Genomic DNA, 72,089 nt, shown 5'->3' with positions numbered 1-72,089 from the left:
ACCAAACTCTTCCGTTGTCAAAGACGCTGAAGTGTCTTTGCTAATGTATCACCTTTTGATTTTGAAGTTACATCTCCACATTCACCCCATCGTCATATTCCTTTTTCTTCTTCCTCCTCAACCTCTCTTTAATTTGTTTTGTCGCTTTCTAGATTTTTTTTTAAAATAAAGTTCTATTTTTTTCGTTTTTTATTATCAATCTATGCTTTTTTTTAAAATTATAGTTTAAATCTATGCTTTAAAATATCTCATCCTCCAAATAATTTTTTAATTTTTCAATTATAAAATTGCTATATTTCAGTTCGTTCATCGTAATTTCAAAAACTTAAAATTAACACAAGAGATTTAGAATGTGAAGCATATCAATTAATTAGTTGCTGTTTAGTTAGAAAAATATGTATTAAATTTGTTGAAATTATTAAAAATTTTGTTATCTAGATAATTTTTTTTATTATGAATGGAGATGGAAGAAAAAAATTACTATAATGGTTAATGAAAAAATATGAATAATAGTAATAGTGGTGAAAGTAGATGATGAAAGTATTATTGACTTTTTAAAGTTTTATGTGTTTTATGCATATTTTTTGCCAAACATATATATATTGGAGCAAAACTTCATCTATTTTAGGAGGATTCATTATAAATAGAGAGAAATTGATAAAGATTATATGGAAACTTAAAGTATAATGAATGTTTCATTATTTAAAACTACATTGTTTCTATACTTATGTGACAGCAATGAGACACGCACTATTATAGATAACTAGTTATATTAGTAACTCTATTTTATTTCGTACAATCTATTAAAAGATACATTTTTACTGTTTATTATTACAAAAGATCTAATTGATACTTTTTTTTTCTTTTAAGAACTAATTAATTTTAGGTCAAAATCTTCAAGAATTTAATAGTCATTTTACTCTTTTAAAATTTTTGACAAACTATACAAATTTTGACAAACTATAAAAACAAAATTTTTTTATAATATTATAATAAATATTTTATAAGAAAAACCCACAAGCACATATTATATATATATATATATATATAATATATATATATATATATATATATATATATATATATATATATATATAATAGTTGACTTTAATCGTGTATATAACATGAGTTGCATATTAATAGCACCTGAAATATTTAAAAGAATTTAACTAAAAGTACTTTTAAGATTTAGTTGAAAAAATTATTTAAGACTAAATAAAATCCAAAATTTTAATATATTTATTAGAATAAAAATTTAAATATTTTTATTCATAATAATTCTGAGATTTTTTTAACGCATAATTACCTCAATCCTATTTTAAATAGTAGAAATTTACACCAGTGGACTTTGGGATTGGAGAGGGTTTGGACTTTGAGCTGTGTGGTTTTTGCCCCATTGAACACATAACACATAACAGCTTTTACAAGGTAGCTGATTGTTTGACTTTTGCCATGACTTCAGCCCGTGAGCCCCACCACCCAACATAGATAAAGAGAACCTCAATTATTATTATTATTATTATTATTATTATTATTATTATTATTATTATTATTGTTAATTAATCATTAATAACGGAGGCAAAATCAGAAATTGATTTTAATATCACTGAGACCATTTGGCGTTTGCGAGAGTCAATGTCCCCTTCTCCCTTGTTGTTAAGCAACGGTTGAAACATAGTGGAGGCAGTGTTTTCGATCAAAGGGAGAGAGAGAGAGAGAGCACAGAACGGGGGTTATGCTTTAATTGAAATTTCTATTCTTTTTTTTTTCCTTCTTACTTTTGTCATCTTTTTTCTTTTTTATTTATTTTCTTTGCTGTTTCCTTCGCCTTTTGGATTTCAATTTCAATTTAGAGAAGAAAATCCTACTGTGGAAGATACGAACCTACTTATCAATTATCATACCGGTATGTTTTGTATTTACTTCTCTTTAGTGAAAGAGCATTTCATGTTTTGAGGCGCTTTGCTTTAATTATGCTGCTCTGAAATTACAGAGAGAGAGAGAGAGAGAGAGAGAGTTCCTTGTGGAGTGCCTCTCCCTCCTAATTGAAGCTCTATAGTTACTGTTACTTGTCCTAGGATTCTTCTCCAAACCCATTTCTCATTATTTTTTGGTTGGGGAGAGTTTCTTCTCTTGTATATGTGAGAGTTGCTCTGCAAAGGTTTGGGATCTGGATTTCTAGGGTTTGAGGGTTATGAGCTTTTGACTTTTTCTCTCTCCATCTTCGGCATCATACTTTCCTTTTGTAAGAAGTTGGGTATTGAAACCTATTCCAGGTAAAATGAACTGTTTTTTCTTTATTACTTTCCTTTTTCCCCCTTTTTTTCCCCTTTTTTTTTCATTTTTCTTCTTCTTGGTGATTGGTGTTTTTTCACCGGAAATGGTGAGCTGAGTTGTTTGTTCATTCTCTCAAAAATCACATCTTTCAGGATTTCGATCGTTGGGGAAATGCAGGGTTGTGGTCTTCGTGGAATTAGGGAGTTTTAGCTCAATTTGTTACAGGTTGATGGGCTGAAACTTTACTTCTTGTCTGTGTTGTGTTCGTTCAAGTGACTCAATTCAAGCTTCCTGGTTCTCTCATCTGAAATTGATTTTTGAGAGCAGTGGAAGGTATCATGCATCTCTCACTATGGAAGCCCATTTCCCACTGTGCTTCTCTGCTCTTGGACAAGAAGGGCAGGAGGAAAGATGACGATTCCGTGGTCGAGATAAGGAGGAACCCATCAATGCTTCGGAAGCTGCAAGAGAACAAGCTTAGGGAAGCTCTTGAAGAAGCTTCTGAAGATGGTTCACTCTTCAAATCTCAAGACATAGAGCCAGAGACTGTTGCTAACCAGGATGAAAGCTTTGGGAGATCCCGATCCCTCGCCAGGCTGCACGCCCAGCGGGAGTTCCTTCGTGCCACTGCCCTTGCCACTGATCGCACTTATGAGTCCGAGGAGGAAATTCCCACCTTACAAGAAGCATTTTCGAAGTTCCTCACTATGTACCCCAAGTACTCGTCGTCAGAGAAAGTTGATCAGTTGAGGTCTGATGAGTATTCACATTTGGCACCTAAGGTGTGCCTTGATTACTGTGGCTTTGGTCTGTTCTCTTTTGTTCAGACTATTCACTACTGGGACTCTTCTACATTTAGCCTGTCTGAGATAACTGCAAATTTGAGTAACCATGCACTTTATGGTGGTGCTGACAAAGGAACAGTTGAACATGATATAAAGGTTAGAATCATGGATTATCTGAATATTCCTGAGAATGAATATGGCCTCGTTTTTACTGTTAGTAGAGGGTCAGCTTTTAAATTGCTGGCTGAATCATACCCTTTCCATACAAACAAGAAATTGTTGACCATGTTCGACCATGAGAGCCAGTCGGTTGCTTGGATGGCTCAGTGTGCCAGGGAGAAAGGTGCCAAAGTATGTAGTGCATGGTTTAAATGGCCAACCCTCAAACTCTGCTCCACCGATTTGAGAAAACAGATTTCCAGCAAAAAGAAGAGGAAGAAGGATTCAGCTACCGGTCTGTTTGTGTTCCCCGTTCAGTCCAGAGTAACTGGTGCTAAGTATTCGTACCAGTGGATGGCCTTGGCACAGCAGAACAACTGGCATGTCTTGCTTGATGCTGGATCATTGGGGCCTAAGGACATGGATTCACTTGGGTTGTCCCTATTCCGGCCAGATTTTATAGTTACATCTTTTTACAGGGTGTTTGGGTATGATCCAACAGGCTTTGGATGTCTTCTGATCAAGAAATCAGTTATGGCAAGCCTCCAGAATCAGTCTGGGAGTACTGGCTCTGGAATGGTTAAGATTACTCCTGAATTTCCAATATATTTGGGTGATTCAGTTGATGGATTGGATGGATTGGCTGGTATTGAGGATGAGGAAGTCATTGCTGCTGGTGATAAGACTTCTGAAACTCGTCAGGGCTCTCAGTTACCTGCCTTTTCTGGTGCGTTTACGTCTGCTCAGGTCAGAGATGTATTTGAGAATGAAATGGATCAAGACAGCTCAGAAAGAGATGGAACTAGCACTATATTTGAAGAGACTGAAAGCATATCTGTTGGGGAGGTGATGAAGAGTCCTGTCTTCAGTGAGGATGAGTCATCGGAAAATTCATTTTGGATTGATTTGGGTCAGAGTCCAGTCGGGTCTGATGGTGTTGGTCATTTAAATAAACCGAGGATGTCTTCTCCCTTACCATCCATGTGGTTTAATGGGAGGAAGGCCCAGAAGCAACATTCTCCAAAACCAACATCCAAGAAATATGGAAGTCCTATGTATGATGACAGAGAGGTAAATCTAGGTCTTCATGATGATCGCCATGTATTGTCATTTGATGCTGCTGTCCTAATGTCACAAGAGCTAGACCGGGTCAAAGAAGTTCCGGAAGAAGAGCAGGATGAGTCTAATCACTATTCTAGAAATGGTAATTCATCAGATCATTTAGAAGCCAATGGAATATTGGAAGAACCTGGAACCAGTGAAGCAGCTCAAAATGGATCTGTTGCTTTGAAAGGATCCTGGCTCAATCAGCATCAAAGCTTAGAGAACAGCTCTACCTCTGAAATATGTTGTGATGTTAAAGAAAGTGCCATAAGAAGGGAAACTGAAGGTGAATTCAGGTTATTGGGTAGGAGAGAAGGGAATCGATATGGTGGTGGCAGGTTTTTTGGTTTGGAAGAGAATGAACATACCAGCAGGGGAAGAAGAGTGTCATTTAGCATGGAGGATAATCGTAAAGAGTACCTAAGCCAGACCATAGAGCCAGGGGACATATCTGCAGCTAGCATAGATGATGAAGAGGCCGTCACAAGTGATGGAGAATATGGTGATGAGGAGGGTTGGGGCAGGAGGGAACCAGAGATAGTATGCCGGCATATAGATCATGTTAATATGCTTGGTCTCAACAAAACTACATCCAGGCTTAGGTTTTTGATAAATTGGCTTGTGACCTCCTTATTGCAGCTGAAGTTACCTGTTTCTGATGGGGATGAAAAAGTGAATCTTGTCCACATCTATGGCCCTAAAATAAAATATGAGAGGGGCGCAGCTGTGGCTTTCAATGTCAGAGACAGAAGCAAGGGGCTGATCAATCCAGAGATTGTCCAAAAGCTTGCTGAGAATGAAGGGATCTCTCTTGGTATTGGTTTTCTCAGTCATATAAGGATCCTTGATGGCTCAAGACAGCAGCGGGTATCCCTGAATCTTGAAGATACAACTCTTTGCAGGCCGATGGAGAATGGTCGGCGTGATGGAAAAGGCAGCTTTGTAAGGCTTGAAGTTGTGACAGCTTCACTGGGCTTTTTAACCAACTTTGAAGATGTGTATAAATTGTGGGCTTTTGTGGCTAAGTTTCTTAACCCGGCATTTATCAGGGAAGATGGTCTTCCAACTGTTGAAGAAGGGTATGAGACATAAGTTGGCAGTGACTTTATCAGATTCTGGAAACTGAAACTGGACCTGAAACATCATTTATTTGAAGATCCCAACCGGGAGCGGCAGCTGGAAGAATGAATGTGATCATTTGTATGATCTGTCAAAATGGACAGTTATTCATCTCTGCGTCAAAGTCAGATGAGGCAAGCAGGTGGATTTCTTGATTTATGTTTCTTGTTGCTTAGATTTTTCATTTTTCTGTCCCCGTTTTTTTATCATCTTGTAGAGTTGGCCTTATCAGATTTGTTACATATTGGGGGAGCCATGGTGTTGTTTGAAGCAATATTTTATGGGTAGAATCTCTATTGTTTAAAAACTTTTCTTCTGTTGCATACTCAACTTTTGTAAAAAGGGTAGTGTTAATTTTATGCTATAGTTACAGATCATCAATTTTGGTGCTTTCTTTGTTGGTCGTATATTTCATTATTTGTGCTAATCTATTGCATACTCAACTTTTGTAAAAAGGGTAGTGTACATTTTATGCTATTGTTACGGATCATCCATTTTGGTGCTTTCTTTGTTGGGCTTATATTTGTGCTAAGTATAAGAATTGAAACATTGAATTTGACTGATAGGTTATACTTGAAATAAACGAATGGAGTGAGACAAGGATTGTGTTTTGGATGAATTCACTTGAGAGAATCATCTCTCAGTGTCAATATATATATACATAGGTACAGAAATAAAATCCCTTAATACTAGGAGATATGATAGAATCAGATCCCTTAATACTAGGAGATAGAATCAGATCCCTTAATACTAGGAGATCCAATCAGAATCAGATATCTAAAGATGGAAACTATATCAAAACAGATCTAATCTAATATTCAACACTCCCCCTCAAGCTGGAGCATATAAATCATATGCTCCAAGCTTGTTACATATGTATTGTATCCGAGGACCCCGGAGAGCTTTGGTGAAAATATCTGCAAGTTGATCGTTGGAGTTGACAAAGGCTGTTACTATTTCCCCACTTTGCAACTTCTCCCTTATGAAATGGCAATCAATCTCTATGTGCTTGGTCCGTTCATGAAACACAGGGTTGGAAGCAATATGTAAGGCAGCTTGATTATCGCACACCAGTTCCATCTTACTCGGCTCACAAAACTTAAGTTCCTTAACTAATTGCTTCAACCATATAAGTTCACATGTGGCAAGTGCCATAGCTCTATATTCAGCTTCCGCACTAGATCTTGCTACAACATTTTGCTTCTTACTCTTCCAAGATATCAAGTTTCCACCAATAAAAACACAATAACCAGATGTAGAACGTCTATCAGATGGAGATCCTGCCCAATCTGCATCAGTATACCCAACAATCTGGTTATGTCCTTTATCTTCATACAACAAACCTTTTCCTGGAGCACCTTTGATATATCTAAGGACTCTAACAGCGGCGTCCCAATGACTATCGCATGGGGAGTCAAGAAACTGACTTAGGATACTTGTGGCAAATGAAATATCTGGCCGAGTGACTGTCAGATAATTCAATCGGCCAATTAATCTGCGATATCTACCAGGATCTGCAAGAGGTTCTCCTTGATTTGGACTAAGTTTTGTGTTGGGATCCATTGGTGTATCTACAGGTCTAGAATCCAACATTCCAGTTTCTTCAAGAATATCCAGAGCATATTTTCTTTGTGAGATACAGATCCCAGCATTAGATTGTGCCACTTCAATTCCTAGGAAATATTTTAACTTCCCCATATCCTTAGTCTGAAAGTGATCAAACAAGTGCTGTTTTAACTGAGTGATTCCCTCATGATCATCTCCAGTAATGACAATATCATCCACATAAACAACCAGATATATGGAGGTCATGGAGGAAGAATGACGGAAGAAAACTGAATGATCTGCTTCACTCTGAATCATGCCAAATTTAGAAATAACAGCACTAAAGCGACCAAACCAAGCTCGAGGGGATTGTTTCAAGCCATATAAAGATCGGCGTAAATGACATACTAAGCCGGAAGACTCCCCCTGAGCAACAAACCCGGGAGGTTGCTCCATGTATACTTCCTCCTCGAGATCACCATGTAAGAAAGCATTTTTAATATCAAGTTGATGAAGAGGCCAATGGCGAATGGCAGCCATAGAAAGAAAAAGACGAACAGAGGCCATCTTCGCAACAGGAGAGAAGGTATCACCATAGTCCAAACCAAAGATTTGAGTGTAGCCCTTAGCCACAAGGCGGGCCTTTAATCGATCAATGGTTCCATCTGAGCCGACCTTAATAGTATAGATCCAACGACAACCCACAGTAGATTTGCCCGGTGGCAATGGAACAAGATCCCAAGTACCAGTAGAATGTAAGGCAGACATCTCCTCAATCATAGCCTGGCGCCACCCTGGATGTGAAAGAGCTTCTGCTGTTGTTTTGGGTACAGAAACAGAAGACAAGGAGGAGGTAAAAGCATAGTGCGAAGATGATAAACGATGGTAACTAAGAAAATTATAAATAGGATTAGGATTACGGGTGGAACGAGTACCTTGTCTGAGAGCAATAGGAGGACTACTGCTAACTCCGGAAGAAGGATCCAAGGACGGTTCAACCACGGGTTCAGGAGATGAGTTATCTTGGACTGCAGGCCGTGGGCGGCGATGATAAACTTGGAGAGGCTTTGTGGGAATAGGAGGCCCATCTAAGTAAGGAACAGGAAGCACCTCCGTAATGGAAGGTGAAGTGATGTCGGGTGCAGAGAAAAACGGGGTATTCTCAAGAAAAGTGACATCGGCAGACACGAAGAAACGATTAAGAGCTGGAGAATAGCAACGATAACCCTTTTGAAATCGAGTGTACCCTAAGAAAACACATTTGATAGAGCGAGCAGTTAACTTGTCTTTGCCTGGGGTAAGATCATGGATGAAACAAGTACAACCAAAGACTCGTAGTGGAAGAGAAAAAATGTGCTCATGAGGAAATAAAATGGAATGAGGAACTTGATTTTGCAAAACAGAAGAAGGCATACGATTAATTAAATAACATGCAGTCAGAACAGCCTCACCCCAAAATTTAAGGGGAACATGAGTATGGAGAAGAAGAGTGCGAGCAGTTTCAATCAAGTGACGATGTTTACGCTCAGCCACACCATTCTGTTGAGGGGTATGAGGACAAGATGACTGATGTAGAATGCCTTGGGAGGACAAGTAAGACGAAAAGGGTGCTGAAAAATACTCACGAGCATTATCACTTCGTAAAATTTTAATTGAAGTTTTGAATTGGTTTTGAATTTCAGAACAGAAAGACTTGAAATGTACAAATAATTCAGATCTGTCCTTCATTAAATATAGCCAAGTGCAACGAGAAAAGTCATCAATGAAGGTGACAAAATAACGAAAACCAGAATGAGAAGTAACCCGACTAGGTCCCCATACATCAGAATGAATAATAGAAAAAGGAGATGCAGCCCGTGTATTGACACGACTTGAAAAAGAACTACGAACATGTTTACCTAAATGACAAGTTTGACACTCTAAGGTAGTAAGACGAGATAAACTCGGGACCATAGCTTGTAACTTTGAGAGGCTGGGATGTCCCAGGCGACAATGGACCACGTCCGGAGACTCAACAGTAGCAACAGAAGACACACTAGTAGTGGGTAAGGCAAGCCGATACAGTCCTTGAGACTCACATCCTGTACCAATCGTCTGTCCCGTCCCTCGATCCTGCACAATGACGGAGTCAGCAAAAAAGGTAACAGAACAATTGAGAGAACGAGTAAGTTGGCTAATAGAAATCAAATTGAAAGGACAATTGGGCATGTAAAGAACAGATTTCAAAGGTAATGTAGGAAGAGGAGTTGCTTGACCTATTCCCTTAGCACCAATTTTAGAACCATCAGCCAAAGTGATAGAAGGAAGAAATGCAGGGTGTTCAAGTTTAGAGAGGACAGAAGAAGTACCAGAAATGTGATCAGAAGCACCTGAGTCAAGGACCCATGGTCCAAGAGAAGAGGAATGAGAGATACAAGCAACAGAATTACCAGAGTGGGCCACCGAAGCAATGGGAGTAGATGCCTGCTTTGAAGCTTGGTACTTGAGAAACTCATCATAATCATTGCCAGAGACAAATATCCCTTGTGGTTGTGCGGCGGAAGACATGATGCAGACACTCAGAAACGGCCGGAAAACACCTGCAGAAGGGAAACGAGGGCCGGAAAAAGCCTGGGCAGCGGAGAAATTTTGGAGACAGGCCGAACTTGGCTTTCCGGTTCTGATTCTGGGGTTGCTTCGGAGTGGGTCTGATGTTTGACAAGGTTTTGGCCGAAAAAACAGTTTCTGACGAAGAGACACAGCTGATAGTGTCAGCTGGTGGGAAAAGGGAACACGGCTGAGAGATTGCAGCCGGAAAAGAAGAAAAACAAATAGAAACCAGAGCCAGGTCGGAACCTGCTCTGATACCAACTTGAAATAAACGAATGGAGTGAGACAAGGATTGTGTTTTGGATGAATTCACTTGAGAGAATCATCTCTCAGTGTCAATATATATATACATAGGTACAGAAATAAAATCCCTTAATACTAGGAGATATGATAGAATCAGATCCCTTAATACTAGGAGATAGAATCAGATCCCTTAATACTAGGAGATCCAATCAGAATCAGATATCTAAAGATGGAAACTATATCAAAACAGATCTAATCTAATATTCAACAGTTATATTATAGAATTAGATCCAGCATGAGCTTATTGTGGCTGCTGATTGTTGGTTGACATTGTCTAACTGTTTGGTATTATTGGAAATCAATTCTTTAATCCATCAGTGTAATGGTGGAAAATGCTAGTTTGTTGCGGGTAGGAAATGCTAGTGTAATGGTAGGAAATTAAGTCTAGTCTCATTTTGGATCCTTCAAATATTCTAATATAAGGCATAGCTTTTTATGGAATAATAAAAAGTCAATAGTTAAGTCATCTATAATGCCTAATTGCATGTCTCTCTTGTCTTTCTCAATCAGATAATTAATTAATATATTATTGGATTTATAACTGTTGGATAATTGGTTCAAATGATTGGGATTATTTAGTATTATTGGCGATGTATAACACTTATGGATAATTGGTTCAAATGATTTCTTTTCTGAGTAACAGTTAGTTTATTTATTTTATTGTTTTCTTAAAATTATTGGCACTATGTAAGTTTGTAATTAATTTAATTGGGCACCTCAGCGCTCAACCAACGCGAGTAGCCGAAGCTTCAAGATCTTTTGGCGTTTTCTGTAATTGATGTACTTTTTAATCTTTTGCTTTTGGTCATAGTAAATGCATTTTTTTCAAGGAAAAAAAAATACTATATAACTATACGTTTCTACGTAACAATTATAACGAAAACAATATATATACATGGTTCCCTGATAATGTGTGTTCTTTTCTGCTTTTTGTGTAGTTTATGTATCATTGCCAAAATAGTATATATATTTTGTTGAACATTTTTTATTTCTTATGAGTGAATGTTATCATCATGGTTGGGCCTCACCTACTAAGTATTGTTTCATAAAGGCCAATTGTCAACACCAAAAACGATAAATAACAAACAGATAAAGGACTATTGTCAAAGATTACATTATGCATTTATGCTGTTTTTCCAACCAGCAATTGACAAATCATTGAGCCTACTCTTCAATTGGAATGAACAAATTGTTGGGTTTGGCATGAATTGCATTGGACATCGAAGCCAACTCATGAGACGTGACGTGACATGTCTGAAAAAAAATAAAAGGAAGGAACGTGGGGAAAAAGAAAGGCCTTTGGCATCATCACTCGAGTGTTCCACTCTCCAACAATGGTCGTGTTATCAAAATTTCCACTTTTGTCGTTACAGTAAAATTCAATTTTCACTCATTGGATGATAGTTGCGGGACATTAGAATTTCGAAGGTTTTGATTATTTGAAAATAATTCGTATTTAACTATAGTTTCCGCTCTATGATTATGATGATATTGTGCATGGTGATGTGTGTTTAGTTAGAAAAAAAAATTATTATTTATTGTGATGCACATATATTTGGTTGGGTTATTTAAAGTTGACTCCAATTTGTGTTATGATTCATTGTACAATTAAAAGTTTTAGGATTAGTAATTGGTTTGAATGTTTATTCGGTTATAATTAAAAAAAATCAATTATCAAGAACATAATATGAAAAGAATTTGAAAAAGATTGTTCATGTTAATAAAAAAGAAAATTATCATGATAATAATGAAGAGTGATTGACAACAATGGCTAGTAAGAATGACAAATTACAGTTTTATTATAAGAAGATCAATTATCAAAAAGAGATAAGGAGAAAATTCAGAATATATAGTCTGCACCTTTGAGTGTTATTATTCTTTTTCGTTGGATCTCAATTTGACATATTCAATTTTGTTTTTAGAAGTTTTATAGTTAAAAGAAAAATAAATATATTTCTACGAGAGATTATTTTAAAAAACCTATAAGAGAAAAGCATGAGCTACAAAAAAAAAAAAGCTAAAATAGTTTTAGCTTAAGTTTGAGTCTTTGTTATTGATTTTGTTTGGTCTTAGCGTTTTGGTTTGTCTTGGTTTGTAAAACTCGGAATCGTAGCTTCATTGGTCTTGGGGTAGAATCTGTTTGGTTCATTTGTTCTTAGTCTTGATCTTTGAGTTGGTACTTGTAATATTGGTGATTTGATATAGTAAAATTCTGTCATTATTGTGGTGGAGACTAGACATAGACCTTATTACATTTCAAGGTTGAATCAGGATACATGCTAGTGTCACTTCCTCTACTCTTTCATCTTTAATCTCTTGCTATTGTAAGAGACTAAACAAAATACTCCTACTAGTTCAGTAACACATTTAAAATTTGAAAAGAGTGTCTTGATTTAAATCCTTTTTTCAAGGCCTATAAAACCTATAATTAGTATCAGAGCTTAGGCTTTAGGAGTCAAGTTTAACAGCTTAGAGAAAAGATCTATGGCGATCAATCCAGTCTCTTTCAACCTAACTGAAGGACAATTCTACCATCATATGTCTTATTTTAATGGAACCAACTATTTTTCCTGGAACGAGAGAATGAGGATCTTCATTCAAGAAACATATTATAATCTCTAGAAGATTATCATGAATGGACCTGATATTTTAACAAAATTACCACCCGAAGGACAAGTAGTTTTCAAGGAAGACGGAGAATGGACAAAAGATGAGAAGAAAAAATCGAAGTCAAATGCTAAGGCAGGAAACATAATGCGTTGCGCCACAAGTTTCGAAGAATATAGAAAGATGTAAAACTGCAAAGGAAATATGAGAGAAACTTCAAGTAACTCATGAAAGAACAAACCAAATGAGAGAAGCTAGAACCAACATGCTAATGAAAGAAAATAAACTAGAATGAGACCTGCGCGATGCGTGGAGCGATAAATTAATGATAATATAATAAATATTAAAAATTGCTATGTTTTGTAGAATTAAATTAAATATGTGTAAAATAAAGCTAAATTTAAAAGGTGTTTTATTTAAAATAATTTGTAGTACAAAAGATTTGGATGTTGGAGTTATACAAAATGACATTTTTATTTGGTAGTTTGATTTTTGTATTTATTTTAGTTGATGGACTTAGTCTTCTTATGTGGTGCTCATCCTCTTTTTTTTTTATTGGTTGTTGTTAGAGTTGTTGCTTTCTTCTTTCTGTCGTAGGTTCTTGTAAAGGCATGTTCTTTATGAATTGTTGAGTTGTATGCACTTTTTATTGTGTTGTTTATTCCATCTTTGCATGTATATTCTTCTTTCGAATATGTGTCTTGAATTTGCATTGTATGATTTTCTTTCTCCTTAATCTCTTGATGGGTATGTGATCTTCGTTTGATGATATTAGTGTTGGCAAAGTTGGCTCCTATAATCAATGAATAATTTAAATTAGAAATAAAAATGATGTCTTAAATAAGTAATTTTTTGGAGTATTACCTGTTTTATTTGTTATAATGGGTGTTGAGGTTCAGTGTTTTTGGTTGGAACAAATGTCTTGGTAACAGTGTATTGTTGAGAACCTTCTTTGAGATTAAAATAATTTACTTTGACTTCAAATGTAAGTGTAAGGTTGCACAAATTTTTTAATTGGGGACTTATTGGGGTGGTGCTTCAATGTCATTACTTTTCTGGAGTGTCATTAGATTTAAAGCAGTTGTGCCTAACAGTTTTTTTTCTTTGCCATCAAATAGTACAAAAGTTGTTGTAGCACTTTGATCTGAAACCTTTAATTAATTTTTGAACCTAAAATAAGTATTGGATTAGTAACTAATAATTTGATAGATGTGATTATAAAAAGTATACAGAGTTACCTTATTGTTGGATATTGTGGTATTTGATTACATGTGCTACAAATATAGTTGTCTTCTTTTTTATATGTTTTCTTCTGACACTTTTCACATCAACATATAGTTCCATCCAAATTTGTCATCAATTTCGTTTATAGTTACTAAAATTGTGAAGATCTTTTCCTATTCTAATATTCAACTTATGTTATCATTAGGTATATGATATTTTAGTAAGTATGAATGTATGATGCATGTTGTGAGTTTTTTTGTCATACCTGATCATTAGATTCTCATTGTATGGCCATTAGATCTTGGATAGTTATTTGATTTCTAATCATTCTGCTCTGAAGATTTGTCTTGGCATTGTCTTGGCTTGGTATCTCCGTTATTGTCTTCAATTTTTTTATGACTTTTTCTTCTTGTAATAAATGTTTGAATTTGTTCATCATATTTTTCTTTACAATTACATGAAGAGGTGTTCCCTGTAATATTAGTAAATTATAGTTAATAATTAATTAAAAAATTGATTACATTTATACTTCTTTCAATGAATAGCATATTGAAAGAAGTATAAGTTTAACGATATTAAAATACAATTATATATAAAGTATTATAAAATAATATAAAAAGTATAAAAAGCAAAATTAATTAAAGTATTTTTTGTAAATCAGTTTAAAAATACAATAAATATGTTTATTTTGTATCTTTTCATCTAATATAATCATTTTTAAGCAAAGAGGCTCCTCCTCTTCATTTGTGGGTGTTAATATTTCTCATAGACGAACGACGCGAACTTTGATAAACTAATTGTCTGTTTGTTTGGTGATATTGTCCAAAGAATGATATTCCATTGAGTAAGTTTGAGATATTGTGTAGTTCGAAAATAAATTTTTTATGCTAAATTTGATGTTATTTGAAGGAATAGTGATAAGAGGCTTATATAAGTAGTTCAAATAGTATGAAATTTGAATATTTGTAACATAAAATTAATTATGATTAATAATATTATTATGACATTTGTAATATAGATGTTTATTACATTTAATGAGTTATTTATAGAAATTAATAAATTAATTATTGGGGTTATAAATTTATTGTATTATTTATAACGGTAAAATATAATAAATATAGGAATATGAATTCAATATCTATGTAGGTTACAAATTTAGTTACAAATTTTTATATATTTTATTCTTTTTTGTTGATTTGGAAATAATAGATGATTTGGCAAAAATTGAGTAGTTAATTCTAAAATTTTGCCAAATAAGTAATGTTGCTGACATGTCATTAGTAGAAAGAGAAAGATGTCTTAAAAGTAATGTGGGTAAACTCATGCATCTACTTTTATATATTAAGAATAGATTATTCTTCATGAAAGAGAAAAAGTCCATAGACGAGATGTTTAAGAGATTCTCAATCATAATCAATAGTCTCGATGCAATAGAAAAATAATTCACTGAAAAAGAGCTGGTAAAAAAATCCTAAAAAGTCTCACCAAGCAATGGGAGACAAAAGCTACTACTGTACAGAAAGAAAATGATCTTAACAAAATCTTTTATGATGAGTTAAGAGGGAAATTACTAGAATATGAGACTACTCATTTGAAGACAGAAAAAAAGGTGTTACTCTAAAGTCAAAGATTAAAGCCAAATCTAATGATGATCTACCCAGTGACGATGAGATTGTATTCTTTGCAAAGAAGTTGAAAAGGATCTTAAGACACAAAGACAGAAAAATTGATTTTGTATCATCCAAAGAGGATAAGAAAGAAACAACAAATTCAATTGTCATCATTGCAAACAACCAGAATACTTCAAATTCAAATGCCCTTTGCTAAAAGAAAAGAAGAAACCAAAAGGAAAAAGAAGACAGTTCTGATGGCCTCTTGGAAAGACTTAGAAAATGACTCATCCGAAGATGATGAGGAAGAACAAAGAGCACATATTTGTCTCATGGATAAGGACAAAGAACCCATTGAAGAGGTTTTCCTAGCATCAAAAATAAAAAAAGACATGTGGTACATGAACAACGACTGCTCACGGCACATGACAAAGAACTCTACATTCTTCATCAAGTTTAATGAATATGATGGTTGCTTCGTTACTTTTGGTGATGATGGCAAGGGTAACATAATTACTATCAAAAAAGTTGGTAAAGATTTTTCAACCTTTATAGACAATGTTCTTTTAGTTGACGATCTAAAGCACAATTTAATCAGTATTAGTCAATTATGTGATCTTGGCTATATTTAGTTTCTTTCAATTGTTTTGAATGCAATGTTGTAAATGAAAAAACTAAATCTATTTTATTTATAGCTAAGAAGTATGATAATGTGTATGGTTCCAGTCTAGATGATTTAAAAAAACAAAATGTAAAATATTTGTCTTCTTTTTATTCTGAAAAATAGATTTGGTATAAAATATTGGGATATTCTAGCGTGTTTCAAATTTAGAAATTGATAAAAAGAAATTTAGTTAGAGCTCTTCCTAACATCAAGTATGATGAAGACATTATCTGTGATGCTTGTCAAATGGGTAAATACACAAAAATCTCTTTAAAACTAAGGAAAATGTCTCAACTAAAAGAGTTTTGGATAGAGACAATTATATCCTTAGATTATTCTCTCATTTATTCTTTCTTATAAACATATTTTATCTTTAATTATCTTTCATATTCAAATCCTTATTAATAATATACCTTCATCTATACTTAAAAAAATGTTGCTGGAGATCTCTAATATTAGTGTGATGGATGCCGTTATTGATTATCATCTCCTATTTTCTTCTAGTAACACCAAACTATTTGTAAATGATATATACCATATGAAAGATTCAGCAAGAGAAGGTGGGCTTCCATTCTACAATGCTTACGGAAAGATTTTCTTTGAATTTCACAGCGTAAATCCAAGGTTTAATGACACTCCACCATCATAATGCACAAGATTCTTAACAATTACATTGACTTTAAGGGTCTCTAATCTTTGGTTGATGGTGGTGGTGACACCGATGTTATTGTTAACATGATTCACTCCAAATCTATTTAATATATAATAGTTATGCAGTTCAGTCCACGAAGCAGAAGAATAATGTTCCCTCAAAAACCAAGCATTTTACATAATGAAACATCTTCAGAAAATTATAGTGTTTCCTCCAACAATAGCTAATAACTAAATCCTCAAATTGACAACATTTGGGCAGGCTTAGGAGAGAAATCAACTGATGAGCAATCCCAAAATTCACACAAATAGTGTTCCCTCCGAAAACAGCTCAGTACCCATCATCATTGGTGACGACACGTCGCAATTAAACAACAAGTTCCCTCCATGGACATGAAGATGCGTGGCAACCACATAGTCGACACCTGCCCAATATGTTATTAAAACTAATCTCACCAACCCACATAAGCAGCCTCGTGCAATGCTCTAAGGAAAGTGTTCCCATCGAAACAGAAATTGACATAGGTGAGGAGGGCTTTTGGCGATATAGCATCCCAGTGAACGGAGTTGCTACAGTCTTCCCTCCTAAAAAAGTTCGACCCTGATGGCTCCCTAGTGAGTGAGGTTGCTATAGTGTCTCCTGCAAAAAAATTGCTACCTGCACAGCTTCCTTGGGTTGAGGTCCTTTCAAATTTGAAATGTATATGCAAGCAGAATATGTTCCCACGCATGTTGAAGGACATGTGGTTAATATAGCAGATTTTCCCGCTCATCGTTGTGACAGAGAGAGGAAGAAATGTGTATAAATATTAGGACGGTACATCGTATATAAATAATATAGAAACACATTGTTATTTTTCCCAGATAAAGCTTGTGCTTGCAATGTAACTGTATTGTGTTTCAAAAAATGGCTGGAAAGAAAGTTTCGTTAGAGATATTAATCCTACCAAGCTTTGTTGGTCTTTGGTTGTGGGGGTTGCCCGATTGTATGAGTTTTCGAGCCAGTGGAATGAGAATGAGGTCTTTATCTTGGAGTTGGTTCTGCAAAATGAGAAGGTATTGGATAAGTAATTCTTTGTGTTTTATTATCTTAAAATGTAAATAACTTATGTTCATTGTGTTTGAAAATGTCTGGTTGGGTGATAGAATTTATGCAATCATTTGCAAGCCTGGCTTGGAATTGTTTAAGAACAGGATAAAAGAGAATGTTGTTTATAGTATGCAGAATTTTATTGTTAAAATTAATAATGGCAAGGTTAGGACAACTCCACATAAGTACAGGATTAGCTTTTATACAAAGACTGAAGTGGTAGTCTTACCCATTGAGACTTTCCCTTTTAACCCATTCAACTTTCGTCTATTTGCTGAACTTGAGGCAAATGGTCCAAGTGATGGAAATCTATTATTTGGTAAGTGAAATCTTATAGTGGAGATTAATCAGGAACTTTCATACAACTTTATATTGTAACATATCTATTTTGAAATGTAGATTACATCGGAGAGGTTGTTGGAAAGGAGGAGGCCAGGGACATGATTACCTAAATGGGTCATGAAAACAAGCGTATTGCGCTACAGTTGGAAGACCTAGAGTAATGTTTAATATTTGTACTTTATAGTTTCTAATAATTTAGATCACACTTATCATGGGTATGAATTGTGGAAATTGTCTGAAGGTCAAAAGTATGTATTTCTTTCTCTGTGTTTCTTTTCAGAAAACAAAAATTAAATGTATATTGTTTGGGAAATTGGTTGACCAAGTTCTTCCAGACCTCCAACGAGATGATGAGGAGCCTTTCATAATCGTGGTTCAACTCTTTATGTCCAATGTATACTTAAGTTCTATGAATATTCAAAGTACTTACTATGTCTCCAAGTGCTACTTCAATCCAAACTTTCCTAAGGTTATTGACTTCAAGAAAAGGTGTGTCTCATGAGTGCTGAAATTGCTGCTTTATTATGCATTTAGTAATCACAAATTCAAAAGAATTTTGACTTGCATAAACTGTTTTGTAATGTCCACAAATAATGTTATAAATATACTATATATGTATATTAGTAAGATTTAAACATGGAAATAAAATCCATTATGTTTGACATGCATTAGTGGTTTCTCATATGGTCCTTAGCCTCATAGTTTGAAATTATTGGTCTATCAGTACAGATTAGATGATTGAGAGGACTAGGGGTAGGATAAGGATCACTTTCAATCTAGAGGAACTTGATTGTGCAATTTTCTTGTATATGTATGTAGACTCTATCTAACTGGTAGGGCATTGTATACTTATATTTATATATTTTTATCCTTGAGTTTTCAAATATTTTCACCTTATTGAATTATCATTGGAAATAGGTCTTTCTTATCAAATATTTCATTAAAGAATAATAAGAGTATATAGGAACTAATTTTTAATAATTAGTTGATATTAGTAAATTTTTTTATTGTAAGCTTTTTTAACTCTCATTTTTTAAAAATCTAGGGATTAGGATTAAGATTGAAGATTTAAAATTTAATATTAGAAAATATTGACCTACATAAACTGTTTTGTGATGTCCACAGATTAGTAATAGATGTTGTTTCTTATTCACAATGAATAACTCAACTTAAGGCACAACCTTAATACTCTGTGGCAGATGAGATCAGCGCAGGCATTGTCCCAATGCGAACTATAGAGGAGGTCCTAAATATGACTCAGGTGAGGATGCTTCGTGATTACTTAAGCCATAACCATGTTCTTACTAATCTCGTGGCAACACTGTGTCCATAGAGGTTGGTAAAGATGATTGGCCCTATACGTCGTGCAAGACATGTCCGAAAAAGGTTGTAGAGAACAAAGATAGGTATTGGTGTGATTATTGTAGGCGTGTAGGTTTCAAGGCTATGCTAAGGCTAGTTGTTATTAATTAAGCTCTCTTGAACAACTTCTCTTAGCAAGTTATTTGCATCATGAACTAGAAAATTCTCTATAGCTGCATGTGGTGATATGTTCTTTTTAGGGGTAATGTGCTGCTTAGATGTTTGTGCAGGTATCGGCTACAAATTATTGTGACCGATGGAGGTGGCTGTATGAAGATCCTCTTTGGAACAAAAAAGCAGAGCAAATGGTGAGAAAGGCTGCTGTGAAAGTTAAGGAGTTATGTGTAAGTCTTCAACATTCGACTTACAAAAAATTTGTCATGTCAAATAAGGTTCTGCAACTTACAAAGAAATGCTAATGTGCGTGTAAAGAAGTGGGAAAAAAAACTGAATCATACCCTAAATACTTGGAGAATATCATTGACAAAAGGTTCTTATTCAAGCTTAACATCACCTACAAGAATATAAATGCCATGGAGGGGGTGTACAACGTCACCAAACTTTCAGATGATGAGTGCCTCATGTCCAGTTTTGGTTGTGGTAACTCCTATGATACTTCTGTAAGTATAGTATATATTGTCACAGCAACTAAAACATACTTGTGTTGAAGACTTTAATATTGAAACTAATTTGATCCCTTAAATTCATCTTGCATCCTGCAGTTTAATGAAATGCTATCAAATACCCCTATAACTGAGGCGGATGATGAAACCAATGGACATGTTGCAGTTTATCTCTCCAAGGTAACTAGTTTCTCTTTGTTTGTTTTTATCATTAGATTTAATGTAGAGTTAAAGGATTTGAATGAATAGGTGGTTCATGTGAGGATTGACTAATTGTTGAGTTTCTGTGAACCATAGGATTTTGCTATTGAGAGCAATGGCGATAGCTTCTACAGACTCCAGCCAATAGATCTTGCGCTGCTGTATGTGATGGCTCCACGACAGAAGCATCTGTGTCTGCTGATGTTCAAGCATTGGCGAACAAAACATTTAAGAGGAACTACAGAAAGAAAAAGATGGATTGATCAGTTAGTATCTTAGTTATATTGTTGGTTTCTTTAAGAAGTTGTGATGAGACAAATCTTTTGTCATCATTCTAGCTTAGTAGTTATTAGCAGTGTTTTCATCATGGTTTATGTTTTCACTATCCTTGCAAAGGTCCTCCGTGTTAAGCATAATGTCTCCTTCAAATTGACTTGCTTTGTTTATTAGCTTGCTTTGTTTTAAACCTCTCTGTTTTACCATTCTCCCCAAAAATGTTTCTACTTATTCCACACTCACACAATTCAGCAGAAATGGGTTAGCAATATGGTATGTATCATCATTGGCTCATGGGTAATTTTAATCCACAGAATATACTTGGTAATTTGTCTTGAATTTTCATTTTATGTTTTGATTGATTCTGAGTTATAATTTTCTTTGATGCATTTAGATCACAGCAGAACATACTATGCATGTTGAATAATGTTGTTTGCTTAAATACGCTTGAAACCTTAAATTGAGTATAGTGCTATATTGCTAATAGTTCTTAGGAAAGATATATGATAAATTGGAAGGATTAGATTTATTATAATTTATAAGGACTCAAGAATAGTTGCAAGCCCTTGACATGGTGCATAATCATATTTTTGTCATACTATAGTATAGCTGATTCATTATTGGTTCCAGCAAATAGAAATTTGAGGTGTTTACCATCATTTCTAGATATGATTTTCAAATAGCAGAACCTTAATTTCCTTTTTACATACAATATCACTTTTACTGCTACATGGATTCTGCTATCAAACAAAATTAAATCATTCTTAGTGCTAGTTTGGATTGACTTTTTTAGTGAAAAAAGTACTTATATTTAAAAAAAGTAAATTATTTATTTTTTCTAAAAGCTAGCAATACCTTTAAAAAAAAAGCAAAAGACGTTTTCAATACTTAAAAACTCTTTTTGAAAAGCCTATCTAAATGTGAAATAATTTTTGTTTGTTAAAAAAAGATGAAAAAATAAGTACTTTTTTCAAAAGCCAATCCAAACTGACTCTTATTATGATACAGCAAAACAGAAATTGAAAGCATAAGAAGAAAGATAATGGAAGAGTACTCCACAATACGAGGACTAGGCCTACTTGCCATGGTTTGCAGCAAACTGAAATTTAAGCCATACCAATATGATAAAGCATTCGCTGCTTAATTTTCCAACTTATGATTTGCCACATGTTACCAATACAAATATAAATATATTCATGTTTGTCCTTAATCTTTCCAATAATATATCTTACCTCACTTACAGATCTCATTGCTAATCATCTCGTGTTACTTAACACCTTACATTGTCGACGCACTATTGGCATAAGATTAAATGACCTACTACATATATGAGTCATAGAATAAATGCTAATTTAAAAAAAAAAATGGGTCAATAATTAAAATAAATCATGGTAACAAAATGGATGAGTAAAGCAACTATAATATGGATTTGGGCTACATCAAATAAGTAATATGTACCTCTACAAGTTAAACTTTTTTCGAGAAGAAAAAAGGTAAAGAATAAAGTAACAAGAACGAAAAGGCCTTAGGATCTTATATAAGTACATCAAGGTAAAATCTGATCAATATATATTATTTCAATGTTCAGTTTAAAAACTAAGTTTGGTTTGTCTGAGTTATAATAAATGAAAATGAAACTATCCAGACCCTAAATCCTCCTAAACTTTATCCTGTTATTTTCGCTACAAGGGGGGAGGGGTGGGGGGGGGGAAAAATACAACAGCATAAATCTATAGGCCGGACAAGACATGAAAATTAACATTTGAGTATGATGTCATATACAAGAAGCTACTGAAAAGCTTCGTAAGTTCAACAGCCACACACATAATAGATACATGCTTTATAAAAGGATTTTTATAATATTACAACCATTATTGTATTTCACACTATTTGCAATTAAGTATTTATCTAATTCTTCATTTGATACTCATAGTGACACTAGGGCCCGACAATGATGGTTATACTATGGTAACACGTCTCACAACTGAGAATGCTTCGTTAAGACATGCAACACGGCCCATTAGCTGAGAAGCCTTCTGCAAATGTTGTCAACATTGCCAGTGTCACCATATTTGCCAAACAAATACAACAGATAAGCAATTAACAAAACAAAACCACATTGATATGCTCCTTATCATAATTGCTCAACCAGTTCCAGTCCTCAATAACAGAAGAAATCCCAAAAAGATGCTCAAAACATGATAGTAGTGGTTTAGAATCACTAGACAGGCAGATAATGGCGTTTTTCATGAAATTACAGTAGCGTTTCTTCCTCATTATTCAAGATGAATTCCAAACAAATTAGTCTGGTAGACTAGAGGAAAATGCACATAAGTTTTTGAACGTATTTTCTCAAGTGCAACAACTGATTTTATAATGCTTGAAATCAAAACCACAGTAAATGCACATGTTAGATTTCACAATAATGACAAAACCGCCCATTAGGAATATTGGATAGAACATTATAAACACAAATATCAATTTAAATTGCCAACACACTTAGCTAAATCTGATTTACCAGTCATGTCAGCATTAATGGTCAATCTTTAGTAAGATTATGTTTTACCTGATTTGTAGCTCCCTTTGACAGTTGCCTTTATTGTATCATAAAAAGGCTTTGAAAATGTTTCATATAATCTTCTTACCATTCCACACAGTTCACCTTTGCTAACTCTCCATGTGTTTTGCCATTTCTCTGAATTCCTGACAATAGCAGAACTTAAAGGTAGTCTCACTTTCAGTTGTATCAAAGGGTTCATTTGTGAAATTTGAATATTACCTAAAAAAGAATAAGCCATATACATTTAGTTCAGTTTACATTTACTTCAATTGGATAAATACACATGAGAAATAGTTGTTGTGTCATTAATGCTATACTCCTCTATACTCCCATATAAATGAAGAGAAGTCCTCAGAACATATGAACACACCTCATATGCAACTAAAATTTCTTTCCAGTTTGAGAAATAAAATTTCTACAATCCTTACATTTCAAACGGAATGAGTGATATTCCTCCTCTTTCTATTCCCTGCCAGATCTCCCTAACAAGGTTCTGCTAGATATATTCCACCTTGCTGATGCTTCAATGATTTTGAATGGCCGGATCACTTCTCGCTACTGGAGAGCAAAACTTAGCAGCTATGAATTTATCACAGGCATTGCTAAAAGGTGAAAACATCATGGCTGATCACTGATGTTGTAGTTTTGTTATCCATCCTCTCTGATAAACTCACTTGATTGGGTCATGAGGACGGATGCTTTGAGTGATTATACTATTCTATTTCACTTGCCTTTTTTTGCTGACATATGAAGGTTAGTTCCAAATTATAGGCATTGAAAATGGGATCTTCTATATAAGATACTCTTTCATGGGAAGGAAGTCTTACTTGATAGCTTGGAACCCTATTGCCAGAAGGTCCAAAATTATTCAGGACCCTGTTTGTGTTTTTAAACCCATATATTGTATGCTTCTCGATATTATCTAACAATTGTCAACAGGTTTTCATTCCTAAAGAAGATTTGGGCCATTGCTACATGCTCATGATTCTCAACGAAAAGCTTTGCCTTGCTTCATCTGATCATGACGAAGAAGTTTCCACACTTCTATTTGGCATGTTCATCTGACTGAGGAAGACCCAACATAGACTAGGTTGTTTGTGTATAATGGCATTGGATCTCTCTATACTCCTACTATCTTCGTTGATGAAGATATAATACAAATAAAAGAAAGGCATTTTGAAAACAATGGTGTAGTTGATTCACATTTTACACACTTTCATATCTACCGTTACAGTCCCATTAGTGACATAAGGAGAACTCTTCTCTAGGTAGAATATGAAGATCGAGTAAGGATTAGGCCATTGCATCAGTGCTATGAGACATTGTACCCAGTGTGAAGTTGAAACCGCAGAGTAAAATTGCTACTTAGCAAGGTTATAAGGAGCCACATGTTATAGTTTCTCTGTTACTTCTGTTGTTTGTAATGAACTTAGTTTTGGGCCTAAGCATGGTGCATCTTTGCACTACAAGAAATAGGTAATTATTGACGCCAAAAATAGAAGGCCAAATTTTTCGTGGATATTTTTCGACAGCTTGTCGTCGATAAAATGAAAAAGAAACTATTAATAATAAAATATTAAAATCGAGACAATGTCATCTATTATTTTAGTAACCTTCGAACATTTTAACATTACCATCATATTGCCGACGAGATAGTGAGTGATAATTCTTTTTTTTTTAAATCGACGGATTGGTTGTCTATTTTAATAATTATAATATCGACAGTTTTCATCGTCAATATATTTAAACGATGGAGATATTCTTTAAAAATTAAATAGATGGTGGAGATTTATTATACAAAATAGACGGCTAAAATGTTGACTTTTATTTTAACTAAATTGACGAAATTATTGTCGATTTTTATCAACAAAAAATTATACCCACGTTTACTACCCCCCTCCCTCGTTTTAGTCAATTCCCCAAACATTAACTCAATAACCCCAAACTTTTAGAGAATGAGAGTTTATAGCGAGGCTGCTTCTTCTTCTCCAATGCCTGAGAGTAGAGACCAAAGACGAAGTCACCGTCACGGAGAGAGGCAGAGAGCATATCAGCAGAGTTTCTTCTGAGAAAAGCCGCCGTCCTCCACCGGAGAGCGGAGCTTCTTCTTCTTTTTCGCTTCCACTGTCAAGCCCGCTGTCACGCCATCCTCTTCATGTAAGTTCCTCTCTCTCTCTCTCTCTCTCTCTCTCTCTCTATCACATTGTGATTTGTGAATCTGCATGTAAGTTCTTCTTCTTCCACAGACTCGTCATTGCAACGTCTTTGTCGGTCCCCGTCGCTGTGAGCCCGTGGCCAGAGCCCGTCGCCGTCGCAACTTCTTGTAAGTTCCTTTCTGTCTCTCTGATTATTATATTTATTTTTGCAATTTTTGTATCTACTATTTTCATAATAAAATTCTGAATTTTTGTTTGTTAATAACAATCTCATCAATATTATTGAAACCTAGTTAGCATAATCAATTCATCACATTAGTTCAGCTCGACTAGTTTGACACATTAGTTTTACAATGTGATTACACTAGTTTGTGGTTTAGTGTTTCGTTGTAGGAGATTTCTAGATATGCTCTTCTTACTCTAAAATGGTGTTTTGATCATAGATCTTTGTGCCAAGCTTTTGATTTGGGGTTGTGGATTGATCTCTCTCTTTCTCTGCTTAAGTCAGGTCCATTCTCTCTTTCCCTCTCTCTTTTTCTCTTCCAATGATTGTTACTTAAGTGTCTGTCTCTATCTCCTAGTCCATTTGCTTGGTTTCAACTTGATTTGGTTCATGAAGTTTTGATGTTTTCAACTAATTAATGTGTGCAAAGGCTCATAATAAGTGTTGATCGTTTGGAAATTGGTTCAGGGTTTGAACTTGAGAGATTGTCACAATGGCAGCCAATGGTTCTAATGGAGCAGCAAAGCAACCTTCTCAGCCATCTCCCTTGCGCTTCTCCAAGTTCTTTCAGGTCATCCCTCACATGGCATTCTGTTATTCTGATTATTTTCTACTGTTTTTTTTTTGGATCCAGTTATGTCAATGAATTGGTCATCTACTATTGATGATCTCTCATAGAGTTCTGTATTTGCTTATACTCCCCTTCTCTTATAAATGAATCTTTAACGTTGGATCTGGTAAATGTTACTCTTTTGGTTTCAAAATAACTGTGAATTTGGATAATGCAACAAAGTATAATCTGTTTTGTAATCTAAGTTGGTCAATGGACTTTATAGTTTGAAATCAGCACAACATGCTATCCTATCAAATCCTGCAAAGAAAAAAAAATAGCATATCATACAATCTTATCCAAACCTGACCCTTCCCCTTAAGACTAATTATTTAAGCAAAATCGGACTAAAACTATCAAGTGATATTGTTAAAATTTTAAGGATGGTAAAATATGAAACTATTAAAGAAGATTTTAGTTACCACATTAGTAATAATGACCAGAGTGTAATATTTACTAACCTTCAATTGCAAAGGCTGATCTGATAAATATGCACAAACATGTATAGGACATTATACATGTATGATAAATATAACCAGAGTGTAATATCATAGGCTGTTGACTAATAGTTCTAATGTTTCCTTTGTCTTTACAGACTTCCACCTATATGTTTGATTACTGACTTCTGTGCTGGAGGAGAGTTGTTTGCATTACTTGACAAGCAACCTATGCAGATTTTCAAAGAGGATTCAACAAGGTACTTTTTGTATACTAATGACGTTCGTTCCATTCTTGATGACGTCCTTTCACTTTTTTCTGAGAAGTCTAGGCATAAAATAAAGACTAAAATATTTTTTTATGATTGATTTGAAAAAAGATTAAAATACTTTTATAAGAATCCAAACATTTGAATTTAATATTAAAAATACTAAAATTTTCTTTTATTTTGTTAATTTAAAAAAACTAAAATATTTTGTTAGAATCTATTTTAAAAAGACTAAAATATCCTAATAAGATTAATTAAGATCGTTTGATTGTATCGGGTTAAGGTCGTTTAATTATATTAAAATCTTGAATTGATCTAATTTGGTATGCTATGTTTTGTGTCTGTCTTTAGTCAGTAATCCTCTAGTCCATTGATAAACTACTATTCCATGGTTTATCTTGTGCTTAATTGAGTGGATTTTATCAACTCTTTACCCACTTATTCATACTATTTGCATGGTTTTACATTTGCCTTCCTAATTATGTGCTTTGATTGAAAACATGCTTCTTTGACCTTATATTTGCTAATATTAATCCCCTCTTATTTCCATTAGATGCTTTGATATGTGTGTTAAGTGATTCCAGAGATTACAGGGCAGAAATGACTCAGAAGATGGAAAGGAAACATGCAAAAGTAGAAGGAATACAAGAAGTTAGAGAAATTGCTAAGCTGTCCAGCCTGACCTCTTTGCACTCAAACGGCCATAACTTTAGCTATAGAGGTCCAAACGATGCGGTTCCAGTTGCGTTGGAAAGCTAACATCCGAGGCTTCGATTTGATATATAATATGTCATAGTTGCCCTGAAGCTAGGTGACGCGACCGCGTGCTCCATGCGGCCGCGTCGCAGTGACGGAAATCAGCGTGTTTGAATTCTTCTCCAGCGATTTCCAGGCTGTTTTTAACCCAGTTCGCGGCCCAAAAAACACAGATTAGAGGCTATAAAGTGGGGGAATGCATCAATTCATAAGACAAGCTTTCATATTCACAATTTTATGTTTTAGATGTAGTTTAGAGAGAGAGGTTCTCCTCTCTCTTAGGATTAGGATTTAGGACTTCTCTTAGTTTTAGGAGTGATTGACTCTCAATCCCAGGTTCAATGTTCCTTTTTATTTATTTTTCCAATTAAATTTATGAACTTTTCCATGTTATGACTTGAATTTATATTTAGACGTAATTTGATTGCTTTATTTACATGAATGCTTTTAATTTAATTTAGATATTCTCCCTTTTGGCTTTGGTTAAATAATTGGTGACTCTTGAGTTATCAAACTCATTGTTGATTGAAAATTGGAATTCTTCAAGAATTAATTCGAGATCCAATAACTCTAACTTTTCCCAAGGAAAGACTGCGACTTGAGGATTCGAATTAATTCATCCACTTAACTTACCTTCATAGTTAGAGGTTAACAAAGTGGGAGAAAAATCCAATTCTCATTACAATTGATAAGGATAACCAGGATAGGACTTCCAGTTCTCATACCTTGCCAAGAGTTTATTTTACAGTTATTTATTTATTTTTATTGCTTTGAAAATATACCCGTGCTCATTGCCCAAACTCCAGAACCCCAATTTACAAACTCATAACCAATAATAAGAACATACCTCCCTGCAATTCCTTGAGAAGACGACCCGAGGTTTAAATACTCGGTTATCAATTTCAAAGGGGTTTGTTACTTGTGACAACCAAAACGTTTGTATGAAAGGACTTTTGAAGGTTTAGAAACTATACTTGCAACGAGGATTTATCCGCAAATTTCTAGACCACGCAAAAGTTCTCTCATCATCCATGTATCCGTATTAGTTGTAGAACGTATATATTAAAGTTTATTATGCAGTGTATGTTAATATAGACTAATATGGACTAATGTTGTTATAGTTTCCTAAAATGAACCGATCAGCATTTAAAGTTTAAGCCACTGAGTTTACGCTTCAATTATGTCATGAAGCTGGGTTAGAAAAATTTTTCTTTTTAAAAAATACATGCTTATTTGGAGAAGTCACTTTCATTATACTACATGACAAACAAGGAAGCTACATCTCTTAGTAGGTTCCAATTTTATGTAGGCTGATAGAAACATAAAGTCTATATAGAAAAGAATTAATCCAACTCAAATTGACACCGTGATGTCCCTCTACAATACTTTGTGCTCATATGTTGCTCTATAGTCACAAAGTAAAAATGAAATGCAGCAGAAATAATTAGAGTTTTCCACAAGTTATGTTGCTAGATAAGTTGTTAAATTAGTTTTAGATATGGCGGTTATTATAGTTTACTAGCAAACAAGATATAATGACAAATGCATTCCTTTATATGATTACATATTCATGATATGCATATATGGACTTTACATCTTGAGTTTATCGCTTCTAATATAGCTCGACTAATCTCCCTCCATCTTTTGTAATACTATACCATTAGTTTAATAGTTAGTAGACTCCTTTTATAAGGGGATAAACTCTAACAATATACATTAGTTAGTTTTAACGGTGAAAGGCTTATGTCAAAATTACCTTCAAAAGCTAATTATATTCATGAGCTTAGTTAGGGGTTAAGCATCAAAGTGACAAATGAGTGAATAAACAATGGCTCTGGAACCATGAATGTTAATGATGAACTCTTCAAATAAGCATATTTATCCTGGGCTACGTTCAATATGGCAACAATTATCTTCTTTGCTTATAAGTAAAGAAACAAACTAGATGTATCAAAATGCAACACACAAAACTTTTCTTCTTTTGTTATCATTGTTTCATAGCAACTTATGAATTACCAAGTAAAGCATTCGCTGCATAATTATATAATCACCTGATTCTTTTCAATAGTTTCTTAAGTCATAAGTTATAAATAAATATTGCACAGGATGGAATGTATGTACAAGAAGCAAGTTTTGAGATACCCCTTCCAAAGATTCAATTAAAGTGAACCACAAAACCAATCCTTCATGTTATATAATGGTCTAACGTCCCACCTTCAAATAGAGGATTAATAGGTTCTGAAGGGAAAGTAATGCTTTGTGATAATCAGCTTTCATCTTCCAGATCAACAACTTGTTCTATTTACAGATAATGTATCATTAGTTGAAGCTGTTGCAAAGGCGACTATTAAAGAGTCAATGTTCCTAGCTTGGTCCCTGCTAATAAGGAATATGCTGAGGTTAGAGAACTAACTTATAACGAGTTTCCAAGCAAGTTTGTTTGGAAATCCTCACCTCGAGCTTGGCAACCCAGGAAAACTCATCAAGTGATTGGAAGGATGATCTACATTCCACCATCATCCAGTGAGCTATATTATTTAAGATTGTTGCTTAATATTGTACAAGGACCAACAAGCTATGCAGATATCCAAACTTACAATGGCGTTATCTACTCATCATTTTGAGATGCATGGTATGCACGTGGTTTGCTTGATGACGATAGATAATATATTGATACCATTCAAGAAGCAAGTTATTGGGGCTCAGGTCATTATTTGATAAGGTTGTTTGTGACTCTATTGTGGTCTAATTCAAGTGTGTGACCCGAAGCTGTCTGGGAAAAAACAACCATGCTATTAAGTGATGGAATTTTGCATGATCATAGAGTAATGTTTGGCTTATATGGTAAGAAAAAGATTGCAACGACTAACCTTTCAATTAAATTTAACATGTTTCCCTGTTATTTCTTTTATCTACCATATGTTTTCATCTCCAATACTAAATAATATATTTACTTTGTCAACATTTTAGATATGGTTTTCAATGATGAAGAATTGAAGGAACTAACTTTCATTGATATTGAGCTTGAACAATAATGGGAAAAGCCTGCGAGATTATCCTACCATGCCATTTCCATCACGAGATACCGACTACCTCAGACCGCAAAACAAATGATCTTTGATGAGTTAAATTATGATCGTGTTGTATTAGAAGGCCAACACAATGACTGCCTCTCAAAATTAACTGCAGAGCAAAGGAGGGTCTATGATAAGATCATCAATGCTACAAAAAGTCAACATGGACATGTATTCTTTTTGTATGGCTATGGAGGTACAAGAAAAACTTTCCTTCGAAAAACTTTAGCTTTCGCAATAAAATCAAATGGACAAATAGTGTTAACTATTGCATCTAGCGGCATTGCTTCTCTGTTGTTACCTGGAGGTCAGACTGCACATTCTAGCTTTGCCATATCATTAACTCTAGATGAGTTCTCTACTTGCAGCATCAAGCAAGAAAGTCCATTGTAGAATTAATTGTAAAGGCTAAGCTAATTATTAGGGACGAAGCTCCTATGATGAGCAAATTTTGCTTCGAGGCATTGAATAAGACAATGAGAGATTTGATGAGGTTCAACGATGATCAAAACCTACAAGTTCCATTCGAAGGTAAAACGATTGTCATTGATGGGAATTTTAGGAAAATCTTGCCAGTGATTCCAAAAGGAACAAGACAAGACATCATAAATGCGTCTTTAAACTCCTCATACCTATGGCAACATTGTGAAATATTAAGGCTCACTGTAAACATGCGATTGCAATCTATGACTACAGATACTCAGGTAGAAGATTTAAAGCAGTTTGCTAATTGGATTCTACAAGTTGGAAACGAAAAATCAAAAGGAACATCTGATGGATGTAGTATGATTAAAATACCGCATGAATTCCTTATCACTGATTATAATGATCTTATTCAAGGAATTGTTCAAGCAATATATTTTGATTACATTGCTAACATGGCTAATGAAAGCCACTTGAAAGGCCGAGCAAATTTAGTTCCTACAATTAATGTCATAGATGAGCTGAATGAGTACATGACTGCATTGAATAAAAATGAATGCAAGACGTATGTGAGTTCCAATAAATGTGTTTTTGAAGGAGGTGTCAATGCAATTGAAGCCATGCACACACCAAGGTTTTTACCAACAATTAGGTACTCAGGGTTTCCAAATCATGAATTGAAGCTAAAAGTTGGTTGCTCTATTATGCTTATTAGAAACATTGATCACTCATCAGGGCTTTGTGATGGTATGTGGTTGATAATTACAAGACTTGGAGATAAAGTTATCGAGGCAAAATTGTTAAATTCCAACAACTGTGTCGACAAGGTCTTCATTCTGAGAATGACATTCACACCTTTAGATGTCAGGTTACCATTTAGATTCCAAAAGAGACAATTTTCTGTGATGCTCTCTTACGCAATGACAATAAACAAAATTCAAGAACAATCCTTGGAACACGTGAGATTACTACGTAAAAAATCTATTTTCATACATGGCCAACTTTATGTTGCCATCTCAAGAGTGAGAAACAAAAAAGGGTTAAAATTTCTAATTGCTCATGATGAAAACACAGACAAGACTGAGAATGTTGTTTACCCTGAAGTCTTTAGAAATATACGACAATCGTTTAACATCGGGTATTCTTTAAAGCTTTTATGATTTATATATACATCAATTTTTCCTCATAAAAAGCAATTTATTCCTTAGTTTACATTGCTGTGACTTTATTGCCAATCAGAATGCTACATTTTACCAACATTGTTTTCTTATTGCAATTTGTATCATCATGTATAATTCTCTTATATTTGGCTCAATTTTATAGATCCAGCAAGAACATTCGAATCTTCAATTTTAAATACTTAAAATTTTGCCACATGAGATATCATATATCTTAGCATCAACAAGGGATCAAGACTCATACTGCTCACTTTAGTAATCTTAGTCTAACTCTTTATTTGTATCTCTATTACCTCAAACTTATGTCCTTTTCATATCTTTTGACTGTTAGAATTCATAGCTGCTATTTCTATATTTTCTACAAATCAAACCTTAGTCAATCACAATCATCAAAATACATGCCATTTATTTTTATTATATTATTCATATAATCAAAACATTTCTCAAGGATAAAAGAATAATATCAACTTCCTCACCTATCTCTTTTTTTTTATATAATTGCTGCATGCACAAGGCGGGATTCAAATCCCCCCCTCACCCACACTTATTTAAGCGGACTAGTGAACTAATCATTAGACCAACCCAACTTAGTTTGGTGCTTGTCTTTAAATATTTTAAAATTTAATCATTTTTAATAATTTTAATATTAAAACATCTTTTTAATAATTAAATCTTTCTAGCAATTTTTTAAATTGTATATTTTTTATTATTATATTTTTTTTATTTTTTATAAAACAAAATAAAAATAAATTAAATTTTTATAATTTATTATTTTTTATAATTAATTTATTATCAAATAAAATACAAAAATACTAATTTTTATCTTTTTATTTTTTATATCTTATTTTATCTTATCCTTGTAACCAAACGGAACCAAGCAGCTAAAATACATACAGAAAGTTAAGCTTAGATAATCCACGTGAGAATTGTGCGGGTCACTACTAAAGTAGTAGAAAGAAAGCGGTCCATAGACAAAATCAGGTTCCCTGCAATGTATTTGACCTACAATAATTTAATATTTCAAACTTTTCAAAGATGTCTATTGTCAGTCACCATTCACCAATCACCAATCACCAATCACCGATATCATTATCAAAGATATGAAAATAACCAATACGGAAAAAAAAAAAGAATAAGAAAAAGTCATGTAAATAGCTAGACAACAAAAACGAGGAAGTCATAGAGCCATAGGATCTGTAGTATGAAAAGGCCAAAGTCATGGATTAATGATACAAGAGATAACTATGCCATTATTCATTGTCGTCAAGACATATAAGAATTATTACATGTTGGTTATGAAACAATAAACCAGTGACATTTACAGGTAATAAACTTTCAAATTGTTGCATGAAAGCGACTAAGGCGTTGTCCGAGAATCATAAATCATCAAAGTCGCTTTTCTCCATTGGATTTGGAAATTCGAAGGCAAATGTTTCACAAGCTGAACTTCTCATTGGAGGTTGATTTTGCCATTTCTCTTTTTTAATATCAGTTGGCATATCTAAGAATCCATCATTTTGATAAGAAATGCAGCCTCTAATGCTGACTCCTTAGACTGCAAATAACGGTTTTCCTCCACTAAATCTGTGGTCAAATTCAGTAATATTGGCCGCTTCGGATCATATATAGTAAGATCACGAACTCGTGCAACCCATTTTGCAGCTTCCCATACACCAAATCTGGATCACGGAAGCACAAAATCAGAGGTGCATTAGTTTAGTATGGTCAGTTTGTCTGACTTTTTTACTACATTCAAATAAAGAATAAAAATGTGCAGATAATCTAAGGAAATAAGGGTACAGTGAGTTTTTGACAGTGCAAGAAAAGTTCTATTATGTGGAATCCTTCCATTGTTTAAATTATATTTTTCAAGGAGAGGAACATTTGAGAAATGCCTAGCATGGAAACACATCTGATTTCATTGTTCCACTTTAATCACAAGGATCTTCTCTCTTATGTCTTAACACTTCAACACAAGTCAACCAATTAAGAAACAGGGATACCAACTGATGCAAAGGCATCGGAACTAACCTTGTATTGAAAGACGAGTTTACTAACACAGCTGGATAAAGAACATCCTTTTGAATATTATCATATGGAGAGTAGTCTCGAATTGCAAGAAAATCGTTAAGGTCCCCGGGGTAACCAAACTCTTCATAATCAGCCGCTATAAGTGGTAGGACAGGATACAGAAGAGTGTTGGTAGGATCTAAAAATGGAACCTAAAGCACAAACAAGGAATAAGAAATTGAGTATTTGAATTAATGTTTTAAACTAGAGCAAGAAAATGTAAAATCCCAAAGAGGCTCAGAAATACTGGAAACCTTTAAGACTGCAGCACGGAATAAATCTGGATGTTGATTAATGGCAGAAGCAACCAAGAGTCCTCCCGCGCTATATCCCCAACCTGCCAATTTATTTTCATCCACAATATCTCTTTCAGTGAGGAACTTGGCACAGGAAATATAATCATTGATTGAATTGTGTTTCTTTGTACGTCTGCCATCATGATGCCATTTTTTACCATGACCACCGCCACCTCTGAAACAGAACAGCCAAAATGTTCATAGGTCAGAGATTTGAGACTTGAAAAGATAAAAATTATTGCAACAATTTGCAGTTACTTGGAAACAAATAAGAGACTACACGCATGAGTATGACAAAAGAATAGTATCCATATGAAAATGCATTGAGCACACAGTGGCCAAAGCATTTGTAGCTTACTGCTTACCTGACATCAGCATATGCAACAACCCAACCTCGATCTAGGAGGCTTTTTAGTTCACTGCGCCACCTTTTATCAAGTAACTCACCATAAGTTCCATGTCCATGCAATATCCCAGGTGTTTTATCCTCTGGCTTATTACTACGAGAAAAAACAATAGTCAAAGGAACCTTCACCCCATCAGCTGAAGGGACATCAAATTGTTCACAGGCATAAAATTCAGACAATTCATTCCATGACTGGCTATCTTCCAACTTTGAATTCACAGGACCGGAACATTTTGAATTTGCATTGTCTAGGGTGACACTTGCAGAATTTGCTCCATAAAGTATTCGTGTTCTGTCATGAAGCATATTTTGCTGCTGAATAATGTTCCACCTACCAGTTGTCAGTTCATAATCAACCACAGCATCTGGCATCTGCAAGAAACTCATGGTGAACTTAACGGAATTTTGGGATAGACCTTTGTTCCAAGTAGAGAATGAACAAGAATGATCTCTCCGGAGGAAGTAATATATGAATGGAGTATTTTGCAATCATGCCATATATAACAACAGCAAGCACACCAGAAATTGGAACAAACTCAACAAAGCATCAGCTAGAAAGGACGAAAGTAGCTCAGAAATAATTAGAAAGCCAAAACCAATGGTACAAGACACACTGGCAAAATACATCATCACATATTCACTCAGTTTTATTTTCAATTATATCTTGCAGAATACTTGAGCGAAATCAATCAAAACAACTTAGTTCGAAACCAGTTTCCCGTTCATGCTCTCAAACTTTCCTTGAGTTCATGTTTAATAGGATTGATGAATACTGAGAGTCATTTGAAAAGATATGTTATGAAGGTAATAGATCAAAGAAACATAAAGAGACAACATCTTCAGAAACTTTTGAGAAGGGAAGACGGCAAACGTTCTATGTAGTCAACACTATCTAGAAGACAAAAACTTAGTAGTACTTGTATTTACATACCACAGGTGATGATATTATAAACCGCATGACCGACGAGTAGAAGTCATAATTTGGTCCAGGGGAAATTTGGCAAACATGTTTTGGAAGAGACAGGTACCGTATATCCAACTTCCTGAGTTTAACTGCCCCCTAAGACAAAAATAAGATTGTCCGTACAAATAGTTCAATAAGATAAAATTCATAATCAAGGGATTGATATAGCAAATTCTCTTTGATTACCTTCCCAGTTGACAATGGCAGTTTAACCGAACAAAGTCGAAAATTACAACCTTCCCTTAAAATCAATGCTAAGTATTTGTCACTAAAATCAACATCCTCAACAATCAAATCTTCATCATTGAGAAATACCTCCTGCAGTTTATGAGGCAGTGGTATAACATGTAAGGTAAGTCTGATATTCAGAGGCAAATGAAATGAGAAAACATAACTAGTTATTGTAAACGCTGCTATCTCAACGTCTGAAATAAACACGTCCAAATTATCGTGTAATAGCATAACAGTGATAAACATGAAACCACCAACTAATTAAGAGAAAAAGGTAATGTCCTAAACTACCTCCCATTTTCTTGGATTTGATGGATCATTCACTGGACTACAGAGAAGATAATGATAATCAATTGATTGCCCAGCTCTTGGAGCATCTGTAAATAAATAAAGGTAACCATGGTGATGCTCAATTATGCAATGAGCTAGAGAAGGGCACTCCCAAACTAGTTTCAAGCCGGATAATGGATCAGCTGCATTTATCAGAAAGACCTAAAAAATTGTTACAAATTCCCATACAGTAAGAAGGATCTTCACTTGACAAAGTTTTACAGAGAAGATCTTTTACCTTTGAAGAAGTGGTAGTGAATGTATTTACAGTCACAAATCTGAAGTCTTTTGTGTTGCGTATATTAATGTGAACATTTTCATCTGATTCTTCCAAAAGCAAAGCATCATCATCAGTTGATCCAATCAGACTGCAGTAGATCCTACGGTGTTAAGCAGGCAGATAGGATCAATGAATACTACATGGATCCGAAAGCTAATAATCGTAACCATAAAATAGCATAACTAAGGCAACCAAGGCACTAATTAAACAAGAAATTCACAGTTCACCCACCGATATGGCCTTTTCTTCTGATCTGTTACAACGTAAAGCAATGCCTGACCATCTTTGGCCCATGCCAAGTTTGAAACCCGATCTACCTGAGGCTTACTACACAAGGAACCCGAGTTCAAATTTCTCACAGACAACTTAAAGTAGTCATTATCTTTATCATACATGGTGTAAGCAATAAACTGATGGTTCGGCGAAACTTCAGACAATTCCTCATAGGCAAAACCTAAATAATAAAAGAGAAGGAAAACCATTTTAAGCATTCTAGAATAAATCTATTCACTTGCAAGTTGCAAGAGAATCATATATTCACTTCTTTTCTCTAACTAGCACACAGCATCTACCCCTCTTCATAATCTAATACATAACCCACTCTTATCTGAAATATGATTTCTTTTCTTCTTTTTCTATAATTACAACAACCCTGCCACCTTTCATTCATTGATCTTTCTTTAGTTTCCAACAGGAATGGCATGGCATTATGGTAACTTCACCAACAGAGACAGTTGAAACTAGCCCTTTCCACTAAATTCAATCCTGCGTAGCACATTTCATATAAAATAGGTCTCGCTAACAAGTGTCCTAAAAAGCTAACTAAGATTACCAAAAGGAAAAATTTTATATTTCCAATGCGTCGAATGTATAAAAAGATTCAAAATAGTTTCGACTATTACTACAGCACTTCTTAGCTAAATCCATATAGTATATTTAAATATAATAAAATGACCTCCAAATCTCTCTGCTTCTTGGTTGTAATCAATAAGCTTTTGTTCAATTCTCTTGCCAGAGGCAAAATCAAACCCAGCAGGAGGATACTTATGTGAAATGAACTCGTCATTCAAGCTGGCCAACCTTCTGCACAGCACAGGGTACTGTTTCCCTTCCTCAACACGACGATAGTACAACCTGCAACCACTCAAAAATTAAACCAAAACAAGAATAAACTACCAATTTAGTCCCCAAAAAGAAAGAAATACACGGATAATCTTCCGAATATGAACAACCTTCGACAAAATGCACCAAAATGGCCTTTTCTACTGCTTAGATTTTGGGCTATTTTTGTCAAATTTGGCTTACTAGTTTTAGGAGCTAAATTATTGAAGTCATAATCTTTCTAATACGGTAATGGTGGTTTACACTGATGTAAGTTACTAGGTACGAACCAAGGGCCCCATCGTAGAGGGGGAGTGGAGAGGTCGAAGGGAATTCGCGAAGCCATCTCGAACTGCAGCTTGTTCTGAAGTTTCTCGGAGTCGGACATGACGGCTTCGGTGTACTTCTCCTCTTGCTCCATGCAAACATCCATGTGCCTCATCGCAACCTTGTCGTTCAGGTTCGACATCCAGCTGTATGGGTCCTCCCACGTGATGCCGTGGAAGCTGAACTTCTGCGGCTTCTTTGGAGGCTTCGGAGGGGTTGGCGGTGACGGTGCCGTGGCTGGCTTCGGTGACCTGTACCTGCGGAGGAGGAAGACAAGGTTCTCGCGTCGAGCGACGGCGCCGAAACGGAAGAGGTGGCGCATGGTTGGTCCTGGAGTGGAGGGGAAGGGTTTTGGCCGGTTTTTTTTTTGTTGGACATGGAAGGGTTTTAGCTTAAAACTGTGTTTTCGACAAATAAATAAATAGAAATTTTTGAGTAATTATCCAAATTTGTTCTAAGATTTTAAAAATGGATATTTTACTCTAAAAAAATTAATATACAAATTATTAAATTAATTTTTAATATTTTTTTATTAGATATAACAGTTTTCTATTTTAAAATAAAATAAAATAAAATTATTATTTTTAATTATACAATAATATTGTACTATATTTTTTTGTATTTTTTGAACAAAAATAATGATAAATTTATTTATTAAATTCTTTTATATATATATATATATATATATATATATATATATATATATATATATATATATAGTCACTCAATAATAATAATAATAATTAATAAAATTATTAGAGGTCACTCAATAATAATAATAATAATTAATAAAATTATTAGAGATTATTCTACAAAAAATTCAAGGTTAAAATCAGTTAATATTTTTGTATTTAATATAATAAAAAATATCTTATGAAAAAAAAATGTTTGTATTAAAAAATATGTATTAAAAGAAAATATTTTAATTTGGATTTATATTAATACATGTTTCTTTTAATACAAACATATTTTTTAAAATAGGACATTTTTATTATATTAAATATAAAAATATCAAATAGTTTTAACTTTGAATTTTTTGTAAAATAATCTCTGATAATTTTATTTATTTATTTATTTATTTATTTATTTATTATTACTATTATTATTATTATTATTATTATTATTATTATTATTATTATTATTATTATTATTGAGTGACTATATATATATATACAAAAATCTAATGAATAAATTTATCATTATTATTGTCCAAAAAATACAAAAAATTATAGTACAATATTATTATGCAATTAATAATTATTATTATTATTTTATTTTTGGATGGAGGACTGTTATGTCTAATGGAGAGAAACGTTGGGAATTGATTTATACATTAATTATTCTGCCGAAAAATGAACTGATGATTGATTTGTTTGCCGGAGTAAAACCTTAGAGATTAATCTGTGTATTAATTTTTTTGAGGACTAAAACATTCGATTTTAAAATCTTTGGGGACTGATTTGGATAATTACTCTAAATTTTTTAGATTTTACAGGTTTTTTTATTTAAATTAAATAAATATAAAATTTATAAAAATACATAAAATATAATATAATTATATAAATACATAATAAATACATAATTAGTCACATTTGGGTTACTAAGAAATTCCAAAAATTAAACACATTTTGAATAACTCAATCTATATCAAAAGAGTTAAATAGGGTCTTAGTTTGTGCTTCTCTTTTCTCCTTTTCTATTTGTTCTTTGTTGGTAATCATATATATATATATAAAACAAGGAAAAATATAGGTAAATAATGAGAATACTAAATAATGTGAATAATGAATATATTGAATGTTTAATTCAATAGGCATGTAAATGATTATATTCATTATTTTTAATTGGATAGTTATTTTTTTTATTTGATTTACTCATGCACAGTTAATAATAGCTGTATATTCAATTCACTATATTCTAATATTAAGGTTTAAGAAATAATTTAAAAGTGAAATATTTTTTTACTTTATTAGGTCACATTATTTATAAAAATTATTGTATATTTAGCAAAACTCATAAAACAAATCTACTTGTCTCATTTAACGAGAAAAAAAAATGTTATATACATTATTTTTAGGAGCGTTTACGATACTTATATCTTAAACTACTTATGTCATTTGTCATTTCATTGTTAAGGGTATGTCTAAAATAGCTTAACAATTATGTGTTTATTAAATGAACCATATTTATATAGGTCATTAAATTTTATTAGATGAAAATCAAAAGCTAATATAAAAGAAGAGCATTGATAGACTCTAATAAATACAAAATATCCTAGTATATAAATAAATGCTTTAAATAACATTACTTTAATACACAATACTTTAAATGGTAACAGAATCTTTTATTCTTAAATAATTAAATATAAAATATATGTGTATTTTTTATTTATTAAAATTAATTATTATGCAAAATTTTTTTATAATATTAAAATAATATTTTAAACTGTAACATAAAAATATAAAATAATTAAAATATTATTTTATATTACTTGATAAATAATTAGATTATTATATTCAAAATTTATTAACTAACTATTTTTATTAAAGATATTATTTTATAATATAATTTTTCATAAAAATATTTTAAAAATAGAATTTATTTAAAATATTATATATAATACATAAAAATATTAATTTTTTATTTTTTAAATTATTTCTAGAAAAACAGAATAAATAATATAATTTTAAATACATACTTAAATAACAAAGTTAATATTTTCATGTATTATATAAATTTTTTAAATAAATTTTACTTGTACAAATATTTTGATAAAAAATTATATTATATAATAATATATTTAACAAAGTAATTAATTAATAAATTTTAAATATAATAATCTAATTATTTGTCAAGTAATATAAAATAAATTTTAATTATTTTATATTTTTATGTTATAGTTTAAAATATCATTTTAATATAATTTTTTAATATTATAAGAAATTTTGTGCATAATAATTAATCTTAATGAATAAAAAAACTTATATTTTTTGTATTTATTTATTTTATGTTTTTTAGAACAAAAAGTTTTTACCTTTATATAGTAATATATATATACTTTCTATTAATTTTTTATATATTAAATAATTATAATCGTATAATAACGTTGAAATAAGAAAACATATTAAATCTGTTACAGTAAAAAAATTTAAAATATCATTTTAATATAGTTTTTTAATATTATAAAAAAAATTTTGCATAATAATTAATTTTAATAAATAAAAATATTCATATATTTTGTATTTATATATTTTATATTTAATTATTTAAAAATAAAAAATTCTATTGTCGTTTAAAGTATTGTGTATTAAAGTATTGTCATTTAAAGTATTTATTTATGTACTAAGATATTCTATATTTATTAGAGTTTATCAATGTTTTTTTTTTTTATAGTAGCCTTTAATTTTTATCTAATAAAATCTAATAATCTATATAAGTATGACTCATTCAATAAACACATAATTATTGAGCTCATTTTAGACCTACCAATGGATAGGTAGCCATATCATCTATAGCTATAGTAGAATTGTTCTTATCTTTATATATATTGGTCTAACGGCGGACTTTTTAGTTTTAACTTTTAATATTAAAAATGATTGAATAAAAAATTAAAAAATATCTTAATACTATAAAAAATAGTAAAAACATTATTTCTCTCTGCTTAATTAAAGGAAGAATGACTATTTCTGATTGAATCATGTGTTATAAGTTGATGAAGAATGACTATTTCTGCTTGAATCATGTGTTATAAGTTGATTTGGTTAGACTGTTTTAAGTACCAAAGCGCGGAAGTTATAGTGAGTACAAATCAAAAGCTACTTTATTTTCTTTTCTTTGTATACCCAATGAAGGGCAAGGTCCAATTTTTTGGGACTACTTTATCATTTATCAGCATGTCAATGTAATTAATACTCAAAAACACAAAGGTAATGGAAATGGACCATTTTTTTTTCATTGGAAAGAATAAAGTATGATCTCTCATCTTTAATTTTATCCAATTTTTTTTTTCACTGGAGAGGATCCACTCCCCAAAAAGTGCTTCTTCACGGCTACAGTTTCATAGACAACAAATACAACACATAAAACTAAATTACCAAAAATATTTGCAAAAAGATAAAAACGTGAACGAAAACAAAAATAAAAAATAGAAATTCATATGATAATTATATATGATTATGTGTATTCAACAAAAATGACCAAACCTTATCAGATGCTTGTATCATGTTATCTTCCATTTTATTACCAGGGCAAAAGTCAAGGGTTGGTCAATTTTGACAAAGGGACACAAATTTAACATAATTATCAAATGAGTTTCAATCATTTACGATTAATTTTGTTCGCATTTCAATCTTTTGTGAATATTTTTGATAGTTTAGTGAAGAAAAATTAAAATAGGTGTTTAATAATGGTATTGTATGTAAAGTGCAGACAAATATTGGGTACAGAAAGTGAAAGATCAAAGATCCCGGAGCTGCCTGAGATTGATAGGAGAAATGTATCTGTTGTCTCCATCAAGAAGCTGCTTGGCGAGGATTAAGTTTGCAGCCTCGCTTGGATGGTAGGGATCCCAGAAGACATGCTTGTACCTATCGGTGCACATACTTGAAGTGGGTCCACATGGGATTATCCCTGCAAACTGGCCCCCGTTTCCGCAACATGCTCTACTTGCTGTTGTGAATCCTGAAAAAACAATGTTGTACGCTTTATGAGAGTGGAGACAGAGTAAGACCAAAAAGAGCAAGGGATAATTATTTACCATATTTGTCATAATTTTTTATGAGTTCCATGACTAACTCAAAGACATTTGCAAGGACAAAGGTGGCTCCGGGGAGGTTATCGTTGAGCTCAGCGAGCAAATCCTTCAATCGAGCATTGTACTGAAGCGCAAGCTTGTTTGCCAAATCCACGCACTCATCTTCATTCAGCTGATTTATTGTTTTCTGGTATGGAATACACCCTATTGGACCAACGTTCCCAATCACAAACTTCCGAGCATCCAATTCGTAAAGTCTCTGCAGATCAAACACACAAGTTTGTGAAGATAATTAAAGTATTTGCGTTTCATGAACTTCATCGCGTTTTCTTTAATATTGTTTACTTTAACAGCTCCGGTTAAGCTACACAATATTTACACGAAAACCGATACATTCCGGTGCAAAACACAAACACAGAATGCATGACAAGTCACATGTAAAATATTTTTATTTGAAGAGTATTAGAAGTCCTCAGAATTTATTGTTTTGGTCATTAATTAATTATTAATATTTAAAAATATTTTTTTAAATTACTAGATTAAATAAATAGATTGACAGTTAAGTAATGACAAAAATCAATAATTTCTGATGGTTTTGAACCTTTCTCATATTTTTTGTTGTAAAGTATATCTTTTTTATGGCAATGGTGAGGTTAGGTCTTGGGAAATTTTGGGGTTAGTAGGATAAAACTGAAAAAACTTGACTGAAAATTAATTGCAAAAAAATTAATGTTAGGAATAAAATTAAAATTTATTTTAAATATTAAGATAAAATTAAGTCTAATTAAATATTATGAGTAATTTTGCAGAATTTCAAAAATGTTAAGGATAAAAGAAAGTAAACTTCACCTTATTTGTAATAAATACTTCTTTGAAGACTGAAGGTATAATATATTACTTAGAGTATCTAAACCGTTGATTAGAAACTAATTACATCTTGATGATATACATGGTTAAGCTTAGTCAATTGCTAGCTACATTCATCATTCTTGTACATTTATACTTCACTTATATTTTACTATTTTTGATCATTCAGTAAATTTAATTTTTAATTTATGCTTCTCAATTTTCAATACCTTATTTATATTTCACTTATATCTTCTAAACATGGTTATAAGAACTAGATCGAACTAGTTGATTCAATCAGTTTAACCAAAATTCAATCACTAAATTGGTCTAATTTATGATAAAAATTGATTGTGAGTAATTCGATTAAAAAACAGAATAAATAGTAAAAAATTCGATAACCTGGTCAAACCAATCCTATTGATAAAGTTGCTTACAGTAAGTTGGGCCCTGAAATGAGTAATCATGTCATCTATGAAACCATCTGGGCTTTGAGAAATTCTGGCCCCAATAGAGAGAACTGGGAGAAGATAATTGTTGAGGAAATCGTTGGCTCCAACAGTAATGGAGAAAATTGATTTCTTCATTATGTACTCTTTGGCTTTTGATTCACCTAGCAATTTATCAATCTCCTTTCTTGTTATGCTGAAGTAATCTACTTGAATATCAAGCCCTATCCTATTCACCTGCAAAAAGTTATGCACATGGCATAAAACATACAACAATCATTTTTCTTTCTACATAGAATGAATAGAACTATTAAGAAATTATTTAAGGGAGTTTCCAATACTGACAAATATTCTTCCAGTTGCATTAAGAATTCCTCCTCCTCCTGAAGCATAATTCACTCCGTAAAGTATAGCTTTCCCAGTTGCATTTGGGGCCAAAAATGGGACAGCATAATTTGGTTGTCCCAATTCCTCTCCTGAAAATGGTTTTTATTTTATTGTTTTATTTTTCTTTTCTTATAAGCAAGGCATCATATTTAGGGGGAAAATAGCTTATATAATGATAACAAATGTGCTTAAAAAGAAGGGAAAATAATACATTTATCACTCTTTTATACACCAAGAGTAGGGTTTATAATATAAAAAAAAAATTAACTAATGTTGACTCAAATATGGGACAAATGCAAAAAAGTTTAATTAGTTATTTAAAATTTCTCATATTTAAAACTAATTATTTAAATACTATTATTTTAAAAAACATTAAAAGTATGCCAAAGCTATTTTTATAATAACAAAATATCGTATGAGTTTCTTTGTTTTAGGAGAGCTTTTAAGTATTATTCAAAGAAAAAATATTATGTACACATTAAAATTTAGTCATCAAATCAGTTATTATATTATTTATGTAAAAATATATATTATTTAATTTAATTTTAGTATATTTTATATTTTAATATATATTATATAAATAATTAATTTAATAGTTAAAGTTTGGTGTACATATAACATGATTGTCATGATTGTATATAGCAGACTTAATAATCGGCCACACACAGAAAATGCATGAGACGAATAATTATTACCTACAATGTCACCAATGGTTCTACCATTGGTATAGCGGCCAGTGGGGTTTCCCCCAGAGGCCTTGAAATCAATTCCATTAGGAGGAATATTTGCTTTAGAAAGAGTTGAAAGATAGTTGTTATTTCCAGCATCCACCAAGGAGTCTCCGAATATAAAAGAAGCTCCTAACCCATCCTTCTTCTGAGCAGCAACATTATTCACAACCAAAATTAAAAGGGCCAGGATTTCAAAACGCTTATTGAAGGCCATGGCATTCATGCTTCAAGTAGACACTTAACCTAATTGAAGCACAATAGAAGCATTTGAAGCAGCTCATTATTATATGGAACAACTTTTTAACTCCATTAGAGAAACTTGTAACCTTGCCTCAATGAAGAAGTTTGATTTGGTTTGACCCCATCTTTAGCTCACTTATTTTTTCAAGTGGGTTGGCCATCAGAAATTTAGAATACGCGCTAGGTATTCGAGATTTTTTGCTTTTATAATAAGTTAATCCTGCAAATAAGTCGCATGGTGTCTTATTTTATTAATGAAGAAAGTTCTAGGGGACTTAGGTGCCAGTTGGTGATCGTAATTAAAAGATGTTGAAAGTGGTTATTTCCCATCAAATTCCTAATGTTGGATACAATAAGTGTATGACTCCTTTAGCTTGAGTAAGTAGCAGTCCATCTGCATTCAACAACTCGGATAAAACAGGTTATATTTTTTTCTCTTATCTCCCCTCTCATTGGTCTAAACGTTCTGACTTAACCTTTTATTTCCTTAAAACAGTCCTAAAAAGCACAAAAACAATTATTTTAAGTTTCTTTTGTAATTTTGTTTTTGAGAAAATAATGACATAAAGTGAAAAATAACTAATAACATAATGTGAAAAATAATGTGAAATAAGTCAAATAACATGTGTAAATAGGTAAGTCTTTGGGCTCAGGATTCGGTGGTCCAGGAACCTTTGGATCATTTAGTGGTCCAAGTAGAAAACATGTTTTTTAAGATTTTTTTAACAACGGCTATATAATCCTTTAACTAATTTTAATTATAAATTGACCCCATATATTTTATATAATTATAAAAATGATTTTTTATTTTATAAATAATTAATTTATCATAAATCTATCATGTTCATTAACAATCAAATACAAAAACAATTTTTTGGCCATTACAATCGATTAAAATATTAAATTTGATTCATGTCGTTCGCGAGGAATCATAAAATTGTGTTTTCTGCGAAAACCAATCGATTGGAATAATGAATCAATCGATTGGATTACAGTTTACCACTGAACAATCGATTGAAAATTGCCAAAAGCATGGTTTTCGCATAACTCAATCGATTGGTCATACGATCCAATCGATTGAACGATGCATAAAAAATGGATTTTTGTAATTCAATCGATTGTTTAGAATTTCCAATCGATTGAATGCTTCAAAACAACCTGGGTCTCACCAAATTCAATCGATTGCTTTTGTGACTCAATCGATTGAATTTACCTAAACAATATGAATTTGCCAATTTCAATCGATTGTAGTGTGTGAGTTCAAATTCAATCGATTGGAACGCGATGTATTACGCCTATGTCAGTCTTGTTTTCATTTTTAAAAATTATCTTCTTATTCATTTATCTCATCTTTAAAATTCTATCTTCTTTTTTTAAGGTTTTATTTTGATTTAGATACTCTAATCTTATCTTTTCCTTAATATTAACATTATAAATTGGTGAATAATCCATCACCAATTATTCAATCCTACCATTAAAATAGTGTATCATTCTCTTTATAAAAAATTTCATTGTTTTTCTTTCGAACATCCATCCATCCACTGAATATCCAAATTTTTTTATTTTTTATCCGTCTATTTAATATCCACTTTTTGTTCATCGTTAATTGACAATCACTGTTGCAGCAATCAGCAAAGGTCCAATCAATTTTTTTCATTGTAGTGTTCAAAAAACAATCCATCGTTTTGATTACAAAATCGAGGTAAGTGGATAGAATCTCTAATTTTTCAATTATTCGTTTCGATATTTTATTCGTAAAATTGATTGTGTAATGAAAAAAATTTTTTTATCTTTTATTAACTTACAAGACATTGAGAATTACTAAAAAGAAAATAGATGTTATTATTTTTTATTACTAATTAGCTAGCAATCAGGGACGGACCTAGAGGGGGCGAGTAGTGGCCTGGACCCCCCAAAATTTTAAGAAATTATACTTATATATAAGATTTGTGTTTAAAAAATAAAAACAAATATTAGGTAATTTAATAGTTTTATATGTATTATTTTTCACTATGTAATAGATTTATGTCTTAATTGTTAATTCACTAATATTTTTACCTAACTAATTTAATATCATACCCTCAAGTCTTTGTACCTTTCAAATTAGTTTTTATATAATAATTTTTATATTTATTTTTTTTAAAAATCATTTGTTTTTTTATATTAATATATTTAACATTCATATTTTTATATTAATAATAACTTAAGTAGTTATGCTTTGGTAATCACATTATATACTGTAGATATTATTTTCTTGTAAAAAATATTAATTCTTCTTCTAAATTCACATTGATAAAAGAAAAATTTTATAAAGATATCCTATATCTTGTATTCTACAATGGTACCGTGTCTTTCAATTAATTAATAATTTATAATTTATTTTCAAATTTTTTTAAAACTTTTGAAAGAATGAATTTTAATTAATAAGATATGGGATATTTTTAGCAAATCCCGTTATAAATTATATGGTATTTTATAAATTTGTAATGTACAATTGTTAAAGTTATATTTTATTTATGTAATTATCATATTAAAAATAAAATTGTTGGAAAAAATTATAATTATATGTATCTTAATAAATCTATTAAAAAACTAACTCCAATAACTATATGTTAATTATTTTTATAGATTAAAAAAAATTATATAAAAATTGGCACCTCAATATTAAAATCTCTGGATCCGTTCCTGCAGTAGCAATATACGAATCTATCTATTTTATGTAATGTTATAAGATGGAGTGTACTGATTTTTTTTCATTGGACATTTTAAGATGTCAGGTATATTTACGGACACTGAGATGAATGAGCAATACCAGGAGGACAATGACTTTAACCAACAAGAAGAGCTAGTAAGTGACCAATATATGATGGATGAACAGAATGAATTCGAACAAGATTTCAGAGATGAATTTACTGAGGGAGCGTTTTTTTTCTGAATCTGATATGTCAGAAGATATCCTTGAAGCCGCTTATGCGGTTGACTCCGTGCAAGACATTACAACTTTGAAATTTAGTGAGAATTTTGCGGAGAAAATTGGCAAATACCACTTTTCTACTTTGCAGCTTGCATTTGATTTTTATATGAAGTACTCAAAGTCGAAGAGCTTTAGTGCAAGGAAGAGCAAGACCTTCAAGAATAGTACTGGCGAGATATACAAACAAAAGTATTAAAATTATTAGGTATTTTAGCCGAACCAAGAATTTCTATATCTCATATCATACAGTATTAAAATTAAAAGGTATTTTAGTAAGTCCCTATGAAATATGAAGGGTTAAGAACGATTTTGGTTCTTAAGGTATAGGCTAAAATTTTTTTCGTTTCTAATCTTTTTTTTGTATACGAAATTGTCTTTTTTACTTAGATGTTAAAATTTTAGATCAAATTACCCATAATAAAAAATTATAAAATGAAAAAAAAAAGAGAAAGAGTGTCTCTGTTCGTCCGAAAGGGGAAGGGAAGAAAAAGAAGGGGGAAGGGAAGAAGGGGGAAGGGAAGAAGAAGAAGCTTCGTTCGAAAGGGGAAGGGAAGAAAAAGAAGGGGAAGGGAAGAAGAAGAAGTTGTTCTTTATCTAATTTGAATTTCTGGTTTGCTGTTCTAATTTATTGCTTTTTGATTTTTCGTTATGTTGTTTTAAAAAAGTCTCTCTTTCCAAATGCAATATATAATAATCATGATTGATTGTTCTTATGGTTACTCTTATCAAGATTTTTTTATCTGTTAGCAATATATATAAAATTAATTAAAATAGAGAGGTCAAATTTTATAAGATGCAAAAATCCAAAATAGAATGCAAACAAATAAAAAGACATGGAATTTTTTTATTTATAAATTAATTAAATAATATAAAATATAATTCATAAGACATAATATTTGTATGCCATTGTTGTTGAAATAATAAATGAAAATAACATTACTACATCAAAATAATATGAGTTTTTTAAACTAAAGTATCTATAAATTGCATAGAAATAGAGAAAAATTGTAGAAGCTACAAAACGATAAATATCTATTTAAGAAGTCATTGAAAAATAACTAAAGAAGTACATCCACCAAACATAACAAATAAATTGACAATAACCAAAGTATTAAGTTTTATCTAGATTACTACTATAATCTTTACATCTCATGGTTAGTGTACAATTTCCAAAAATCATCGGCCGACGCTATAATTTGTGCCTTCTTATGGTTGATCCGATTCCAGAGTAATGCGAATATCATGATCCTCAAGCTGCAATTTATTCACTATAAATTAATACAAAAAAAATGGTAAGTGAATAATTTTTTTTGTAAATTTTTTTTTGTTAAAAAAATAGTAAGCTGCAACTTATTCCCTATAAATTTTTTTTGTTAAAAAAATGGTAAGCTGCAACTTATTCACTATAAATTAGAGATTCTATCCACTTACCTCGATTTTTTAATCAAAACGATGGATTATTTTCTGAACACTACAATGAAAAAAATTGATTGGACCTTTGCTGATTGCTGCAACGGGTGATTGTCAATTAACGATGAACAAAAAGTGGATATTAAATAGACGGATAAAAAATAAAAAAATTAGATATTCACGATTTTAATGGTGTGATTGAATAATTGGTGATGGATTATTCACCAATTTATAATGTTAATATTAAGGAAAAGATAAGATTAGAGTATCTAAATCAAAATAAAACCTTAAAAAAGGAAGATAGAATTTTAAAGATGAGATAGATGAATAAGAAGATAGTTTTTAAAAACGAAAACAAGACTGACGTAATACATCGCGTTCCAATCGATTGAATTATCATTTCAATCGATTGAATTTGAACTCACACATACTACAATCGATTGAAATTGGCAAATTCATATTGTTTGGGTAAATTCAATCGATTGAGTCACAAAAGCAATCGATTGAATTTGGTGAGACCCAGTTGTTTTGAAGCATTCAATCGATTGGAAATTCTAAACAATCGATTGAATTACAAAAATCCAATTTTTATTCATCGTTCAATCGATTAGATCGTATGACCAATCGATTGAGTTATGCGAAAACCATGCTTTTGACAATTTTCAATCGATTGTTTAGTGGTAAACTGTAATCCAATCGATTGATTCATTATTCCAATCGATTGGTTTTCGCAGAAAACACAATTTTTATGATTCCTCGCGAACGACACGAATCAAATTTAATATTTTAATCGATTGTAATAGCCAAAAAATTGTTTTTGTATTTGATTGTTAATGAACATGATAGATTTATGATAAATTAATTATTTATAAAATAAAAAATCATTTTTATAATTATATAAAATATATGGGGTCAATTTATAATTAAAATTAGTTAAAGGACTATGTAGCCGTTGTTAAAAAAATCTTAAAAAACATGTTTTCTACTTGGACCACTAAATGGTCCAAAGGTTCCTGGACCACCGAATCCTGAGCCAAGTCTTTGGTGGCCAAGGTTATAGTGGCTAAGAGTGGCAAAATTTTGACTGATCAATATGAACATATGATATGTGAAGAGTTGGGTACAAATTATTAGTTAGAGTAACAACTTTTATTGTTAGTGATTATTGCAGGACAAAAGAATAAATAAACTGACTAAAATGACGTGTATATCATGTGGGCCTTTTATTCGAAGGAAAAAAATTGTTAATATTTTTTTTAGTAGATAATTCCAAAATTTGAATGGTTGGGTTTAGACCATCTCCAGTAGAGAACTCATTCCAGTCCTTATTTATAGCTCACCTGTCATAAAAAGTAATTTCACATCAGTTTTTGCGTCATAAACAGTAAATAGGAACTCAAAGTATCTCTCTCTTCTCCATTAGAAGGAACTAACTTTAGTCCCTATTATGGTCCCACTTAATTAATTAATTAAAATACTTAAAATTAATATAATTAATTTTTTTAATAATATTATTTAAATTTATAAATTTAAAAATAATTCACTATTAAAAGATATTAATATTAAATAAATTCATATATAACAATAATACACAATATATAATTCAAAATTACACTAATTTGTAAAATTACTTAATACAAAGAAAAACATAATTAAACTTTTTAAACATTGTAAAATTACCATATGTGTTTAATTAAACTCTAATTAATTATTAAAATTATTAATAAATTAATTATGATTTAATTATTTAATTAATTATTATTTAAATAATTAATATAAATTATTAATTTAATTATTATTTAATTATTTATTTTTATAATAACTTGACAAATGACAAGTTATTATTGGTTAATTTGAGTCCCTGTTTAGAGGGACTCCCTCACCTTAAGATCCGTGCAGGAACTCGTTTCTTCTCCTCTCCAATGGTCCCGTCTCTCTTTTGTCAGAAGCAGGGCCTCAACATACTGCCCATTGGAGTTGCTCTTAGTGTAAAAATTCATTATAATATTGGATCAATAAGAGGTGATGAACAATTAATGATGAGAGTAATAAAAAAAAAAAACTAAATCATGTGATATTTATATAAACTCCTATTACTAATGTATTTATGGCATAAATTATATGAGAGTATAAACTTATAAAGTATTAAAATTTTATAAGAAAATAGTATTATTTTGAATAAAAATAATTATTAAACAATATTGTTGATATTATCATAGTTATTATTATTTTTGTTCTTGTTATTATTGATATTATTATCATTATTAAAAGAGAAATGTTTGGAGATTAGTAATTTTTAGTAATTTTGCTCATCATTTGGTGAATATAAATATTAAATTATTTTTAACAGATAAATTTTATTAATTTATATGTTTAAAGTTTGAAAATTTTGAGCGCAAATGGTAATGATTCATGTGTGCAAAATTTTGATAAACATAGGTGCAAACTACATATTTATTGTGTATAAAATTTCTATAAATATAAGTACAAATTGTAACACCCTAACATTTAGCACCTCATGATCGTACTAAAAGTCCGAGCGCTATTAACCTCTATTCCTTTAATTATTTACTATGTTTATTTAATATTGAGCCTTTACCCGTAAATCTATCGATGATTTTACTAAAACTATAATTTTTTCAACAAGTACAAACAACACATATTCACATACTTAATATTAATAATACGTTGTAGTATTACATACAAAACCAATTATAGAACCTACCCCTCTGAATAAAACTCTAACTAACAAGGCGAGGAAAAAAATATATTCTAAGAACTCAACTTGTAAATAGAATCTTCTATGCTCTTGTAGTTCCGCACTAAACTTTTGCACCTGTAGCTGAAAGGGGGTGAAAATAGGGGGTAAGAACTGAGGAGTTCTTAGTAGGATCGGGGTGTATAGTTATATCCATTGTATATATACTTGGTAAGTAACAACAGTCAACAAAATACGAGCCAATTCAACAATTATAGAATATAAAACCCAATCACAAGCACACACAATCATAGAAAACATACTCACAAACAAATGTGTGCAAACAAGTATGATGCATGTCTATCCCTAGTGCAGGTAATGAGCTCATCTGTCAGTTTCGACCCGCTCCCGACGTAACTCAGCAACCTTTGTCTGAGTTTGGTTTCCAGTGTCATAATCTCTGTAAGCAACCTCTGTCTTGCAGGTACGACTCTCTTGAGCCGATGTATGCAAACATAACCTCTATAAGCAACCTTTGTCTTACAGGTGAGGCTCTCTCTAGCCAATGTATGTAGCGATAACCTCTGTAAGCAACCTCTAATTTACATGTGCGACCATCCCCTGAATTGGCCGATATATCTTTGGAAGCAAATGTCGGTGGACTTACCACCATATCTCTGCTCGTTCTTTCTTTCTTTTCTTTTCTATTCTCTGCTCTCCTGTGGCAGAGGTTCTTTAGATTCTTTTCATCTTTGATCTCTGTTCTTCTGTGGCAGAAGTTTCTTTAATATTTTTCTTTCCGCTTCTTTTCTCTCTTCTTCTTTTCTTTAATCTTTTAATCCTTTATCATAACTCAACTTCACATTCTTCCCTCGTCTTTCCCTAAGTGTCTTATGAAAAAAATTATATAATACTTTAATTAAGCCTGCATTCTCTAAAGCTTTTAAGATCACTCTATTTGCTCTTCTCTGACTTAAAATCATATTAATAATAATATAAATAGAATAATTTAAATGGTAAATAAATAAGTTGTATATTTTCTTAAAAACTTAGCTCATAAAACTTTATTTTTAAACTTCTATTAATTACTTTCTAAATCACACACTTTTTAATATTCTATTTTTAACCTTAATATTTTATAAAATTATATTTGAACCCTCACTTATTTTTATATTTATAAAAATAACCTGAACTTTTAGAAAATACCCATTTTACCTCTAAACTTTATTTATTACCCAAAAAACTTATATAATTATAATATTAAACTCAATCTTTTCATAAAAATACAAGTATATTTTTTCAAAAATAATTCTTCTTAGCTGATTCTTCTCTTTACCAAGAGCCGAAACCCTCATTATTTTCATTTTAAAATATACATTTAAATCTTAATCCGTTTTTGAGTTTTACCGTTATCGATTTTTCACAACTTTTAATTTAATTCCTCGGCCATTAAATCTCACCCATTATTAAAAAACTAACACAATGACACCCCCAAATCAACCTCATTATCATAGTTTGGACAGCACAAACATAACCAAATCACAAGCTTAATCACATATAACAATATATCAACAAAATTCAATATAAAGTCAATCAAACTCCATCAATAATCAATCACAACAACCATTCACTTATCCAACATAAATTTAATTGGTGAGAATTTATCGAAACCCTACCTCCGTACGAAATCAAAACAACGGAAATTTTGGAGAAACTTTCTGATCGAGCTGCTAAAGAAGAAAACGTCAGAAATCGTCTGTGCCTCATAAAACTCCAATTGACCAAACTCAAGGGGAAGAGAAGTTACGTCACTGTCAACTTCTACCGGACAAAAATAACATCAACGTATAGAAAAAAAGGATATAAACACTTTTATCGAATTAGATTTTTTATTAGAATTACGGATCTTAAAAATCGAATACCGAAAGTTCATGTTCGGTATTCATGAAGAACACGTTCTCTTTCTCTCTCAGCCTTCTTTCTTTCTTTCTTTTATTTTCATTTTAAGTTCATTTCGGTGATGCTTGAGGAGATAGGAAGATAATTAGTGGTTATCTTTGATTAAGTGTCATTAATTAATAATTGAAGGTACCATGTGTCAAGACTATATATATATATTTTCATGCGTATAAGCCAAATTTGGCTTGCTTGCTTTCTTTCATTCCCATATATATATATATATATATATATATATATATATATATATATATAATGAATATACATAGGCATATACGTATATAAAATGGCCTTCGGCCACTCTCTTTTTCTTTTTTTTTTAAATAATAATAATAATAATAATAATAATAATAATAATAATAATAATAAAAATTTTTTTTTAACTTTTTAAAATATTTTATTATAATAAAAATTATTTAAAAAATTTAATAGATTTTAAATTTAAAATATCATAAAATTTAATTTAATTACTTTTAAGAAAAATAATTTTCTTTAAATAAAATTCCCAATAAATATAATAAACCGTAAATCACTCATTATTTAATTTTTAAAAAGTCAGGTTATTATATTCTGCCCACTTTATAAAAATGTTCGTTCTAAAAAATTGATACAAGATGGAACAAATTCAAATTAATTAGCTTTACTTTTGAACACATTAAGAAAAAAAAAAAACAAAATATTTTGACATATATAAAACGTAACACATAAGGAAAAAGCTTTAAGGTCTCAATATATATATAGTTTTCAAATCTAGGATATTCTTATGGCTTAAAAATATAGGAAAAAAGTCTGGCGCAAAGCGGAAGATATAAGATAGGCTCGTTGTAGAAAGGTTACAAGGCAAGCTGGTATTAGAACGACGGGTATATCGTTTGCACACTGAACTCAAACCAACTTTAGAGCTTCAGGTGCCTAAACTTCAACATGACGTAACTTCATCATTCCCAACCATACCATATTAAACAGATTCTCTGCGAATTCTCAACCTCATCAAACACTCCGCAACCTACTAACAGGCACAAGTCTAACATCAACAAAACTCCTTCGCAATAATCAAGCTTCACAACATCCTGTGACGTCGCACACTTACAAATTCCACCTTCCGCGTCCGCACAATGTATCCTAAAGAATTAACATATCGCTTGCTATATCTAACGCACATGTCACCAAAACAAGTCACAAGTCACTCAAAAGGATACAAGATCTCAGAGAAAGGACAAGCAACAAGGACAATGTTCACAAAGATTTCTACATTTCTCTTTGATGCATCAACAAGTCTAAAGTTACCTCAGAGAATACATGAGCCAAAAGAAGAAGTTTAAACAGCACAAGGCAGATATTCAAGGAATCGCACGTTACTCTAAAACAAGCTTGAGTTACCTAAAAGGATATCAAACTTAGGAAGAGAAGAACAAAATTTATGGACGGGATTCACAGGAACTTGATAAACCCCCTTTGTAGGGTTTATCTTGTGCTTAATTTAGAAGATTTTATGACCTTTTACCCACATTTATTCAATGAAATAGCATGGTTTGTTGGTTGTCTCCCTATTTGTGCTTAAGTGTGAAAACATGCTTTCTAAGTCTTTAATTAGCTAAATTTTAACTCACCTTTGATTCCACTAGATGCCTTGATTTGTTTGTTAAGTGATTTCAGGTTGAAAAGGCTAGGAATTGATTAAAGGAATGGAGAGAAAAGCATGCAAAGTGGAGAAATTATGGAAAAACCAAAGATTTGAGAAACATCATCCATGCGCATGTGCACTGTACGCGCACGCGCGGATCGCAAAAATGCAAGGGACGCGCACGCGTGCTGTGCGTGTACGCATCGGTGGCCGCACGTGATTTTTAAATAGAAAACGTGCTCAGGGATTTCTGAGAAGCTGTGGGGCCCAGTTGCAACCAACTTTGGCGCCATAAATGCTTTAAAAGACCAAGGGTTGAAGGGAATTAACAACTTTTTCATTCTTTTGTTCATTCACACACATTAGGATTAGTTTAGAGTTAGAGAGAGAAGCTCTCACTTCTCTCTAGGATTAGGAATTAGGATTAGGATTAGTTCTTAGATCTAGATTTCAATTCATTCTTTCTTCTACTTTTGATTCTCAATTCTTGTTGTTACATTCATCTTCCTCTATTCTTTTGTTGTAATCTCTTCTATTTTGTTTCCATGCTTTGTTGTAGATCTACTTTTGTTCCTTCTATTTTCTTCTAATTCAATTTGAGGTAATTCATAATAATTGTGTTCCTTTTGATTGTTGTTATTGATTTCTTATAATAATTGTTGTTAGATTTCATTGTTGTTATCCATTTACTATGCTTTTCTTTGGTGCCTTCCAAGTGTTTGATGAAATTCTTGGTTAGATTTTAGTATAGAATTTTCTCCTCTTGGCTTTGGTAGAGTAATTAGTGACGCTTGAGTTATCTAATTCCTTTGTAGATTGATAATTAGAAGTTGCTAATTGATTTGGATACCACTAAAGCTAGTCTTTCCCTTGGGAGTTGGCTAGGACTTGTGGAATCTAGCTGATTCATCCACTTGACTTTCCTCCATGATTAGAGGTTAATTAAGTGGTAGCAATGGACAATTTGTGGTCACAATTGAGGAGGATAACTAGGATAGGACATCTAGTTCTCATATCTTGCCAAGAGCTTTCTTAGTTGTTAGTTTATTTCTTTTGCAATTTACATTCCTTGTTCCTTAACTCAAAACCCCCAAACATACCTTATAACCAATAACAAGACACTTTGTTGCAATTTCTAGGGAGAACGACCCGAGGTTTGAATACTTCGGTTTATAAATTTAGGGGTTTGTTACTTGTGACAAACAAATTTTTGTATGAAAGGACTATTGTTGGTTTAGAAACTATACTTGCAACGAGATTTCAATTGTGAATTCTAGACCACACAAAAGTCCAATCTTCAAAATGGCATCGTTGCCGAGGAATTGTAATGGTTTTGTGTTATTGGTTATTGTATATATGTGAATATTGTGAATAGCTTGATTTTTTGATTGCTTGTTAGTTTTTGCTAATTTTAGGACTTTGTTTCATTATTTCCTATTAGCTTTTGTTTCTTATTTTCTCTTGCTATCATGAATTGTCACTTTGGCTATGAGTTTGGTTCTAATTGTGTTGTAGGAAACGTGAACTTCAATGATGACACTCATTATGGATGGAACCAACAAAGATGGGAGGAGCCTCAAGGAATTCATCACTCCTATTGGCAACAACCTCCGGATGCGTATAGGTATAATTTCCATCCTAATGCATGTCAATTCAATGGCTATGGTGAAACTTTATGTGAAAATCAACTACCACCATCATATGCCTATGATTCTTATCCTCAACATGAACCTCAACCATTCTCACAAGCCTCTCATTACCAAACACCTTCACCATATGACAATTCAACCATACCGTATTCTTATGACCATTATGAGCAAAAACCTTTGGAACCACCACAACCCTATCAAGATTACTACCAAGAACCACCCCAATGCACACCATCTTCATACCCCTACCAAGAAGAACCACCTTCCTACTATGAACCCTCTCTCCAAAATGATGAACCCACTTATCCACCCCAAGTCCCAATAGATGACTCTCTTACCTTGCTACTTCAAGGACAAGCGGATATGCAAAGAAACACCCTAGAGTTTGTGACTAACTTGACCAAGGTAGTGCATACTTTAGCCTACCAATGCTTGAACACTCAAGGTGCTTCCATAGCCACATGTGAAGAATCAATTGAAGAGCATAGCATGAAGGAGAGATTGGAAACTCCGGTGGGAAATGAGGGATGTTATTTTATATTAGAGCAATTGGAGAAGCCTATGATCATTGAAGAAAAGGAAGAAGTGGTTGAAGATTTAGGAGATATTGAAAGTCCATGGGAATGTAGCATCATGGAAAGCTCTTCTAAGAAGCTTGATATTGATGTTGAGGAGGGTGCGCAACCTCCAAGGCATATCATACTTGGAGACTTGAAAGAGGTTTATCAAGAGATGGATTCAATCATGGATGAATTTCTATCTACAAGTGAATCCTTGATGCGGGCAGAAATTGGCGAATTAAAAATTATTAGAATATATGCGTTGCAAGTATAGTTCTTAACTCGCCAGAAATCCACCGCTCAATTTAGAAAGGTGTCACAGAAAATTGAAATTTAAAATACTGGGAGTATGAATCCCAGGTCGTCTCCCAACGAGTTGCAGGAAAGGGTGCTATTTTATTAATCAGATGTTTTTGAAAAGGGTTGAGTTGAGTAAACAGGAAATTAAATTGATGAAATTGAATAATGTAAATAAAAGCCTTGACTGGGAGTTGATTACATGGAAGTCCTATTCTTGATGGAACATTCTTAAGATTAGTTGACAATTGAGAGTTATTTCGTTTAGTTATCCTTTACTAAGTAAGGGAAGGTAAAACAAGTTGGAGTGCTGTTCTATTCACAAGTCCCAATCCACTATGGGGAGGATTGGTGTCAGGAATTAGAGAGCAATCCAACAATAACCCAATTACAACCTTTCTCTTGAACCTTCCAACTCAAGGGTTCCTTTCAATCAACTCCCCATCAAGTTAGGGAATTACTCACTTATTGTAAAGGTAAAATTCATAGCATATGAAAAGGAATTAAAGAAAGACATTGTAGATAAAAATTAAAAATAATCAATTAAAAATAAAAGTGATCCTTGTATTAAATAATCCTAAAAATATTTCAATGGTAAAATTAAACAAAGCAAGGAACATGGAAGAGTAAGCCAAGTAAAGAAAACGAACTAGAATGACGAAGTCTTGATGAGGTAATAACTCTTCTCAATATCCCAATGCAAAAAGCTAGAGAAAACTAAAAATTCTAAGAACTATGAATGTGTAGAGAGAAAACCTAGAGGAGGAGTAAAACTAGATCTAAAAACTAAAACTGTGTAGAATGAATGTTCTCTTTGGTTTCTGCTTGTTCTCTGGCTCTAGTCTGCTGTTCCGGGCCAAAAACTGGGTCAAAATAGGGCCCGAAATCGCCCCAGCGAATCTGTAAATTATGCAGATCGCGCACATCACGCGATCGCGTCATTCGCGTTTCTGCTTTGCCACGCGGACGCGTCGTCCACGCCTCCGCGTCGCTCGTGCTTTTCCATTTCGCGCGGTCGCGTCATCCATGCGGCCGCGTCACTGCGATTTGATCTTCTCCGCGCGGTCGTGTCGTCCATGCGGCCGCGTCGCTTCTCGCTGGTCATCTCCTCAATGTCTTGTGTTCCTTCCATTTTTGCTAGCTTCCTTTCCAATCTCCAACTCATTCTTGTCCTATAAAGCCTGAAACGCTTAACACACAGATCACGACATCGAATGGAATAAAGGAGAAGTAAAATGTATAATTAAAAGTATCTAGGAAGCAGTTTTCACTCATGTAATAATTTCAGGAAGGAAATATAAATGCATGCTATTTTAATGAATAAGTGGGTCAGGATCATGATAAAACCACACAATTAAACACAATATAAACCATAAAATAGTGGTTTATCAACCTCCCCACACTTAAACATTAGTATGTCCTCATGCTTAATTGAAGGAGATGAAGTAAATAAGTATGAACATACAGAAACTCATGCAATGCAATGCAATCCCATATATATATGAATGCAACTATATGATTCTTGTCCACTTGATCAAAAGTAAATAAGTTCTTCAAAACAATTATAATTCAAATTCCACTAATTCAATTCTTATAAAGTAAGAGCAGATAAAAATGCAAGAGGATAGCTCATGAAAGTAGGGAACATAGAAATTCAAGCATGGAACCCTCACTGATAGTGTATGTACACTCTAGTCTCTCTAGTGTATAGGGTAATCACTCTATCCTTCTCTAATCATGCTCTCTAACTTTTGTTTTTCTCCTAATCAATCAACAACAGTTAACATACCAATGCAAACATCATGAGGTCTTTTCAAGGTTGTAATGGAGCTAAGGTAAAGGTAGGGATACATATATGGTCAAGTGAGCTTATAAATTGAATCTTTAATTAACCCAAGCTTCAACCCAACCTATATATTTTACATAACTTTAGAATTCATGCCTAGCTACCCAGAGTTTCCCTTTTTACATTCCATACTCATGTATCAACTTTTTATTTTAATTTTATCATATGTGCATTGATTTTTGAATTCTTAATTCAGCATTGGGGTAATTTTGTCCCCTTATTTATTGATTGAAATTTTTTTTTAATTAAACATAGCTTATCAATACACATAGATTTTTAATTCTTATAGTTTCACATGAGTAGGTATCCAAATTCCCATTATATTATCATGACACATTCCCTTAATAACTTTTGTTCCCACAATTTTCCATACTTAACTAGCACACACAATTCTATCTTAAGCTAACCAAAGATTCAATTTGGGATATACAATTATTTTTCTGCTTAAGGCTAGTAATGTGGTGAAATATAGAACAAATGGGATTTAAAGGCTCAAAGTGGTTAACAAAGGTAATTGAAAAGGGTAGGCTTAATTTGGATAAGTGAGTTTAAACAAAAGATGGCCTCAATCATATGCAAGCATATAAATATAATAAATATTGGACATATAGGATGAAACAAAATACAGATTAGAATCATAGAGAAGTAAACACACAAGAATAAATTAATTATGGTTAAATAGTGTAACCATGCATAAAGGCTCAAATCTTCACAGGTTGTGTGTTCTTTAGCTCAAACATCATGTTCCAAATACAACTTCAAGCAAATTTATCATAAAAATTTTAAAAATTAGTGAAATTTTGTTCCAAAGATAGAGTCTTAGAAGAAACTTATTATCTTTTCAATCAAGTAGAGCATGCAAGCAACTAACCTATTACTATGCAATTTATCCTATTCTATAAAAGAAAGAAAATCTAACTAAATATCCTAATTTATTGGTGCTAGGGAAGAGAAATTACCTCCGGAAGTCAGGTACTGACCGACCTCCCCACACTTAAGGCTTTGCACCATCCTCGGTGCCATCTGTCAGGAATAGGGGTGGGCTGGTTGCAGTATCTCCACAATCGGGACCATCATGGCTCCCTGTGCTGGTAAAAGAAGTGGAGTCCGGGGTGTCTGAGTCCTTGAAGTATCCCTTGAGTAGCTCCTTGAGGTGTTTGAATCGGTGCTCGTGATGGCGCTCTCTTAACTTCGCTTTTTGTTCTTGCCGATCCAATCTTTGGATTATCTGCTGGAGCAGTTCATCTGTTGTAGGTGCTTGTGGTGTTGAAGAAGGGATGTCTTCAACTGGAGCAGTGTGAAGGCTTGTAGTGGCTGCTGAAAGTCTGAGGTATTTCCCATTAGGGACATACTGATCATCCCGTGGAAGCATGGCTTTGGTGTCTCCAGCTCTGTAGAAAACTCCGGCTGCTGAGACAAGATCCCAGACCAAGGCGGGAAAAGGTAAGTTGCCCGCAATTTGTACGTGTCCCATGGCATTCCGGATGTCTCTTGGTAGATTCAGAGGCTAGTCTGTAAGGATGCACCATAGTAGAACGGCCATGTCTGCAGTGAAGGAGGACTCGTGAGTGCTCGGAAAGACATAATGGGACATGATCTGTGCCCATACGCGAGCCTCCATGGTAAGTGCTGAAGCCAATATACCCTTAGGGCGGGTACGATGGTATCCGTAGATCCAACGGCTTCCAGGTAGTGCGATAACTCTGAGAACAGCTTCCCAGTCAAATTGGTACATCTGGCGCTTGAGTGCGGCTTCTTGAAAGGCATCCATTCCTTCTGGAATAGGGGGAAGACTCAAAGCTTGTTGAATAGCCTTTTCTGTAATGGGGACTTGCTTTTGACGGACAAAGACAGACTGCAGGGTGGGCAGGTAGAAGTTAGAGTAGAACTCGACTACCCAAGAGAGATTGACCTGCCTTGGCTGTCTCCGTAGGAAACCCTATTGTCGTCATTCAATTTGCGGCTCAACAAAGGTAGCAATATTGGGCGGGAGGATAAGAAGGTATTCGTTGTTATAGCTCCTTTCTGCCAGGATGGGGAACATCTGCTCACAGTAGTGATTGGGAAATCGCATAGTGTCCTTCACTGGAAAGGCTTTCTCCTTTTCATCAACCTTGATGATCCTCTTAACTCGTTTTGTTGAGGGCTTGACTGCAGTTGAAGAAGGCTCTGCCACTAGTGCTCTTTTAGTTCCTCTTCTTGCTGGAGGTTTGGGAGTAGCTTTCTCTTTTCCTTTCTTGGTGGCCATCCTGAAAAAGGGAAGAGAAAGTAAATTAAATTCGAAGAGATATAAAGCAATGAAGAAAACGAAAAAGGATGATTGTAAATGCACATTAAAAGGTAAATGATGTCAACACATGCTCATGAGTACATGTGAAAGATCATTAAATGGAAAATAGTTAGTGCATATGATGATAAGTGAATGCAAGGTGCTTATTGGCATGCCGGCAAAGGGCATGAGTAGCATAGACCAAGCATTACTTTGTAACAAACCATCACGTTTGTATTGACAATTAAATTCAATTAATATAATAGTAAAGGGGATTTGTGAAAAGTAAGCATTGAATAGTAGAATAACATAGAGAAGTGCATAATGCCATATGGGCTTTTTCACAAACACATAGCATGCAAGGTAAATAAAGTATAGAAAGTATTAAAGTGAACATGCAAGCAACCCTTTAAAGAAAATAATATATAATTGTCAAATAATTTGCAACAATCCACAAGCATATAATAAGGAATAATGACTCAAATAAAATTCCAACACCATGTAAAAAGGAAAGAAGAAGAAGGAAAATATGAATAATGAAAAGAAAAAGAAAAGAAAAGAAAATAACGTATAAAATAATAAGAATGATAGAAAAGAAAGGGGTGAAGAAGAAAATAAAACCTTGTTAATAGAGGTGAGGGAGAGAGAGAGTGAAAGGTTAGAGAGAAGGAAGAAGGGAGAAGGAAGAAGTAAGGAGGGAAAAGAAAAATTAGGATTAGAGAGGAAAAAGATAAGATATTTTGGCAATTCAGGTTGAGCTGTGCGGCGCAAGCGACGCGGCCGCGTGGGGCACGCGTTCGCGTGATTGCGCTTCAAGTAAGGTGACGCGATCGCGTCGGTCACGCAATCGCATGGCCCATGTTAGGCTTCTGGCGAGAGTGCAGCCTCGCGCCTGCACAACTCTCTGTTCAAATTGATGTATTTGCCAAAATTGGGGTGACGCGATCGCGTGGAGCACGCGATCGCGTGAGTGGGCAGTTTATGGGGTACGACGCAGCCGCGTGGGGTACGCAGTCGCGTGAGGGGGATTGCGCGTCCAGCGCCAATCCAGCACCACTCTAGCACAACTTTCAGCTGTGCACCCGTTTTACGTCGAAAATCAGGGCATGCGGTCGCGTGGGAGCCCATTATGCCCATATGACGCGGACGCGTCGGCGACGCGGTCGCGTGGGCTGCTTTGTGCCACTGGCACTCCTCCAGCCACGCTCCAGCATGACTCTCTGTTCGTTTTTATTTTTCTCTCCTCTCCTTACCACGCGGACGCGTCGCTGATGCGGTCGCGTCACGTAGCTCTTTTTTTTTTTAAATATGTTAATGCAGATGCACGAAAATACTAATAAAGAGAAGAGTTATTGAATAAGAAAAATTAAAAATAAAGAAAAGAACGATCATACCATGGTGGGTTGTCTCCCACCTAGCACTTTGCTTTAACGTCCGTAAGTTGGACGCTCCACTAGCTCAGTCTATGGTTATGTGGGGATCTTCCAAGAGGAAGATCTCGAGTTCCTTGTCTTTCTTCTGCTTTTCGCCATGGTACAGCTTTAAACGATGTCCATTAACTTTGATAAGCTCCGAGCTCGAAGGATGAATAAGGTGATAAACTCCGTACGGTTCGGCCTTCTCTACTCTGTATGGACCTTCCCATCTTGATCTCAACTTGCCTGGCATGAGCCTCATTCGAGATTTGTAAAGGAGGACTGAGTCCTCAGGTTGGAACTCTTTCCTCTTGATGTTCTGGTCATGTACAGCCTTCATCTTCTCCTTGTGTAGTCTTGAGTTCTCATAAGCTTCTAGGCGAAGGCTCTCCAGTTCTTGCAGTTGCAACTTCCTTTCATCTCCGGCTTTCTCAATTCCCATATTGCACTCCTTGACTGCCCAAAAGGCTTTGTGCTCTATTTCTACCGGGAGATGACAAGCTTTTCCATAGACTAAACGAAAAGGACTCATCCCAATGGGTATTTTGTATGCTGTTCTGTATGCCCAGAGTGCATCTTGTAGCCTGGTGCTCCAGTCTCTTCTATGAGGCTTTACTATCTTCTGTAAGATACGCTTTATCTCTCTATTTGACACCTCGGCTTGCCCATTGGTCTGAGGATGGTATGCTGTTGCAACCTTATGAATTATCCCATGCTTTTTCATTAGTCCTGTTAGTCTCCTGTTACAAAAATGGGTGCCTTGATCGCTCACGATTGCTCGTGGGGATCCAAAGCGACAGATAATATGGTTTCTCACAAAGGAAACAACAGTGTTAGCATCATCAGTGCGGGTAGGAATTGCTTCCACCCATTTAGAAACGTAATCCACAGCTAACAATATATAAAAATAACCATTAGAATTTGGAAATGGAGCCATGAAGTCAATGCCCCAAACATCAAAGATTTCACAGAAAAGCATATATTGTTGAGGCATCTCATCCCTCTTGGATATATTACCAAATTTTTGGCATGGGAGGCAAGATTTACAAAATTTAGCAGCGTCTCTAAAAAGAGTAGGCCACCAGAATCCACAGTCTAAGATTTTTCTAGCAGTTCTTTGGGGCCAAAATGTCCTCCACTCTCAGATGAGTGACAGGCCTCTAAGATGGACTGGAATTCTGATTGAGGCACACACCGTCTAATTACCTGATCAGCGCCACATCTCCATAAATATGGGTTATCCCATATATAATATTTAGACTCGCTTTTCAGCTTGTCTCTTTGATGCTTAGAAAAGGTTGGAGGAAATGTGCGGCTAACTAGATAATTAGCTACAGGTGCAAACCAAGGGGATACTTCAGATACTGCTTGCAGGTTATCAAAAGGAAAATTATCATCTATAGGAGTAGAATCATCCTTAATGTGCTCAAGGCGACTCAAATGGTCTGCCACTAAATTCTGGTTACCACTCCTATCCTTTATTTCTAAATCAAATTCTTGTAATAGTAGTATCCAACGTATAAGTCTTGGTTTGGACTTCTTTTTAGCTAATAGATACTTTAAAGCTGCATGGTCCGAATACACTACTACTCTAGTACCAAGTAAATAAGCTCAGAATTTATCCAGAGCAAAAACAATAGCGAGAAGCTCTTTCTCAGTAGTAGTATAATTGGACTGAGCAGTGTCTAAAGTCTTAGACGCATAAGCAATAACAAAAGGATCCTTACCTTCGCGCTGAGCCAGCGCTGCTCCTACTGCATGGTTGGAAGCATCGCACATGATTTCAAACGGCTGGCTCCAGTCTGGTCCTCTCACAATTGGAGCTTGAGTCAGGGCGGTCTTCAGCTTATCAAACACTTGTTTGCAATCATCACTAAACTCGAACTCAATATCCTTCTGTAGTAATCTGGATAAGGGAAGTGCTACCTTACTGAAGTCCTTAATAAATCTCCTGTAAAAACCTGCATGGCCAAGGAACGAACGGACTTCTCTCACAGAAGAGGGGTAAGGTAAACTAGAAATAAGATTCACCTTTGCTGGGTCTACAGAAATGCCAGTATTAGATACCACATGTCCTAATACAATCCCTTGTTTCACCATAAAATGACATTTTTCAAAATTCAATACAAGGTTTGTATTAACACATCTATCTAATACTCTAGATAATCCATCTAAGCAAAGGCTAAAAGAATCACCATAAATGCTAAAATCATCCATAAAAACCTCCATACAGTCCTCTATAAGATTAGAGAAAAGACTCATCATACACCTTTGGAAAGTAGCTGGTGCATTGCACAAGCTAAAGGGCATTCTCTTGTAAGCATAAGTCCCAAAAGGACATGTAAAAGTGGTCTTTTCCTGATCCTCAGGAGCTATATGAATCTGGAAATAACCTGTGTAACCATCTAAAAAGCAATAATGGGATTTACCTGACAGGCGATCCAACATTTGATCAATGAATGGAAGTGGGTAGTGATCCTTACGGGTAGCTTGGTTGAGATGCCTATAATCAATGCAGACTCTCCAAGCGTTTTGAACTCTAGTTGCTATGAGCTCTCCGTGCTCATTCTTCACTGTAGTGACTCCAGACTTCTTGGGCACCACTTGTACTGGGCTAACCCATTCACTGTCTGAAATGGGATAGATGATACCTGCTTCCAATAATCTGGTCACTTCCTTTTTGACAACTTCCAAGATAGTGGGATTCAATCTTCTTTGGGATTGACGGACAGGTCTTGCTCCCTCTTCTAAAAATATTCTGTGCTCACATACTTGAGGATTGATGCCTACTATGTCTGCCAAACTCCACCCAATTGCCTTCTTGTGCCTCCTCAGTACATCAAGTAACTGCTCTTCTTGTTGAGAAGTAAGTTCCTTGCAATGATAACCAGAAACTTCTGCTCATCTTCAAGATAAGCATATTTGAGATGTGGAGGAAGGGGTTTCAACTCTAACTTCTGATCATGGGTAGGCTCTGGATTATCTGGAGCTTGTGAAAATGGCGAAATGCCCTCATTGTCAGTTAAAAGGGTCCCCACATTTGGACCTTGTCCAGTGTGCCTCTTTTCTAATTCTTCCTTGTGAACTGCAGCTACATTTTCATCTATGACATCACACTGGAAGATAGAATGATCTTCTGGAGGGTTGTTTATGACTCCATTCAGATTGAAGATTACTATTCGGCCATCTATTTCAAAAGAGTATGTTCCTGAAAAAGCATCCAATTTGAATTTTGATGTCTTCAGGAATGGTCTTCCAAGTAGGATTGATGATGTCTTATCCGAGTCATTATGGGGCATCTCCAAGATATAAAAATCAGTGGAAAATGTAAGCCCTTTAATGTTCACTAAAACATCTTCAGCAACTCCAGCCACTGTAATAATGCTTTTATCTGCTAACACAAAATGAGCTGCCGACCTTTTTAAGGGAGGGAGCCTCAAAATATCATATATAGACAAAGGCATTATACTAACACAGGCTCCTAAATCACACATGCAATCATAAATTACTACTCCACCAATAGTACAACTAACTATACAAGGACCTGGGTCACTACACTTCTCAGGTAATCCTCCCATTAAAGCAGATATGGAACTACCTAAAGGAATAGTTTCTAATTCATGAATTTTGTCCTTATGTATACATAAATCTTTTAGAAACTTTGCATATTTAGGTACTTGTTGAATAACATCAAAAAGAGGAATGGTTACCTCAACCTTTTTGAATATTTCTACCATTTTGGGATCGGGTTCCAGTTGCTTCCTGGGCTTCCTTGCAAGTTGTGGAAAGGGAATGGGAGTAGTGTTTTCTGCAGTGTCTGCGCCTTTTGGTGCTTCCTCTTGTGGTTGCACTTCTTCTTCTTCAGCTATGTCCTGTATGTCCTCTTCTTCTTCGACATCTTCTATTTCTACTACCTCTTCAGCTGAGGCATGTTCTGGTGAGCTTGGCTCCTCCTGATTCCTCTCCTGCAGTGTGGTTACGGACCTCAGGGTGATGGCATTAATGCCTCCCTTTGGATTGGGTAATGGTTGAGAGGGGATTCCAGTGGAGCTTGAAGGTTGGTTACTGGAATTTTGCATTGATCCAATCTGTGAAACAAGAGCTTGCAAAATAGAGGTCAGACCATTTAGACTGGCATTAATGTTATTCATAATGTTATTTTCCATGGTCTGTTGCCTCCACTCAAAAGATTGTAGTAACTCTTCATTAGGAGATAAAGAAGAATGAGTAAATTGAGAGGTCTGCTGTTGGGTATTCTGTGGTCCTTGGGATTGCCTCAGGTGAGGTGCTCTGTAAGGTTGGTTCTGCTGCCTGTTGTTCTTATTATTTCACCTCTGATTTTCCTGATTATCTCTGCCTCCTCTGTTATTGTTGTCCCTCCAATTCTGGTTAGAATTGTCCTGCCATCCATGGTTGTAGTTGCCACCTTGGTTGTACCCTTGGTTGGGGCGGTCATAGAAATTATGAGTGGCTGCCACGGTGTTATCTTCCTGCTGGAGCTGCGGACACTCATAAGTATAATGGCTATAATCTGCACAGATTCCGCAGACTCTCTGTAAGACTAACTGTTGGCTTTGCTGTGCTGGAGAAGGTTGAGCTTGCTAAACTTGTTGTTGATTCAATTGCATTTGCTTCAACAAGTTGGTCATTTCATAGATACTTTGAGTCAGAGCAGCAGTCTTTCTGCTAGAGGATACTTCTGCAACGACTTTTGAACGGCCTTGCTTCTGTCTGTGGTTCTTAGTAGATTCAGCTAAGTCGCTGATCAATTGCCATGCCTCATCAATGGTCTTGTACTTCTTCATAGACCCATTGCTAGCACTTTCCAATGTGGTTTTATCTTGGGGCCTCATGCCCTGTGTGACATAACTGAGTAACAATATCTTGTCAATCATGTGGTGGGGGCATGCTTCTAGAAGATTATTGAAGCGCTCCCAATATTCAAAGAGAGTCTCGTTGTCATCTTGAACAATAGTGGAAATGTCTTTCCTCAGTTTATCAGTAACTTCAGATGGAAAGAATTTCTCCAAAAACTCTTTTCTGAGCGTATCCTAGTTGGATACATTTGCTAGGGGTTGAGTATAGTACCACTCTCTTGCTTTTCCCTCAAGAGAAAACGGGAAAGCTTTCAGCAGAATTGAAGTTTCATCTGTACCATCTCGCCTGACAGTAGAACAGGCTGCCTGGAAATCTCTCAGGTTCTTGATAGGCTCTTGAGCGGGTAAGCCATGAAACTTGGGCATCAAATTGAGCAGTGCGGTCTTTATTTCAAAATCTATAGCCACCGCTGGGTGATGCGCTTGAAACAGTTGCATTGTAAAATTAGGGGCTCCTTCCTCCTGGATGGTAACTCTCCTAGGTTCTGCCATATCGTCTGCACGTGAATCAACCGAATCAGTAGAACGGGAGCTGGTTTCTTCCTCAAGTTCACTTTCAGATCCGCCCTCAGAGCAGACTAACCGACGTCGAGCTAGCCTTATTCGTGAAATAGTCCTTTCAATTTCAGGATCGAATATTAGCAAGCGCGGATCAGGAAGTGAACGTGTCATTTGACGAAAGAAACAGGCAGCTCATAGTAGCAAAATAAAATAAAATGCAAATAAATAAATTCTAATTAATAACTTTAGCACTCTATTGCAACTCCCCGGCAACGGCGCCAAAAATTGATGCGGGCAGAAATTGGCGAATTAAAAATTATTAGAATATATGCGTTGCAAGTATAGTTCTTAACTCGCCAGAAATCCACCGCTCAATTTAGAAAGGTGTCACAGAAAATTGAAATTTAAAATACTGGGAGTATGAATCCTAGGTCGTCTCCCAACGAGTTGCAGAAAAAGGTGCTATTTTATTAATCAAATATTTTTGAAAAGGGTTGAGCTGAGTAAACAGGAAATTAAATTGATGAAATTGAATAATGTAAATAAAAGCCTTGACTGGGAGTTGATTACATGGAAGCCCTATTCTTGATGGAACATTCTTAAGATTAGTTGACAATTGAGAGTTATTTCGTTTAGTTATCCTTTACTAAGTAAGGGAAGGTAAAATAAGTTGGAGTGCTGTTCTATTCACAAGTCCCAATCCACTCTGGGGAGGATTGGTGTCAGGAATTAGAGAGCAATCCAACAATAACCCAATTACAACCTTTCTCTTGAACCTTCCAACTCAAGGGTTCCTTTCAATCAACTCCCCATCAAGTTAGGGAATTACTCACTCATTGTAAAGGTAAAATTCATAGCATATGAAAAGGAATTAAAGAAAGACATTGTAGATAAAAATTAAAAATAATCAATTAAAAATAAAAGTGATCCTTGTATTAAATAATCCTAAAAATATTTCAATGGTAAAATTAAACAAAGCAAGGAACATGGAAGAGTAAGCCAAGTAAAGAAAACGAACTAGAATGACGAAGTCTTGATGAGGTAATAACTCTTCTCAATATCCCAATGCAAAAAACTAGAGAAAACTAAAAATCCTAAGAACTATGAATGTGTAGAGAGAAAACCTAGAGGAGGAGTAAAACTAGATCTAAAAACTAAAACTGTGTAGAATGAATGTTCTCTTTGGTTTCTGCTTGTTCTCTGGCTCTAGTCTGCTGTTCTGGGCCGAAAACTGGGTCAAAATAGGGCCCGAAATTGCCCCAGCGAATCTGTAAATTATGCAGATCGCGCACATCACGCGATCGCATTGCTCATGCGGACGCGTCATTCGCGTTTCTGCTTTGCCACGCGGACGCATCGTCCACGCCTCCGCGTCGCTCGTGCTTTTCCATTTCACGCGGTCGCGTCATCCATGCGGCCGCGTCACTGCGATTTGATCTTCTCCGCGCGGTCGCGTTGTCCATGCGGCCGCGTCGCTTCTCGCTGGTCATCTCCTCAATGTCTTGTGTTCCTTCCATTTTTGCTAGCTTCCTTTCCAATCTCCAACTCATTCTTGCCCTATAAAGCCTGAAACGCTTAACACACAGATCACAGCATCGAATGGAATAAAGGAGAAGTAAAATATATAATTAAAAGTCTCTAGGAAGCAGTTTTCACTCATGTAATAATTTCAGGAAGGAAATATAAATGCATGCTATTTTAATGAATAAGTGGGTCAGGATCATGATAAAACTACACAATTAAACACAATATAAACCTTAAAATAGTGGTTTATCAATCCTCTCCCATTGGACATGGAGTTGAAACTATAGAAGAATGTGCACAACCTCCCATACCCTTGGTGAGCAATGAAGAAGAGAGCGAATCGGAAGAAAGCTACCAAAGGGAAAAAGTTGAATTGGTGTATATCGAAATTGAAGAATATGAAGAGGTTGATCAAGAGATGAATTCATTCATCAATGAATTCCTATCCAAAATTGAATCACCTCTCATTGGGTAAGAAATTGAAGTTCTTAAAGACAACACCAAGCCAAGTGACAAAAGGAAAAAGGTTGAAATTGAAGAAGCTTGCGAAGAGGTGGAAACATCTAAAGAAGAGCCTAAAGAAGTAGACCTCGCATTGTCTAAGTGTGGGGAGGTCTCCCTCCCCAAGTCACCGTCCAACACAACATTCAAGTGGGTAAAATTCTTATCCCTAAGCTTTACTTTCTCACTTGAATATGGGTTAATTGAAAATGATGGTCAACTTAGAGTTCTTTGTGGAGTTAAGAGTAGGAAAGAGTTGTGCAGTGGTTGGAAACATCATTCTAAGCTCATGACGGTTGCAAGCTCAAAATTCAAGAGCAATGGTTGGTGTGGAACCAAATTGCATGGGTCTAGGAAGTT

At 33.8% G+C, this 72,089-nt stretch overlaps 4 protein-coding genes across 4 annotated transcripts; 2 read left to right on the top strand and 2 right to left on the bottom strand.

Annotated features, from left to right (window-relative positions):
- Positions 1-1,604: 1,604 nt before the first annotated feature.
- LOC107626240 (uncharacterized) lies at positions 1,605-5,833 on the top strand. Its single transcript, XM_016329080.3, has 2 exons — positions 1,605-2,276; positions 2,430-5,833. The coding sequence occupies exon 2, from the start codon at positions 2,616-2,618 to the stop codon at positions 5,415-5,417; it is 2,802 nt and encodes a 933-aa protein (XP_016184566.1). The 5' UTR covers positions 1,605-2,276; positions 2,430-2,615; the 3' UTR covers positions 5,418-5,833.
- Positions 5,834-31,092: 25,259 nt separating this feature from the next.
- Positions 31,093-32,199, top strand: LOC107647174 (uncharacterized). Its single transcript, XM_016351294.1, has one exon. The coding sequence runs from the start codon at positions 31,093-31,095 to the stop codon at positions 32,197-32,199; it is 1,107 nt and encodes a 368-aa protein (XP_016206780.1).
- Positions 32,200-33,417: 1,218 nt separating this feature from the next.
- On the bottom strand, positions 33,418-38,605 carry LOC107626224 (Prolyl oligopeptidase family protein). Its single transcript, XM_016329059.3, has 11 exons — positions 38,186-38,605; positions 37,750-37,928; positions 37,026-37,248; positions 36,753-36,894; positions 36,476-36,676; positions 36,140-36,271; positions 35,921-36,049; positions 34,949-35,361; positions 34,542-34,758; positions 34,249-34,439; positions 33,418-33,896 (listed from the first exon to the last, which is right to left on the bottom strand). The coding sequence occupies exons 1-11, from the start codon at positions 38,542-38,544 to the stop codon at positions 33,719-33,721; spliced, it is 2,364 nt and encodes a 787-aa protein (XP_016184545.1). The 5' UTR covers positions 38,545-38,605; the 3' UTR covers positions 33,418-33,718.
- A 3,568-nt stretch (positions 38,606-42,173) lies between these two features.
- On the bottom strand, positions 42,174-45,660 carry LOC107626215 (GDSL esterase/lipase At2g23540). Its single transcript, XM_016329048.3, has 5 exons — positions 45,353-45,660; positions 44,616-44,746; positions 44,259-44,507; positions 42,979-43,234; positions 42,174-42,902 (listed from the first exon to the last, which is right to left on the bottom strand). The coding sequence occupies exons 1-5, from the start codon at positions 45,609-45,611 to the stop codon at positions 42,679-42,681; spliced, it is 1,119 nt and encodes a 372-aa protein (XP_016184534.2). The 5' UTR covers positions 45,612-45,660; the 3' UTR covers positions 42,174-42,678.
- Between the last annotated feature and the right edge of the window lie 26,429 nt (positions 45,661-72,089).

The sequence above is a fragment of the Arachis ipaensis genome, chromosome B1 (genome assembly GCF_059453495.1).
Source record: "Arachis ipaensis isolate K30076 ecotype BB chromosome B1, ASM5945349v1, whole genome shotgun sequence".
Classification (NCBI taxonomy): domain Eukaryota; kingdom Viridiplantae; phylum Streptophyta; class Magnoliopsida; order Fabales; family Fabaceae; genus Arachis; species Arachis ipaensis.
This window is presented reverse-complemented; position numbering and strand designations above follow the sequence as displayed.

Coding starts and splice junctions, on each gene's coding strand:
- LOC107626240 (XM_016329080.3), top strand. CDS start 2,616: ATGCATCTCTCACTATGGAAGCCCATTTCCCACTGTGCTTCTCTGCTC.
- LOC107647174 (XM_016351294.1), top strand. CDS start 31,093: ATGAGAGATTTGATGAGGTTCAACGATGATCAAAACCTACAAGTTCCA.
- LOC107626224 (XM_016329059.3), bottom strand. CDS start 38,544: ATGCGCCACCTCTTCCGTTTCGGCGCCGTCGCTCGACGCGAGAACCTT. Junction 37,249..37,749: donor AGAAGCAGAGAGATTTGGAG/GTCATTTTATTA, acceptor TTTATTATTTAG/GTTTTGCCTATGAGGAATTG. Junction 33,897..34,248: donor AACTCGTCTTTCAATACAAG/GTTAGTTCCGAT, acceptor TCCGTGATCCAG/ATTTGGTGTATGGGAAGCTG.
- LOC107626215 (XM_016329048.3), bottom strand. CDS start 45,611: ATGAATGCCATGGCCTTCAATAAGCGTTTTGAAATCCTGGCCCTTTTA. Junction 43,235..44,258: donor ATTTCAGGGCCCAACTTACT/GTAAGCAACTTT, acceptor TTTGATCTGCAG/AGACTTTACGAATTGGATGC. Junction 42,903..42,978: donor AAAAAATTATGACAAATATG/GTAAATAATTAT, acceptor TTGTTTTTTCAG/GATTCACAACAGCAAGTAGA.